Source organism: Benincasa hispida, chromosome 9 (genome assembly GCF_027475165.1).
Source record: "Benincasa hispida cultivar pf3 chromosome 9, pf3_genome.v1.1, whole genome shotgun sequence".
NCBI lineage: Eukaryota > Viridiplantae > Streptophyta > Magnoliopsida > Cucurbitales > Cucurbitaceae > Benincasa > Benincasa hispida.
In genome coordinates this window covers 38750097-38822185 of record NC_143486.1, presented here as the reverse complement: position 1 = coordinate 38822185, position 72089 = coordinate 38750097, and the positions used below count along the sequence as shown (strand labels likewise).

The window sequence follows — 72089 nt, the reverse complement described above, 5'->3', positions numbered from 1 at the left end:
AAAGTTTAGGTAGAGATTAAAATAATTAATAATTATTTGTGAAAAAAAAAAAAAAAAAAAAAAAAAAAAAAAAAAGCCAAAGCATCAAGGAAGGAATAGCGTACTTGATGTTATGTAGTATCCTAAATTCTTGCTTATTATTTCCCTCTATAACCAAACAAAAGCAAGCAATATAATCATGAAACCAAACAACTTCTATCTAAATCATTTGATAATAATTGTATTTTCTTTTTCTTTTTCTTTTTCTTTTTCTTTTTTTTTTTTTTTTTAGAATCATATTTGACCAAATTTCATAAGTTCAGAAAAAAAAAAGTTGATAAAAAAGATGCTTCCTTTTGCTCTTGAAATTTTGCTAAAAACTCAAATTAACAAATTCTCTTATCAAGTACTATTCTTTTAAATATATATATATATATATATATATATATATATATATTATCAATCAATTTAATTATTAAAAATAGAAAACAGAAATATTTTTGTAATGAAGACTACAATATAAGATCTTTTAATTGAAACATAGAAACCTTATCAACCATATTCCGTAATTTAAAGAAGAAAAAAAAGGCTAGCTAACGAGTAATATTGTTTTCTTAAGTTTATGTTCTAAACATAAAGTTGAATTTTTGAAGAAAAAAATATAGTCATAAATTTGCACAGGACTAACATATTATGTTGCTCTTCATTGTATGCTCACAAAGTTAAGGGTTAACAATCCTATTCTTAGTGGAAAAAAAGAATTATTTGAATGATCTCATCATGTTCTTTTTAAAACTCAAATATCTACAACATTATATTAATATTATTTAAACTACAATATTAAGAAGTGTTTGGGCATTGAGTTGAGTTATGGAGTCCAGAGTTATTATGTTGAAGTTAGGAAACTTATGTTTTGATTGTGAAGATAGAGATCCTCGATCAAAAGATAGAAAGAATGGAAGATAGAGTTATTCGATAAATGTGCAAACATCAAGAGTGGACACTATTAAAATCGGTGGAATTGAGTTACTTAACATCAACTTATGAAGTCGATTGACCAAACACCACCTCGTAAATATCAAATACTCAATTGTTAGAAAGAAAACATATTTTCTTGACCCTTTAATCCTCTCACTCGTGTTGAACTCAAAAAATATATAAATAAATGAAAATAAAAACTATGACATTAAATTATTGTTAGTAGGTTGTCCATATCTTGTAAAGAGTTTTCTTTACAAGTTCTCTTGGCCTCATGCTCATCCCACTAAAATGCTAAGTTCATATCAAGCCCATCATCTTCATTTCAACTACTCATATGAAGATCGAGTTGCATGCATTACCATAAATTTGATCTTAAATGCACATTTATAAAGAAGGATAGACTAATAATTTAAAAAAAGTGATTTTAAAAACAAATTCTAATTGTCTCAAGTTATGAATTGGCTACAATACTTTTGACGTCGTTAGGTAAACCTAAGTTACATACACACCAAACTTAAGAAAAATATTTGTCAATTCTTAATTATTCAAGTTAACTCAATACGATTATGCTACATAAATGAACTTCTACGTTCATAAACTTATATATATATATAAACCCATATACATATGCCTCTAAATTTATTTATTGGCAATACCAATATAACACAATCATATGTTTATTTCATTCTCTCAAACTTGTCAAATCTAATTAGATCTCCAAAGAGTTCATATATATCACAATTTTTTTAGATTTGTCCTTAAATTTGATCCAAGGTGTAGAGTACAAGGAAAGAACAAAGAAAAAAGAGAGAGAAAAAAAAGTAGAGTGTGCTTAGAAGTATTAACAAAGGGTTAAAGTTTAGGTGGGTGAGTGTCAACATCTTGGACCATTATGAGGGAGGTGCCTAATTACATCAAAGAGTGAAACAAGGCTATTTCTAGTGTCAATATAAGAAAATGCCAATTACATGAAAAGTTAATTAATTTCCTTGGATTTATCATAGTGTTTGAGGTAACTTATCAAGTTAAAGAAATTTACCTAGATTTTACTAATCAATATGAATAATTACTTCAATATAGGTTTGAAAGTGAAATTAGATTTGAATAATAATAATACTATCAAATATCAGCTATAGTTTTTGATGTAATGCACCTTTGAACCATGAAAATAAATTCATAAAATATAAAATATAAAAAGTCTAACTAAAACAACTTTTTATTTCCAAAATGTGTATATCTAAACTGACAAAATGGATGTTAGCGACCAAATTGTATGTGGTTCGAATTCAAGTCATTTTTTTTATTGAAGGAGAGAAATTTCTAACTGCAACATGTACATTTAGGTAATCCTTCATGGACTACTACTTCTTTCTAAATATTCTTTTTCAAAATTTTCTTCATATTTTATTGTCTAAGGTCATTTGTTTTCCTTTCAAATGGCTTTAGGATCTCGTAATCAATTTGAAGTATTATACCAATATGAGTTTAGCTCAATGATAATTGACATAATCTTTCTCCTTAGAGGTCGTAAGTTCAATCTCTCATGCATCCCCACAATTGTAAGAAGAAAAAAAACTTGAAGTATTATGTGCTAATATTCTAAATAGTTTAATTAGATCGTGGACAAACACAATGTTATAATATATCATAGGGTTAAATATAGTCTCTAAATTTCTCACTTCTATGTATTGTGTGTTATGTAATTTTAAAAAATTATTAGAAAATTAAAAATAGGAAAATTATTTCAAATGATAAAACTGTTGAAAATATTTACAAGATATAGCAAAATTTTAGAACTATCCATGATAGACACTGATAGACTTTTATCAGTGTCTATCAATGTCACTGATAAACACTAATAGAAGTCTATCGGTGTCTATCTGCGTCTATCATTAATTATTCTAAAATTTTGCTATATTTTGTAAATATTTTCGTTCATTTTTCTATATTTGAAAACAACCCTTAAAAATAACAAAAAAAAACTATAGTCACAAACAAAAGTTAAAAAATAATCACAAGTTAAAATTTGATTGTTTGTACTCTTCTTCAATCTTTCACCTCTTTTATCCCACACAATCATTAGCTAAGGTGGAACAATTTTTGTCATACAAAAAACAAATAGAAGGTAATTTAGTTATATATGTTAAGGGAAGTTTTGGACTTAGGGAAAAAGTCTTAAAAGGGAAAACAACACTAAATGTAAAATCCCGTATTCCCTTTTTACCCTCAAAGAAGTTGTGGAAATAAGATGCATTCCCTGTATTTTTTTGAATCGAAGTCGTTGTATACTAATATGTTTACAGAGATTCTCTCGGCTAAAGTGTTTGAGGATCACCTAGTGAGACTAAGACTACGGGTTGTATAACCTAAGGAAAGTGGGAGAAAAACCCATGGGTATATGATACCTAAGGATGGGTATGTGATATCTAAGGGTGGGTATGTGATACCTAAAAGCAAACCATAGGTATGTGATACCCTAGTTTATTGTATTTCTTTGTAAACTCAAAAACTCAATGTATTCATATGTATGTTACCACTGGAGTTTTAGTCCAAGTAGGATTTTGTTGGATTTTATGTCCTAAAACTCGTGTTTGTAAATAATAAACTCATTCTGTTAATCGATAAAATTGTTATTGAATATATGAATTGCTTATTCGTTTTAGAAATAAATCCAATAAACTAAAAGATCCATGACTATTACATGAGTACTTGAACTTTATGTGGAGACATAAGAGTGGATCAAGTTCAAGTAAATAGTCAAAATGATCTATAGTCTATGAATAAGATTGGGTGTCTTATTCTGGTAACACTATCAGATGCAGCCCACTCTGTAGTTGTTACAAAGAGTTGTAAAATGCTATAAACGAAGTGATCCTGATTCGTTCATGTGGTGACATGAGGAGCGAGGGTGTCCTATGCAATTAGTTTGCATAAGATCGGATCGAGAAATAAGTCACTCTTACTTTATAACGCTATTTACTGTTTAAGATTGACTATTTCGTAGTGATGACCTAGGTAACTTAACCTTAATTTTGAGCTAACTATGAACTTCTATTTATTCAGGATTATCCTTAAATTTGCATAGGTGGGGGTTGGCTTAACAACGTCGGCTCAATAAGCCTTTCATTTCAGGGGTAAGACCGGGTAGATAGCTGGGGACATAGGGTGCAAGATGGAATTCACTTCTACCCACTTTCAGGGATAGTAGAGAGGTTTTTCCCTTAAGTGCTAATTTCGGGTCTTGAATAAGGGGCCCCACCCTCTCATTGGCCCGAGAGAGACTCGGTTTGATGATGGGATCACAAACCAATTATTCATTAGAGGATCAATGGGACTTAAGTAACAAGAGGTAATCTCGGAGGTAAAACAACCTTTTGACCCAACCGTTATTACGAACAATTTATGAAGGGTTAACTTACTAATTATAGTTATATCGAGTAGACACAATATATTTACAGTGAGGGGAGTGTCACTGCTAGGCTTTAATGGAATGACCCGGTAGTTAACGAATGAGGGTTAATTCGGTGTAAAGAGTTTAGTCAATTAATCTCAAATAGTTGGAGTCCATGATTTGTAGGTCCATTAGGTCCCTCACTAGCTCACAAACGGATTAGCCTTAGAATAACGTGATAAGTTGATTTGAAACGTTCAAGTGGGTGAGTGTCAACATCTTGGACCATTATGACGGAGGTGCCTAATTATATCAAATAGTGAAATAAGGATATTTCTAGTGTCAATATTAGAAAATGCAAATTACATGAAAAGTTAATTAATTTCCTTGGATGTATCATAGTGTTTGAGGTAAATTATCAAGTTAAAGAAATTTACCTAGATTTTACTAATCAATATGAATAATTACTTCAATATAGGTTTGAAAGTGAAATTGGAAATTGGTTTTATGATCTTTAATAGTGACTTATGCATAAGTTGGAGTCCATTGGTGAAGTAATAAAGTGGATTTGGATTTAGACTAATTTCTAGGTATGTCGTATTGGTAAGTTTGGAATGATTGGTTGGTTGGATTTGGGCTTAATTTTTTATTCGTGTTCTATGTTCTAATTTAAGGTTTGTGGGGAGCTAGACAGGAGTTTGTTCGCTTGGACTAATTTTGAGCTTAATTAGAGGTAAGTAATCTTACTACTGGAAACTGCCTACGGGCCAAGCACTAGATGTATGCTCACATGCCAGATTGATATTATGACAGAACGATAGCATGACAGACTAATAGTATAGTATATTCGATGTATGTTTTCGTATGAGGATCTGAAAGATTAAATGCTCATATAGATACTTGAATGCGAGCTTAAGATGATATTTGATTTCATGAGATTGTATTTGATCTGAGGATGTTGAGACGTATATGTATGTTATAGAGCCATGATGTTGAGATGTATATGTGTGTTTCCTTCGGGATTCACTAGAGGTGGTGATTTCCTTCGGGATCCACCAGAGGTTGTGTTTCCTTCGGAATTCACTAGAATTGGTGGTTTCCTTCGAGATCCACCAGAGGTTGTGTTTCCTTCGGAATTCACTAGAACTGGTGGTTTCTTTCGAGATCCACCAGAGGTTGTGTTTCCTTTGGGATTCAATAGAGGTGGTGCTTTCCTTCGGGATTCACTAGAGGTTATGGGTCTTATAGGACTTACTAGAGGTAATGGGTATATTAACTACAGTAGGATCAAAATCAGTTATTCATGTATGAGTCCCACGAGGACTAGAGGAGTTTATATATTCCACTAGAGGTAGGCATCTAAAAGACATAGATGCCTAGCCTAACCCCAGTAGTGGGGTTATTAACTGAGTATTTTATACTCATCTTTTCTGATATTTCAGGTAAGGGTAGAAATGTACCGACGATTGACAAACGGAATCCGTGATCGAGCCATTGGGACCATTTTTATGCTTCCACTCATGATATTTAGATTCTTTTCATGTTTTTTTCATCTTTCAATTTTGATGTTTGAAACTTACTGTTAAGATTTATTTTCAGACCTATTTATTATCCTTTATGATTTATGGTACTCTATCGTTTGTTTTTAATATTTGAATTTAATGGAGGTCTTTTAAACTTACCTTATTTATTGAGCATTTATTTCATTATAAAAGGGTGTCGTTTTAAGTTCCAATGCATGTGTTTAGTAACGGCCTAACTTGAGTCCTAGGGGATCGGGTCGTTACAAATTTTCTCTACAGAAAAAGTTCTGTGAGATTCATTCCTCTCTTTATCTAATCTCTCAAAATTCTTCCCTCTCTACCAAAATAGTCAGAGTTCACAACTCTTGGATTCTTATCCCAAAGAATACCAAAGTTTCCTTCGCAGTGGTGCCCAATTGGAGATTGAGGGTTTTTCACAGTGAAGATTAGATTTTCAAAGGTAAGGGTTCTTGAATCCATTTTTATTCTTCTGCATTTATTTTTTAGCATGATGTAATTTTTGTACTAAATGCATAATTGTACGTTCTTCTTCTGTAAAATTCTATATTCTATGAGAATTGGAAAACTGGGATGATCCGCTTCCGCTCAAGGACCTTTAACCGGGTTCCTTCAAGCAAACATCTTTTGCATAAGATGCCCCCACTCGCATGTCTCCACATGAACAATTCAAGATCATATCGTTTGTAACACTTTACAACTATTATAACAATTACAAAGTGGTCCGCATCCATAGTATCCCCAGATAAGGAATTCAACCTAATCCCTATACTTATAGACCATTTTGGCTATTACTCGAACTTGATCCACTTTTATGTCTCTACATAAAGTTCAAGTATTCATGTTATAGTTGGGGTTTCTTAGTGTAATGGATTTGAAGTTTAAAATGGTGCAATTCACATATTCAATAACAACTTTACTAAATAAACCTCAATAACATCTTTATTGTAAATAGAATATGTTTAATGTTTACAAACCATGAGTTTCAAGACATGCAACCCAACACTTTATGTTATGATTTATATGTGGGACTCTATTCTATGATGGATGATATTGATGTTAGTGATAGTTACCCCCTACCCGTAGATATGTACTTACCAGAGGTTTGTGATTCCTTCGGCACCCACCAGAGGTTTGTGATTCCTATGGGATTTACCAGAGGTTAGTGTCTCCTTCAGAATTCACCAGAGGTTTGTGTTTCCTTCAGGATTTCACCAGAGGTTAGTGTTTCCTTTGGGATTGACCAGAGGTTTGTGTTTCCTTCGAGATTTACCAAAGGTTAGTGATCTCTTTCAGGATTTTACCAGAGGTTAGTGATTTCCTACAAAATTTCACCAGAGGTTTGTGGGTACATCTTATCTACGGTAGGTCGGGTTATACTATTCATTAGATGGCCATCGAGGATTAGTAGAGGTTTTTGCAGGTCTCACTAGAAGGTTGCATTTATTGGACATAAATACATAGTTTGACCCTGATATGGGGTTACTCACTGAGTATTTTATACTCATCTTTCTCATGTTTCCTTTTTCAATTAAAGGTAAGAATACATCGGCGAATGACAATCAAAGTCCATGATCAAGTACTAGGACCAGTACAAAGCATGCTAAAAAGACCCATGTTGTTCTGTGGGGACAACTTTCACTTCTAGAAGCATTCAAGACACGTAAGCACCATAGCTAGGTCGTAGGGGACGCAGGGGAATGTCGGGGTCATCAAGTGTTGAATTCAGGTTCCAAATCCTCATTCGAATTCTGGGTTTGGGGCATTACAGGATACACTCACTCACATGTCTCCACATGAATGATCAGGATCAGATCATTTATAGCACTTTACAACAAACATAACAACTACAAAGTGGGTTATATCTATAGTGTAACCACGATAAGGTACCCAACCTTATCCATCTACTGCAAACTGTTCAGGTTATCACTTAAATATGATCCACCTGTATGTCTTCACATACATGTTTAAGTTACAGCATATAACCTTAAATCTTAGTTTATTGGTTTTTTGGTTAATGCAACTAAATGTCGAATAAAATACCTCTTATTTTATTAAATAAATAAAATGTTTGAATAAATACAATTACAAACTACAAGACCACAAGATTTGGGACATTAACCCCAATAATTTTTCACTTATCTTAAAGCTAGTGGGGTGTACATGATAAAAGTACAAACTAGTATAAACAATACACAAAAACAAGAAACTAGGGCATACAATATACGCCCAATAGTTGTAACATTCAAAAGTTTTGATACTCAATGTTCGATATATATCACGATTTATATCATAAATTCCATTTATATCACAGTATATATCATAAATTAAAAGTAGTCAGAGACAAACAAAAATATCTACCCTGATATATATAATCTCATATGGACTCAATTTTCAATATAAATCATAAAATATATCATATATCATAGTATATCATACTTGGGGATATATATATATATTGAAGGAACTGTAAAGTTTCACGGCGGAAACGAGGATTGCCTAATTTTTCAGAGAACAAGAAATTTACAGAACACACTTATGTAGAATTTCATAAAATTACAGCATGCAAAAGGAGAAGGAAAATAGATTAGGGTTAGGGTTTTAAGAAACTTATCCTTGTAGATACCGAAACCTTCACGAACTCCCCTCTCCAAAAGAATCACAAACAATAAACCACGAATGGTAAAACCAAGGGGCACCATCATACTCTGCAAGTGACCCTCAAATACCTTAGCTGTGAGGGCCTTTGTAAATGGTGTTGGGGTTGATACCCTGAACTCTCGTTGGGTCCTGTAGTTTGTAAACACGGTATTGAACAAACTCTTGTGATGTAATAATATATGATATTTTTCTTCACTATTTTCTATGAAACATGGGATGTTTTATTTGCTTTACCACAAACCAATAAACTAAGATCCCTGGTTGTCGTTGTAACTTAAGCATGTATGTGGAGACATACAGGTGGATCATGCCTTAAGTGACAACCAAAATGGTCTGTAGTATATGGATATAGGAGTGAAACCTTATCCTGGTGACACTACGGATACGACCCACTTTGTAAAAGAGTTACAAGTGTTGTGACTTGCTACAGATGATCTGATCCTGATCATTCATGTGGAGACATGTGAGCGGAGGCGTCCTGTACAAAGGAGTTTGTATAAGACCGGGCCACGAAGTGTTATAGTCTCCTTATATAACGTCGTTCATGACAGAGTCTTCACTTCACTAGAATGATCATAGGTAACATGACCTCAATCCTAAGTGAGTTGGGAACTCTTGCTTTTAAGGCCGGTCCTTTGATTTGCATAGGTGCGAGTGGCCAGATTGCCGACTCAAACCTACCACTTTGGGGATTCATCTGATTGAGGAGTTGGAAACTCAGCTACACAAGATGGAATTCACTCCTTCCCTAAAGCAGGGGTAAATAAATAGATTGCTCCCTTAAGGGATGATTCCGGGGCTTGAACGATGTAGCGCCACACACCTTCTCATAGACCGAGAGGTGTCCACACATAGTAGGACTATGTTGTATTGTTCATTAGAGGGATCAGTGGTACTTAAGGAGTTAGATGTAACTATAGGGGGAAAACGGTAAATTGGCCAAATTGTACTTACGAGCATTTGTGAAGGGTTATCGTACTGTTGATTGGTTATATCCGATGGACACATAAATCTATATGTGGTGAGAAGAATGCAGTTGTCGGTCTTTAATGGAATTCCTGGCAGTTAACGGATGGTGGATCTCGTTGCTAAAGAGTTTAGTCAGTTATTCACGTACCGTTGGTCGTTGTAAACTATCGTAGTTTCCTTCTTCCCTCTACTAAATCCAACAGAGCTCACACCTCCTAGATTCTCACTCCAAGAATACTGAGGTTACTGAGTGGTAGTGTCTTTCTTGCTGCCTGTTCGTGTAGAAGACCATTCGGTGGTGAGCGACAGCGAGATTTAGTGAATAATTGGCTTGGCGTGCACAACGATAGCGAGGGGTGTTGTTCCTTGACGAGAGCGAGGGAAAGGCAGAAGAAGTGTTCTTGAAAGGTGTCTCCTGATCTTTTATATTTCTAGTTAAAAGCATGTCATTATTTATTTATAGATGCATAACTTATTGTATGTTTGTGAATGCGGTATTCCTGTCACAATGAATTTGGAACAATCTTGTTTCCATTCATAGGTTCTCTTTGATAAGAGTTCCTTCAATTGGTATCAGAGCCAGATTCTAATATTCTAAATTCATTATTGTATAGAATAGCATTTACTTTCTCGGTGGGTAAAGCATGTCTGCACTCTATTTAATTGTTAAATAGTTTTGTGGATGTGAATTAATGCAGTTTTTTGGGATGATACCTCTGGTTATTTAATTCTTTTACACTCAAAGTTAATTGTAAGGGCCCCTGTGATTTTAGGCGTATTAACTTGCTATCGAGTCTATAATTTAAAGAGTTTGAGTCACTGTGAGTCGCACGTGATGAGGCTTCAAGGCAAGAAATTGCACTGTACTTCGAGGATGAAGACGACCAAACATTGGTTAGGTCGTGTAAACGATGGGGTAAGCGATCCTTGAGTATGGGATACTCAGCAGCATGTTGACGCGCACGCACTAGACAATCGTGTAGCTCAGCAAACTTCATCGCTTAGTTACTGACTACACGGTCGGGGAGTAAATTGTTGCTTAAGCCCTTATTCTATGATCATCTAGATGATCGTGCTTCACAGCAACACCATCATCTAAACGATCTTCTAGACTTGCATGTTTGTATTTGGTGCACTAAACGATCGAGTGCCTCGTGCTTCATCACATTGTCAATGGTACTCGATCATAGCTAAACTATCGTGGATACCAGGCCAATTTTGTAAACGATCAGGGAGGTTTCACCCGGGCGGTTTAAGACCTGATTCGCCTGTGAACCGGTTTTCTTGATGGAGTTAATGTAATAGATAGAATTTTATTTCTGATTTTTTAGGCTTAATCATCCCAGTCCATTAGTCTTTGATAAATGTACATAGGATGTATGTTTGATTATATGTCATATGGTATGCCATATAGTTGAAATCCCACCTTAGGTTATGAGTTGGTCATGCATCATCTCTATATTGTAAGTGTTACGATTTAGAGTTTGCATGATTTAAATTACATAAGAGCGCATCATATAATATAAGAGTTATATTTATGCATGCATTAAGCATAGGCATGCATCATCTTTATATTATAAGTGTTATAGTATAAGGATGTATGGAAGCATGTTTGCTTAGTTCATTACAAGTATATAAAAGTTATATATAGTAATGAATGGACATTACATGAAGCATGACACATAGGTTAAATTTATAAGAGTTATAAGTACGTAGTTGTGCATGGCAATGTGTATGGGTTTTAGTTGTTTCTTTTATAAGGGTTATAAGGAAATTAGAACTAAAATTTATAAGAAAGATATGCATGCGAACTTAGGCTTGAATCATGGTTTTAAAACTTGGTGGAGATAGACCTAAGATCACGGTTTTAATGAGATTAACAACCTAAGGTTTAATCTTTTAATCAGTTTAATAGGATTAAATTGACTAATAAAAGATTAAAAGTGTACCAATTCTATCTATAAGGAACCTTTTATCTAAGGCGGGTTCTGTCTAGGCTAGGGTATTTAAGCTGACGGAAATGGAACACCCCTATCTGGGAACCTATATGGAAAGGTGAATTAGATAGATTTGATGCATACATGCAAATTTGAGGATAGTCTGTTAAAGAGTTTAATGTGACTACTTGAACTTGTTTAATTTCAAAGATAAGAGTTGTTTTTTAGCAAACTAAACTGACGTAGATAAAATCAGTAGTCGGATGGTCTAAGTTAATGAACCCCTAGGTAGAACATTCAGTGGGAGGTACTTGGGATATATGATACTTCATTTAAACCTCTTCGCATTTCTCCCTTTTATGTTCACACCGTGAGATCTATCCTCGGCTTCGTGGCACCCTGGGAGTGTCCCCCTAAAAGATGGTGTTTGGGTAGGTCAATATCAAGGTGAACGGAGAGAATGTTCATAGTAAGTGGGAGCGGGACGTGCGATAGCATATCCCATAGTCTCTCTCGTTAGGTTGGATAACGTTTCTATGCATCGCCTCGAGGCACCCTGAGAGTATCCCCCTATAGGATGGCAGTTTTGCACGATTCTTTATCTGATCTTCTGTATAGGATAAGGTCGCTTTAGTCTCTTGTCCTAATCTGCTTTTTCCCTACGGGGGCCGCATTAGGGCGGGACTCTAGGGCTGAAAATGAGGAGTCACAGTTACGCATAATTATTAAGGGTTAACAGTTCTGGACCGAACTAATGGTGACTGTTAGGGTCAGTTACAAGAGTTGTTTTTGCCTAATGGTTGAGAGTGTCTCATCCCAGTGAAGAGGCATTTGATCATCCCACCGGTGACGTTTATCCTGCCTCGCTGGGGCATCATTGCAAAATAGAAGTCTTTTCACTTAGGGTACTTTGAAACTATTTTGCTAAAACTAAAATTGGTGTTAAAATGTGGTATTGCATAGACTTATTAAGTTTGTTCATTTTTCAGCAACATAATTATGGCTACTGCCACATTAGCTCTACTTAGTGCCAACAAATTAACTAGTGAAAACTACGCTAGTTAGAAACACACGATCACAACAATTTTAATCATCGATGACCTGAGGTTTATCCTTACGGAGGAGTGTCCTCTTATTCCACCTCAAAATGCCACTCGAAATGTTCAGAGGGCCTATGAGCGTTGAACACGGGCGAACGAGATGCCTGAGCCTATATCTTGGCCAGTCTTAATGACATTTTGGCCAAGAAGCATGAGCCTAAAGTCTCAACATGTGAGATCATGGAGTCCTTACGGGGAATGTTCGGACAACCGTCTGGACAGCTCAAGCATGAGGCTCTGAAATGCATCTTCAACTCCAAAATGGAGGAAGGCATCTCTGTTCGTGAACATATGCTTAATATGATGGTCCACTTCAACGTGGTAGAGATGAATGGATCTCGAATCGATGAGGGCAGCCAAATTAGCATAATCCTGCACTCGTTGTCGGACAACTTCCTGTACTTTGTCAGTAATGCAATTCTGAACAAAGTGGAATATACCCTTACAACTCTCCTTAACGAGTTACAGACATTCCAATCCTTGTTGAAAAGTAAGGAGAAGAAGAGAGGTGAGGCAAATGTTGCTTCATCTTTAAAGACGTTTCGTAAAGATTCGACCTTAGGAATAAAGTCTGCACCTTCTACTTCTAACACTTCCAAGTGGAAGAAGAAGAAGAAGAGTGGTAAGGGGAAGAGGAAGGTACCTGCTAATCCACAGCCTGTTGCCCAGCGGGGAAGGTGACCAGCACCCAGAGACAAAGGAAAGTGTTTCCATTGTAACCAGGATGGGCATTGGATAAGAAATTGTCCTCGTTCGATCAAAGAGAAGAAGAAGGCTAAGGCCAAGACCAAGGCAAAACAAGGTAAATATGACTTACTAGTTTTGGAAACTTGTTTAGTGGAGAATGATGATTCTTCCTGGATTATTGACCCTGAGACCGTTATTCATATTTGTTCTTCTTTTCAAGGGATTAGATCCTGGCGGTAGCTAAAGGCTAGAGAGATGGCACCAGGCATGTCGTCTGAATTGTGGCACCGGGAGAGGTCCAGTTGACTTTATAGAAGAAGTTTATCATTTTGCATGATGTTTATGTAGTTCCTGAGTTAAAAAGGGACTTGATTTCTGTAAAGTCTCTAATACGGTGTAATTATACTCTAAATTTTCAATTGAATAAAGTGTTTATTCATAAAGATGGAGTTGAAATTTGTTCAGCAAATTTAAAAAATAACTTGTATGTGCTAAGGCCGTTAGCAACAGTTCCCTTCATAATATAGAGATATTTAAATCTGTCGTAACTCAAAATAAACGACAAAAGGTTTCTCCTAAAGAAAATGCCCAACTTTGACACCTTCGATTAGGACACATCAATCTCAATAGAATTGAGAGGTCGGTGGAGAATGGACTTTTATACGAGTTAGAGGAAATTTTTTTATCGGTAAGTTCAGCGAGTTCAAGGTTGAAGTTGAAAATGCATTGGATAGACGGATTAAAACACTTCGATTGGATCGGGGTGGAGAGTTTTTGAATTCGGGGTTTCAGAATTATTTGATAGAACATGGGATCGTTTCCCAACTCTCAGCGCCGTGTACACCTTAGCAGCATGGTGTAGCGAAGAGGAAAAATAGAACCTTGTTGGACATGGTCCGATCGATGATGAGTTACACTTCCTTACCGGACTCGTTTTGGGGTTTTGCAGTGGAGACTGCAGTGTATATCCTCAACTGTGTTCTTTCCAAGAGTGTTGCGAGAACACCTTTGAAGTTGTGGAACGGGCGTAAAGCTAGTTTGCATCACTTCCATATATAGGGTTTCCCAGCACATGTGCTTGAGGCTAATCCAAAGAAAGTGGAACCACGGTCGAGGTTGTGCCTCTTTGTAGGCAACCTCAAAAGTACACAAGGGGGTTACTTTTATGATCCTACGGAAAACATAGTGCTTATGTCTACAAACGCTACCTTCCTCGATGAGGATCATATTAGGGAGCACAGTCCACGTAGTAAGATCGTGTTACGTGAGCTTTCCAACGAAACTACTGAAACTTCAACAAGAGTTGTTGAATGGTCTGCTTCATCAACCAGAGTTATTAATGATAGTTCATCTGGTAGGTCAGTTCCACCTCAAGAGTTTAGGGAACCTCGACGTAATAGGAGGGTTGCGAACCCACCTGTTCGCTATCTGGGTTTCACGAAAATTCTGGCTATGGTAGCTGATGGCGACATTGAGGATCCATTGTCTTATCAAAAGGCAATAAAAGATGTTGACCGGGATGAATGGGTCAAAGCCATGGATCTCGAAATGGAGTCGATGTACTTCAACTCAGTATAGGATCTTGTAGATCAACTTGATGGGGTAAAACTAATAGGTTGCAAATGGATCTACAAGAGGAAACAGGATGTCGATGGGAAGGTGCAAACCTTCAAGGCTAGACTTCTGGCAAAGGGTTATACACAGGTGGAGGGAGTTGACTATGAGGAGACTTTCTTGCCTATTGCCATGTTGAAGTTTATTCGCATCGTCCTATCCATTGCCGCATTTTATGACTGTGAGATATGGCAAATGGACGTCAAGACTACCTTTCTGAATGACAATCTTAAGGAGACCATTTATATGGTATAACCCGAGGGATTCATTACCCAAGGTCAAGAGCAAAAAGTTTGCAAACTGAACCGATTCATTTATGAACTGAAACAGATGTCTCGATCTTGGAACATTTTATTTGATATTGCAATTAAATCGTACGACTTTGATCAAAACGTTGATGAGCCTTGTGTCTACAAGAAAATCATCAATAGTTTAGTAGTTTTCCTAGTATTGTATGTAGACGATATCCTACTCATTGGGAATGATGTAGGACTACTGACTGCAGTTAAGAACTGGCTAATGACCCAATTCCAAATGAAAGATTTGGGAGATGCTCAATTTGTTCTTGGTATACAGATCTTTCCGGTTCGGAAGAATAAAGTGCTAGCGCTGTCTCGGGCATCGTACATTGACATGATGTTACTCAAGTACTCGATGCAGAACTCCAAAAGGGGCCTATTGCCTTTCAGGCATGGAGTTACATTGTCTAAGAAAATGTCTCCTAGGACGCCTCAAGAAGTTGAGGAGATGAGACGGGTCCCATATGCATCTGTCGTTGGCAGTTTGATGTATGTAATGCTCTGTACTAGACCAGATATTTACTCCACTGTGAGGATTGTCAGTAGGTATTAGTCTAATCCAGGACAGGGTCATTGGACCGCAGTCAATAATATCCCTAAGTATCTTCGGAGAATGAGGGACTACATGCTTGTGTATAGAACTAAGGATTTTATCTTTACTGAATACACATATTTTAACTTCCAGACTGATAAGGATTCTCAGAAATCCATTTTAGGGTCATTTTTCATTCTTAACGGAGGAACAGTAGTGTCAAAGCACTAAGCAGGGTTACATCGTCGATTCTACGATGGAACCCAAGTATGTAGCGGCTTTTGAAGCTGCTAAGGAGGTCATTGGCTTAGAAAGTTTCTAACTGATCTGGAAGTTGTTCCAAACATGCCTAGGCCCATCACCCTCTATTGTGACAATAGTGATGTGTGGTAAACTCCAGGGAGCCTAGAAGTCACAAGCTTGCAAATATATAGAGTGGAAGTATCATCTCATCCGCGAGATAGTGCATCGAGGGGATGTGATGGTCACGAAGATCACTTCAGAGCATAACGTTGCTGACCCGTTTACAAAGGCTCTTATGGCTACAGTTTTTACGAGTCACCTTTAAAGCATGGGTCTACAGGACCGCCCAAGGCTGAACTAGGGCAAGTGGGAGATTTTTTGTACTGGGCCTTAGTGCTCTAGTTTATTGTTTTGTACTAGTTGTTTTATGCACCCCACTCGCTTTAGGACAAGTGGGAGATTGTTGTGGTTGATGCCCTAAACTCTCGTTGGATTGTGTAGTTTGTAAACACTGTATTGAACAAACACTTGTGATGTAATAATATATGATATTTTTTTCACTATTGTCTATGAAACATGGGATGTTTTATTTGCTTTACCACAAACCAATAAATTAATATCCTTGGTTGTCGTTGTAACTTAAGCATGTATATGGAGACATACAGGTGGATCATGCCTTAAGTGATAACCAAAATGGTCTGTAGTATATGGATATAAGAGGGAAACTTTATCCTTGTGACACTACGGATGCGGCTCGCTTTGTAGAAGAGTTATAAGTGTTGTGACTTACTACAGATGATCTAATCCTGATCATTCATATGGAGACATGCGAGCAGGAGCGTCCTATACAAAGAAGTTTGTATAAGACCAGACCACGAAGTGTTATAGTCTCCTTATCTAACGTCATTCATGACAAAGACTTCATGGATGACCCTAGGTAACATGACCTCAATCCCGAGTGAGTTGGGAACTCCTGCCTTTGAAGGTAGTCCATTGATTTGCATGGGCGTGAGTGGCCAGATTGCGGACTCAAACCTACCATTTTGGGGATTCGTCTGATGGTGAAGTTGGGAACTCAGCTACACAAGATGGAATTCACTCATTCCCCAAAGCAGGGGTAAGTAGATAGATTGCTCCCTTAAGGGCTGATTCCGGGGCTTGAACGATGTAGCGTCACACACCTTCTCATGGACCGAGAGGTGTCCACACATAGTAGGACTATGTTGTATTGTTCATTAGAGGGATCAGTGGTACTTAAGGAGTTAGATGTAACTACGGGGGAAAAAGGGTAAATTGGCCAAGTTGTACTTACGAGCATTTGTGAAGGGTTATCGTACTGTTGATTGGTTATATTTGATAGACACAGAAATATATATAGTGAGAAGAGTGCAATTGCAGTCTTTAGTGGAATTCCTGGCAGTTAACGGATGGTGGATCTTGTGGCTAAAGTGTTTAGTCAACTATTCACATACCGTTAGAGCTTCAAGCCACAGGTCCATAAGGTCCCTTTGGTAGCTCAATGGATTCAAGTTGAGAATCAGTTTTTTGGGTCAGTTTGAAGTGTTCAAATTGACAAGAGGGAGTTTGATTATATATGATATGATTAAACAGGTCAATTATATAGGATATAGTTGACATGATGTATGAGATACATTAATTGGAGGAAAATTATATAAATAAGATTTATATCTAGTGGAGGAGAAAATGACTATAGTTTATATGTTGCATATGATGTTATATTAAAGCTATAGGTTATAAATATAATATGATTATATTTATTTTTAATTAAACAATTATGAGATAATTGTTGGTGGTTTTTCTCCATAACCGTATGAGATAGTGGGAGGTTACATTCAGTTTTCATAACTGAAGGATATAATAAAATTAGTTTTCATTTTGCAAAGAGATCGGATATCGCTTCACGGTTAGTACACTACCCATCGTCTACCTAACGAGTGTAGACACGATAGCTCAAGTTTTCCTAAATGATCGTGTGCACGCGCAGATTTCCTAAACGATCATATAGCTTTTTCTAAACGATCGCGCACGAAGGCGAGATTTCCTAAATGATTGTTTAAACGATCAGCCCCGATTTACTAAACGATCATGCACCTGTTTCTAAACGATCAACTCTAAATCACTCTCACTTGCTTGGTCATTGTAAACGATCGTAGTTTCCTTCTTCCCTCTACCAAATCCAATAGAGTCCACACTTCCTAGATTCTCACTCTGAGAATACCAATGTTACTAAGTGGTGGTATCCTTCTTGTTGCTTGTTCGTGTAGAAGACCATTCGATGGTGAGCGACAGCGATATTTGATGGATGATTGGCGACAGCGAGAGGTGCTGTTCCTTGATGAGAGCGAGAGAAAGGCAAAAAAAGTGTTCTTCAAATATGAGTTTCTCGATCTTTTATATTTCTAGTTAAAAGCATGTCATAATTTGTTTATAGATGCATAACTTGTTGTATGTTTATGAATGCGGTATTTCTATCACAATAAATTTGGAACGCTTCCGCTCATAGGTTCTCTTTGATAAGAGTGCCTTCAAATGGATCGGCAACGTTATACTCCGAAGCTATCTACATGACGATCACGTCCCCTCGATGCACAATCTCTCGGATGAGATGATACTTCCGCTCTATATGCTTCCCACGCTTGTAACTTCTAGGCTCTCAAGAATTAGCCATAACACCACTATTATCACAATAAAGGCTGATGGGCTTTGACATGTCTAAAACCACTTCTAGATCAGTCAGGAATTTCCTGAGCCACACAACTTCCTTAGCAGCTTCACAAGCCGCTACGTACTCAGCTTTTATAGTGGAGTCAACAATGCACCCCTGCTTGGTGCTCCTCTAGATTATTGCCCCTCTGTTAAGAATGAACACTGATCTTGATATGGATTTCTTAGAATTCTTATTAGTCTGAAAATTAGAGTTTGTGTATCCCGTAAGGATCAGATCCTTAGAACCATACACGAACATATAGTCCTTCATTCTCCATAAATACTTAAGGATATTCTTAATGGCGGTTCAGTGATCAAATCTTGGATTAGATTGATATCTACTGACTATCCTCACTGCATAGCAGATGTCAAGTCTAGTACATAACACCACATACATCAGGCTACCAACAATCGACGCATAGGGGATCCGTCTCATTTCCTCAACCTCTTGAGGTGTCTTAGGACACTATTCCTTAGACAATATAACTCTATGTTTGAAAGGAGTAAACCTATATTTGAATTTTGCATCGAAAACTTGACAAGCATCTTGTCAATATACAATGCTTGAAACAGGGTTGGTGTTTTATTCTTTCAATCTTTGAAGATCTAAATGCCCAGAATAAACTACGTCTCTCCCAAATCTTTCATTTGGAATTGGGTCGCTAACCAATTCTTAATTTCAGTTAGTAGACCTACATCATTTCCAATAAGTAGGATATCGTTTACATACAAATTAGAAAAGTTACTGAATTGTTGATAATTCTCTTGTATACATAAGGCTCATTAAAATTTTGATCAAAGCCACAAGATTTGATCGTAGTGTCAAATCTTATATTCCAAGATCGAGAAGCTTGCTTCAATCCATAAATGGACCAATTAAGTTTGTAAACCTTTTGCTCTTGACCTTGGGTTATGAATCACTCAGGCTGCTCCTTATAAATGGTCTCCTCAAGACTACCATCTAGAAAGACAATCTTGATGTCCACTTTCCAAATCTCATAGTCATAATATGAGGCAATAGACAAGAGGATCCAGATAGATTTCAATATGGCAACAGGTGAGAAAGTCTCCTCATAGTCGACTCCCTCAACTTGGGTATAATCCTTTGCCACAAGTCTAGCCTTAAAGGTTTGCACCTTCCCATCAGTACTCCGCTTTGTCTTGTAGATCCACTTGCAACCTATAGGTTTAACCCCATCAGTTTGATCTACAAGATCCCAAACCGAATTGAAGTACATAGACTCAATTTCGAGATCTATAACTTTGATCCACATATCTTTGTCAATATCCTTCATTTCTACTCATCTTTGTCAACATCCTCTATTTCCTTCTTGCAAGACAATGGATCCTCAACATCTCTGTCAGCTACGATAGCTAGGGTTTCTGTTAAACCCATATAACGAACAGGTGGGTCTGCAACATTCTCACTACGTCGAGGCTCCCTCAACACTTGAGGTGGATTTGATCTACTAGATGATCCAACTTCAATAACTCTTGTTAAGGTATTGGATTCTTCAACAACTCTTATTGAAGATTTAGTAACTTCGTTGGAAATCTCACTCAACACAATCTTATTGCGGGGTTTATGCTCCCTTATGTGGTCCTCTTCTAAAAAAAGTAGTGTTTGTCAACACAAACACCTTATTATCCTTAGGATCGTAGAAGTAACCACCTCTCGTTCCTTTAGGATAACCTACAAATAGGCACAATTTTAAACGAGATTCCAATTTCTTAGGATTTACCTCAAGCACATGTGCTGGGTAACCTCAGGTCCTGAAATAGTGTAAATTACCTTTACGACCATTCCATAATTTCAAAGGTATTATAGTAATACTTTTGGACGGAACACAGTTCAAAATGTAAGTTGTAGTTTGTATTGCATAATCCCAAAACAAGTCTGGTAGGGAAACATAACTCATCATAAACCAAATCATGTCCAACAGGATTCAATTTCTCCTTTTTGATACATCATTCTGCTAAGGTATACCAAGTGTCGAGAGCTGGGATAAAATTCCATGTTCTATCAAATCGTTTTGGAATTTTAGATCCGAATACTCTCCACCTCGATCAAATTAAAATGTTTTATTAGTTTTATTTAATGCGTTTTCAACTTCAGCCTTGTACTTCTTGAACTTTTCAAGGGCTTCAGACTTATGTTGCATTAAATAAACATACTCATATCTAGAATAATTAGCAGCAAAAGTGATGAAATATTCAAATTCTCCTCTTACCTTAACATTCATCGAACCATAAAGATCTGAATGTACAAGTTCTAAGGGTTCTTTGGCCCTACGACCTTTTTCCGTAAAAGATCTTTTAGTCATTTTGCCTTCAAGGCATGACTCTCACACAGGTAAAGAATTTTCTTCTAACTCGTTAGAAGTCCATTCTTGATCAGTATCTCAATCCTATTGAGGTTTATGTGTCCTAATCTTAGGTGCCAAATTTAGGCATTTTCCTTCAGAGAAATTTTAAGTCTTTTATTCTAAGTTATCGCAGTTTTTTCAGTGTTTAGGACTACTTTAGTTGCTAACAGAGCATATAAAGATTATTTTCCAGCTTAGCAAAACAAAGTTCTATACCATTCTTATATATAGACGCTTTATTCACAGAAAAATGTACAAAATATTTGTTAGGTTTTATATCCTAAAACTCGTGGTTTGTAAACAATAAAACTTATTTTGAAAATTCAATAAAGTTGTTATTAAATATATGAATTACTTATTTCGTTTAAGAAATAAATCCAATAACTAAAAGATCCATGACTATTACATGAATATTTAAACTTTATGTGGAAACATAAAAGTGGATCAGGTTCGAGTAAATAGTCAAAATGGTCTATAGTATGTGAATAAGGTTGGGTGCCTTATTCTGGTAACATTATTGGATGTGGCCCACTCTGTAGTTGTTACAAGGAGTTGTAAAGTGCTATAGAAGAGGTGATCCTAATTCGTACATGTAATGACATGAGGAGTGGGGGTGTCCTGTGCAATGAGTTTGCGCAAGATTGAACCACGAAATAAGCCACTTTTACTTTATAACGTTGTTTACTATTTCAAAGTGATGACCTAGGTAACTTGGCCTTAATCCTGAGTCAACTATGAACTCCTGTTTATTTGGGATTATCCTTAGATTTTCATAGGTAAGAGTTGACTCAACAACACCGACTCAATAAACCTCCCATTTCAGGGGTAAGACTGGGTAGATAGCTAGAGACATAGGGTGCAAGATGGAATTCGCTCCTACTCTCTTTAAGGGATAGTAGAGAGATTGTTCCCTTAAGTGCTAACTCTGGGTCTTGAACAAGGGGCCCCGCCTTCTCATTGGCCTGAGAAGGACTCGGTTTGATGATCGGATCACAAACCAATTGTTCATTAGAGGATCATATGACTTAAAAAACAAGAGGTAATCTCGGGGGTAAAACAGTCATTTGACCCAGCCGTCATTACGAATAACCTGTGAAGGGTCAACTTACTAATCATGGTTATATCGAATGGACACAATATATCTACATCGAGGGGTGTGCAACTCTAGGCTTTAGTGGAGTGACCTAGTAGTTAACGAATAGGGGTGAATTTGGTGTAAAGAGTTCAGTCAATTAAAAAAATGGACCAAAAACCTCGCTCTTATACTAATTGAAGGAACTGTGAAGTTCTGCAACGGAAGTGGGGATCGACCCAATTTATATTTTCACAAAACAAGAAATTTATAGAACATAATTATGCAAAATTTCATTAAAATATAGCATGCAAAAGGAGAAGAAAAAGAGATTAGAGTTAGGGTTTCAAGAAACTTACCCTTATAGATACCGAAATCTTTACGAACTCCCCTTTCCAAAAGAATCACAAACAATAAACTTCGAACGATAAAACCAAGAGGCACAACCACAAAAATTACCTTTGTATTCCCTTGGGATGAGAATTTCTCAGAAGGTGTGAACTCTAAGATTTTGGAAGAGAGGGAGAGATTTTTTAGAGAGATGAATTAGTGTGGTCTCTTTTTGAAAATTACAGAGAGTTATCTTTTCTGTATCAATCCAAAAGAGAAGAAAAAGAGTTTATATATATATATATATATATATATAACTTCCCTGCAAAACCACCAAACAATCACGTATCAAGTTGAGAGAATAGTGGGTAGGGAGTTATAACTCCCACCCAATAATTAATTCAAAAATTAAATAATATAACAAATTATTTAATATATATATATACACACACACACCTTATCATATATTATATATGTTATATCAAATATAACACATGACCTATAGTTTTATATTGTATCAAATAAAATATAATCTATTGTTGGGTTTTATGTTCTAAAACTCGTGGTTTGTAAAAAATAAACTTATTCTGTTATCAATAAAGATATTATTGAGGCCTGTTCAATAAAGTTGTTATTGAATGTATGAATTGATCATTTCATTTTAGAAATAACCTAAATCCAATAAACTAAAGATCCATGACTATTAAATGAATACTTGAACTTTATGTGGAGACATAAGAGTGGATCAAGTTCGGTTAATAGCCAAAACGGTCTATAGTATATGAATAAGATTGTGTACCTTATTCTAGTAACTATCGGATGCGGCCCACTCTGTAGTTATTACAATTTGTTGTAAAGTGCTACAAACAAAGTGATCCTGATTCGTTCATGTATTGACATGAAGAGTGGGGGCGTCCTATACAATGAGTTTGCATAAGATTGGACCAAGAAGTAAGTTACTCTTACTTTATAACGTTGTTTACTGTTTAAGACTGATTATTTCAAAGCGATGACCTAAGTAACTTGACCTTAATCCTGAGCTAAATATTAACTCCTATTTATTTGGGATTATTCTTAGATTTGCATGGGTGAGGATTGGCTCAATAGCGCCATCTCAATAAGCCTCCCATTTCAGGGGTAAGATCGGATAGATAGCCGAGGACATAGGATGCAAGACAGAATTCACTCCTACCCACTTTTAGGGATAATAGAGAGGTTATTCCCTTAAGTGTTAACTCTGGGTCTTGAATAAGGGGCCCCACCCTTTCATTGGCCCAAAGAGACTCGGTTTAGTGATTGGATCACAAACCAATTATTCATTAGAGGATCAGTGGGACTTAAGGAGCAAGATGTATTATCAGGGGTAAAACAACTTTTGACCCGACCGTTATTACGAACAACCTGTGAAGGGTTGACTTACTAATCATGGTTATATTGAGTGGACATAATATATCTACAGTAAGGGAAGTGCAACTACTGGGCTTTAATGGAGTGACCCGGTAGTTAACGAAAGGTGGTTAATTAAATTAAAGAGTTTAGCCGGTTAATCTTGGATCATTTGAGCCCATGATCTGTAGGTCCATGAGGTCCCCTTACTAGCTCATATCAGACTAAACCTTATAATAGTGTGACAAAGTGTTCAAATTCGGTTTTTGGAGCAAAACGTTAAATATATACGATATATTTAACCTAATGTTTAATTGTGAATTAAACATAAAGAGAAAAAATAGGAGATATTTAAATAAGATTTAAATATCAAGATTATGAATAGAGATTCATATTAATTGGGATTAGTGTTGGATTTAATATTAAATTAAATTAATTAAAATTTTTAATTAATTATTTAATATTAATTTAATTTTAAAATTAATTATTAGAATTAATTTTGAAATTAAATAAAATTGGTCAAAATTGCATCAAAAGTCAAAATTGTTGACTAGGTAAAAATGTAATGAAAGTCAAAATGTTGACTTTTGACTTTGAAAGTCAAAAAGTCAAATTGTTGACTTTGGACTTTGAGAGTCAAACTTTGACCTTTGACCAAGTTAGTGGAAAGATTCAACAATTGTGAGTGGAAAATTCCAACATTTGCATTGCTAAGTGTTATCTTTATTTGAAGACACTTATCAACTAATCCCAATTTGAGTTAGTGGATTTTTTAGTATCAAATTCTCATCAAACTCAAAGTTGCATATTTTTGCATGAAATGAGCTTTAAAAATAAGAGATTTATGAATTTTTCAATTCTTGGCCAAGTGGAATTTTATGAGATTATTTGACAACCTTAACCATTTTTTCTTTCAAATTCTTAGCCTTTTCCTCTTCAAATTAGTCACTCACCGGATCCCACCATTCCATTCTAAGGTCGGAGAATAGTCGATAAGACTCACGTGGTGGTCTACGAACCGTTCGCGTAAGATGGGAGCTGATTTGAAGAAGATTCGAGTCTATAAAGGTTGTATATCTTTTTTCTCTTTATACTTGTTTTAATTGCATGCTTATTTTTTAAAATAACCTAATTAGAGTACTTTAGATCCATTTTTCCTTCCTTTGCGCATGTGTTCGTTCCATCACCATAGTTTTAATTCTCTCATTATTGCATGGTATTTAATATAAATCCCATTTATACTAAATTTAATTATATGAATCCAATTCACATAATTAAAATTTGAATTATATATTCAAATATTTATTTCCTCTCAATTAAACTTTATAATATAATGTATCAAATACATTATATTAACTATATCATATATAATTAAGTTAAATTAATTATATCACATATAATTAATTCCTTCAATTAATTTGAACAATTCAAATTAATCCAAAGTTGATTCTCATAAATTCCTATTTAGCTACAAAAGGGACCTTATGAACCTGTGAATTGAAGCTTCAATGGTTCTTGAATAATTAATTAAACTCGTTTAATTAATTTAGTCCATATATTTCGATATTTATACTTTTAACTTCATTTTTTTTATCAAATACTCATTTATCGTCTTTTGTGCTAACTTTTGTTGATAAATTAAATACTATTAAAAGAATTATAATAATTAAGCTTCGCTATGTTTTTTTTATTTAAGCTTCATTATGTTTTCTTTTATCACTTTTAAAATTAAATTTAAAATTTCACTTCATAATTTATTTTTAATTAATTAATAGAAATTGACATCAATGATTAAAAATGAGTATTTAATAAAAAAGTGAGATAAAAAATATAAGAGATTGAAGTCGATGGACTAGATTGAAACAAAACTCAAATCTCAAGCGTAAAATTGTAATCGTTTGAAATTTAGGGACTAAATTGAAACAAAACTTAAGAATTAACTGTGTAACATTTTAAAACTTAAGGACTAAATAGAAACTACACGCAAAAGCGATAGATAAAAAAAATATTTAAAAAAAAAACAATTTATCACGTGACAAACTATAGGAAGAAGATACCTAAAGCCTCCACCTTGGAGTTGGCAACGAAACTGGGGTGGGGCGGGAGGACTCCCTGTCCCCTTCTCCGCAGGGTGTATTTCTCCCATCCCTGCTCCTGTCCTCACCAATTGAAGGCAGGAACGAGGACAAGGATTCTCTGTTGGGGAAATGGGTCCCTGCGGAGACCCATTCTCGACTTTATATATATATATATATATATATAATATTAATAAAATTTAATCGAGGATGGGGACGAGATAAGAATACCCTCCCCATCCCCTATCGGGGATCCGATTAGGATCTTTGATTTGACTTCATCCTCGGGATCGGGGTGGGGACCTGCGAAGACCCGACCCCCCGGGAATTTTTGTCAATCCTACCCACTTCAATTTTTCAAAAAAAAAAAAAAAGAAAGAAAGAAGAAGGAAAAGTGGGGTAAGTGGATGAAATCGTAAATTAGAAGCAAAAGGAATGGTAAATAATAAAGAAATATTAAATTTCGATTTTCATTTAGCAGTTCCATTTCGACTTCAGTCTCTTACCTACAAAACTCCCCCACTCCACAGTCACTTTCCTCCTCCATCAAATCTTCACACTCTCTCCATTTTCTCTCTCCATTTTCTCTCTCCTTCGTTGAATTCACTTCCACTGTTCTTCAGTTTTTCTTCTTCTTCTTCCTTCTTCCCCATTTCTCTCGCCTGCTGAATCCCACCCAGTTCCTGAAATTTGTCTGCGCTTCTTCAATTTTGCGGCGATTCGATCCCCTTTTCGTTTTCTCTTCCGTCCTCTTCGCCGGAACTCTTGCTTCTTTGTCTCCCTTTCACTTTCCCACTTTCCACTCTCTTCTTCATGCCACTCTTCCTTTATCCTCTGAATCCCCAACCAATTCTCCTCTTTCTTCTCCAGATCTGACCCTTGGTCCGCCGGATCCGTGCCCACCAACCCCGGATATGGAGGAAGCATTGGAGCTGGCTCGTGCCAAGGACACCAAGGAGCGCATGGCCGGTGTTGAACGCCTCTATGAACTTCTTGAAGCTTCTAGAAAGAGCTTGAATTCCGCCGAGACTACGGCCTTGGTTGATTGCTGCCTCGATCTTCTCAAGGATAACAACTTTAGGGTTTCTCAGGGTGCTCTCCAGGCTTTGGCTTCTGCTGCTGTGCTCTCCGGTGAGCATCTTAAACTGCATTTCAATGCTCTTGTCCCTGCCGTTGTTGAGCGATTGGGTGATGCCAAGCAGCCTGTGAGAGAAGCTGCTAGGAGGCTCTTGCTCACTCTCATGGAGGTACTGGATCAGCCTTTTACTACTGCGGATTGAATGCTTGCAATTGTAGCTGTTTATGTGGGAAATGAATCCGAATCTTTGATTGGAGACGGCTGAGTTTGATTGAAATATAATCACCTGGATTCGATTTAGTTTCTTTCTTCCGACTTCCGCTGAGCTTTTTCCTCCCCTATTTACAACTACTCAGATATTTTAGTGCATATGTGTATTAAAATGATGTTTAATCGGGTTGTGATAGTGATTTACTAGGTGCGATTTTAATATTGTCTTTGTTTATTGGGTATCGAGTTCTTGTATTTTCTCGGCCTTAAACTTATCTAGTAGACCCAGATGTGTCGATGCTTAAAACCAACAAATTACATATTGTGCTGGCTACAAATTCATTAACCAATATCGCTGCGATTAATTCTGATTTGCGGCTATGCCATATGAACTTTATGATAAGTTCGAATAACCTGTGTCAATCTCTTCCTTTCCTTATTGTTCAGAAGTAGGTTGCGAATATGGTCAATGACCATAGCATAGTTAGTTTGACGTACCTTCCTGATGGCAACCCAAAAATTTCAGGTGGCCGTCATCTTAGTGAACGTTTTATTTTTCCTTTTTTTGTGTGTGAGTGGGGGGTGGAGGCTGGAAGTGTCCCCTCCAACATTCTGAATTATATAAAGGAGCCAATGCCACTTGCTTGCCTATCTCTTGTATTGATACCTCAAGTCTAATCTTTGTGCTTTTATATATCAGGGGCAGGGCGAGCTTTAAGTTGTTCATTCATGGAGTGAAAATTTGAAAGTTCTTATTTTCTTCAATATATTATACATTATTTATTTTAAAATTTTTCGTGTTTACTTGTCTGCATTAAGAAAGGGCATGGAGAATTCTCGTCTCATCCATATGGTCCTACTGAAAGGAAAATAATGGACACCGTCAAACCTAATACCTGTCTCTACGTGCAGATTTCTTCGCCAACAATCATCGTTGAAAGAGCTGGCTCTTATGCATGGTCACATAAGAGTTGGAGAATACGAGAGGAATTCGCAAGAACTGTTACATCAGCCATTGGTTTATTTGCATCAACTGAGCTTACACTTCAGCGGGCCGTTCTACCTTCGGTATAAAATTGAATTTCCAAAAAAAAAAAAAAAAAAAATTAGACATCTTTGCACCCGGATTCACTTATTTCCAACTTAGTAAGTAAATTCTAAAAATTTTTCTCTACAGATTTTGCAGATGTTGAATGATCCAAATCCTGGAGTTAGGGAAGCAGCTATAGTCTGTATTGAGGTTAGCAATATTGATCCTATTGCAACAATGGGTATTCTGTTATATATGCTAATAGCTTCATGACATTTCCTTGTTATTATATTTATATGTGTTTTTTTAATTTTCCATGCAAGATGACTAGAACCCATTTATGAAATATTCTGGTTCAAGCTTATGTCAATGTCATGGATCATGTCAGTTGCAATATGCTATTGTTGAATTCAGTGATTTGACTTCAAATTTATTTTCTTCAGGAGATGTATACACAGGCTGGGCCACAGTTGCGTGATGAGCTTCAGCGCCATCACCTCCCTACCTATATGGTAAGATTTTATTTATTTGTATTTGTTGAGTATTATTATCTCTTCTTCCCCCACTTGTCTCTTTTTGTTATAAGGATTCTTTTAGTCCTTTTTTTCCTAATTTCTTCATATGATCTGGAAGTGCTGGAAGCTGAAAGTTCGACTCTATTTCAGTTAAAGTAGCAAAGTAATTTATGGAAATGGACGTTACTATAATATATACTTTTTTTTCTTACATCATCTATCTACAGGTGAAAGATATTAATGCCCGTTTAGAAAAAATTACACCTCAAGTTCGGTCCTCAGAAGGACTTACAGGGAGTTTTTCCGTTGGGGACATGAAGCCTGTAAATATTAACTCTAAGAAAAATAGTCCCAAGGCTAAAAGTTCCAACAGAGAGGTCTCTCTTTTTGGAGGTCAGTTTTTCAGTTCATATTTGATTTTTTTTTTGAAACAGAAACGTAACCTTTCATTGATATAATGAAAAGTGACAAATGCTCAAAATACAAGAATGAGCAATGATACGATGGAAACATAGAATCTAGAGATCAATAGATGCACCAAAATATCAACTAGGTTGACACATCCTTAGCATCCTCATCACATCCCAATACCAAAGAGATCCACTTGATATACTTAGTGAATGCATAATTACATAGAAAAAACGAGAGCATTCCAATTAAGACAAATATCTTGAATTATCTAATGAAAACAACTGATGGGAACCTATGCCTTCTATTTGATTACTCTAGCTTGGTTTCTTGCCTAATTAGAAGCATTTTATAACTTTTCTCTTCTCCTTTTGTTGGCCATACCCACTAGGTAGTACTGTATAGTCTGTTTGTGTCTCTGGTTATTGTTTCAAATGGTTTGCATTTATTATATAGTTTCCTTAGTATGCTCATTTGCTCCTGTGTGCTGTATTTTTACTGTTATTATTATTGTTAGGAGAAACAGTTATTTAATAATTGATGAATAAAATATAATCAAGGGGTAAGAGGCCACCAATGGCGAAGGGTTTTATTACACAAATAACTTTCACTAGGTCGAAAGAATAGAGAGATTATAAGGAACATGGATGAAATCAGGCCCTTCTAACATGATGTAAGACCCCTAGTCATGCTTATATTAGGATTATTAGTATGGTCATTAGTATGGGGCATATTAGTAAATAGCTAGCAGGTTTGTTAGGGCTTTGGTTATAAATAGAGGGAGTGGATTGAGAGCAAGGTGTGAAGATTTTAGTAGAATATCCAGTGTGGGAAATTTAGGAGAGAGTAGCCCTCCTGAAAGGCTATTGTATATTATAACTTCCTTTGATATTGCAATGTATATTTCTATCTTTTAAATGTTCTTGCAGTCTTTATTGTTCTCGAGAGTTCTTTGTTAGGTGGTAACCTAGTACCAGAATCTTGAATTATGGTATTTGTTAATTATCTTTTCTTAGGAGGTTACTGCCATCATGTGCAGGAGAAAGTGATGTAACTGAAAAGCAGATAGATCCTGTCAAAGTGTATTCGGAGAAGGAACTAATAAGGGAAATTGAGAAGATAGCGTCTATCCTTGTTCCAGATAAAGATTGGTCTATTCGCATAGCAGCCATGCAGAGAGTAGAGGGCCTTGTTTCTGGAGGTTTTTCTACTAGTCCTTCCTCACACTATATAATCACATATTGATGAATATAATAGCTTGAATGAATTGAATTTTTTAACTTAACTATGATTTTGCAAGTTAAAAATCTTCTTTCCCGATAAAGTTGCAGTGTTTCTTCATTTATGAAAATTTTCAAGTATACTACATGTTGATTAACACAGTAGCTACATTTGAGTTTAATTTGATAGGTTGGAAAAATTGTGATAAAAAGGTTTATAAATCTTCTTTTGAAGGATGTTTTCAGTATTAATTGCTTGATTCACACTTATCTTTGATGTTGAATAACCAATTTCATTGAGAAAAAAAATGAAAGAATACACAGGCATCCAAAAACCCAGTCCACAAAAAGGGGAGCATCCTCTAAAGAAAGGGAGTCCAACTATGCAAAATAACACTTATAGAATAGTTACAAAAAGATATCAAAGCTAACGCTTTTTCTTTGATGTTATAGAATAGTTCCTTTGAAGATATGCAAAATAACACTTTTGAAGTTGAACAGCTATGCAAAATATCATAGATAATGCCTATCTTTGATGTTGGGGCTATATCCTAGAGTTTCATCAATGAAATAATCAACATCTTCAATTGGGAATACAATGTTCATGTTTTGGCGAGCTCTAAGCAATCCTTTGATAACTTCATTGATACTGTCAAGAAATCTCTCTAACATCAGATTGAAGACTAAAATATCATAAAATAAGATCAATAATTGACTCTTCTACCATACTTGGGGATTATATTAATAGAATTAACTATTAAGACAATATGGCAATGGAATATGGGATTTCTAGTTTTTCTGCAATTTCAAAATCTCTCTGAAATTTCATCAATATCAATATTTTCTTTATGTTTGTCTATATTTGAGTAAAATTTTATAATCAAGTATTCAAGATATGCACCATGACTTATATTTCATCCTTGGAATGGGATAGTCATATCGAGTGATTGTTTATTGGTCGATAGTTTTTATAAAAGGTTTATTGGTCAATAGAAATTCTAAAATTCAATATAAATGGTGAAAAAAATAAAGAAAATATTGATATTGGTAAACACACAGTGACAAGTTTTCTCCTTTTCTGAAAGGAAAGGAAGATTTAGTTCGAGATGGTTTTCTTGTATTAGTTTAATTTTGAGAAAGAGCCCTAGTTAGAATTAGTAACGATAATTTTATATCAGTATAATTATTGCAAAAACTTTTCAGCACTTTTGGAAAATAAATGAAATATTCGTAGTGATATTTCTCCCTAGTCTAATTGGGGGCTTGAAGTTTACCTAGTGATTAGTGGAGACCTTGAGGTTCAATGTATTAATAGTATTGTCACAGTCATTCTACTGTTACTGCTACTTGAGCTTATTTGTGGGCTGAACTATCACTGCATTGATGTTGTGGAATGATTTTTATTTTATGTTTTCAATTTTTTTTTGATAGGTGCTGCTGACTATCCATGTTTTAAGGGATTGTTGAAACAACTGGTTGGACCTCTCAGTACTCAATTATCTGACAGAAGGTCTAGCATAGTGAAACAGGTGTGATTGCAGCTACTCTTTTTGTTTTGAACTATTGATCTTTACCACACTTTTATCTTTTATTGCTTTTGTTTGACTAAGAACCAGATTTCAATTTGTGTGTGAATGCCTCTGCCCTCTAGATATTTCTTGTGTAAGATTTGTGTTATCATCCAGTGTCATTTAATCTTACACTGACATTTCGTGTTTACAAATTTATAATACTTTCTCTTTCTTTTATGCTTTGATAGTCATTGGGAAACCATTTATTTTACGTTACAAATATATCTTGTTTAGTGTGTTGAATAGGAAACATTACTTGGTCTCTTCCCTCTTTTTGTACTATTTCATATATAATGAAATACTTTGTTTCCTTTTAAAAAGGGTGGCTTTTCCTTATCTCAATAGTCAATTCTACTTTGTATTTCAGGCTTGCCATTTGTTATGCTTTTTGTCCAAGGAACTTTTGGGAGATTTTGAAGCCTGCGCTGAAATGTTTATACCTGTAAGTGAAAGATCTTATAAAAATGCTGTTATCATGCTGGGAATCCTAATTTGTTTTTGTTGTCTGGTTTGTTTCTGTTCAGGTCCTTTTCAAGCTGGTTGTAATTACTGTACTTGTAATTGCGGAGTCTGCTGATAATTGCATAAAAACGGTATTTTTTTTATTGCTTTTTAAATTATTTCTCTTATACCCTTTATACCCTTTCTGTATTCTAGAATTAGTTGTTTTGGCTCCTTTCTCCGGGTTGTGGTTTTTGTAAGGGCCTTTCTATTCTTTCATTTTTCTCAACGAACTGGTTTTTTACCAGAACAAAAAAAAAAAAAAAAAGAATTATTCTCTCCCCAAAAGACAAAATTTCACTTGATTAGCAATGCCCCTTACAATGGACTTGGAGGGTTCGTAATGAAATCATTGAGGTGCTATTACTTCATGTGGACTTGTGTGCACGTAATATTGGGAGAGAAGGAAAACATAAAATAAAACTGTTTGTTGATGAGCTGTACACGATAGTGTACTTTTCCAAGTAACGCAATTTCACTGAAAAAAGAAGGTTGGGTTCCTAAAGATAGCATCCGATATGGTTCTTGTATATCATCACTGGTGAGATTTGAAGGTGGGCTATGTTGGTTGGTTGTTAGATTGACTTGTTCCCCACTTCGTATCTTGGTCTCTCTTGGGCATAATCTGAATAGTTGTCCCGTTTCGGACCCTATGGTTGGCAAGACTCAAATAAGGTTAGCCTCCTGGAAGAGTTTCTTCTTAAAAGGTGGTTGGTTAATGTTCAAGTTCATTCAATCAATGTTAATCCTTCTCCCTTTAGAGATTCTTGTTTGCCCTGATGTGTAGGATGAAAATTGCCAAGTAGGTGAATTTTTTTGTCTGTCAGGTTCTCCATGGTAGGGCGAATACCTTGGACATGTGTAGAGTAAGATGCCTAATTTGATGGGGCCGTGTTGCTGTATTTTGTGTAAAGGGGATGTTGAGGACTTTGGTCGTATCCTTTAGAGTTGTGATTATGCCTTTGCTTTGTGGACTTTGTTGTTGTTGTTTTTTATTGTTCGTTTTTTTCTTTCTTTTTATGGAGTTTGGCTTTGTTTTGGCTAGACCACGTGATTGCAACAATATGATCTAGGAGTTCCTTATCCATTCTCTTTTTACGGAGAAAGGAAAGTTTCTTGGCAAGTGGGTTGTGTCTGATTTTATTTGGAGAGAAAGGAACAATATAATTTTTAGAGGGAAGTAGGTTTTAACTTTTTTGATGTTTGGTTTCTTGCTAGATTCCATGTTTCTGTGTGGGCTTTGGTTAGAAGTGTTCTTTTTTTAGCAATTATTCTCTTAGCTCTAGTTTGCTTGATTGGAGAGCTTTCTTGTAGTTTGTCACAATTCTTTCATGTAGGCTTTCTTTTTCGTATGCCCTTGGTTTCTTTCATTTTTCTCAATGACAACTTAGTTATTGACGTGGTTGTTAAACTCGTACGATACATGAGTTGTATCGTATGACTCAAGTCGAAACGAAGGGAAAACGATTCAGCTCGTGAGTTTGAATTGGAAATGAGTAGTATCGGACGATTCAAGAGTGTGAATCGGTCATGAATTGGATCGATTCAAGAGTGTGAATCGGTCATGAATTGGATCGATTCAATAATCAGTAAAAACTGAGGGGAAAAAAATAGAGCCTACAAGAACTTCTTTTAGGGTTTAATGTTACTGGCGCCTGAGGGAAAGACTCTGTGGAGTAGTTGGCGACTAGCATTGATGAAAATCGCACCCATTTCTTAGCCATGATGAGAAGAAAAATGAAAAGGAAAGGGATAGGGTTTAAGAAGATGAGAAGATGTCTCTTCGTGTTGAAGAAGATAGAGAATAAAGAGGAAGAAAATGAAAGTCCTCACCTTGATATGTGCACAATATATTTCTATTTTTTTAAATGCACAACTAATGTTTAATATAATTAAATTCAAAATAGCAAATATCATTAAATGCAATAATCTCCCTTTCCCTTTCTCCCATACACGTTTCCCTTCAGGCTTCACCCATGTAACTTTTCAATTTTTTTCGATCCTGACCATTTTTAATTGTTTTTAGTGACTTTTTTTTTTAAAATTCTTTTTTCAAGTGTTTTTCTCTCTCCCTTCATGAACATGTAGTATTTTAGATTTCAATCACCCTTCGAAGTTACTTAATATGTTGTTATTTGTTTTACTATTATTATTTATATTTAAATTTTAATGTTATTTGTCAAATTGAAGCTTACGATACACGATACGTTTCGATACACGATACACTAAGATGTCATTTTGATACGTAGTCCGTTTCATGATTTAACAACCTTGGTGTTGACCGACACGTATCCAACACTAACACTTCGTTAGTTTAGAAGTGTCGGTGCTTTATAGATCCCAAGTGTTAATTCTTCCATGCAAAACCTACCACACAAACAACTTAACCTTCTTGGATATCTTAGTATTCCACGGAGGAAGGGAAGAAAAGGCTCGAAGGGGAACTGACCAAACACCAAAAAAATGAACAGTAGGAAGACTTTGGATAGACAACTATAGCAAAAGCGAACATCTCTCCTATTGGAGTAACAATGAAACTCACCCAACAAAGATAACAGAGCCAAACATCTGTCATTTCCCAATTGGTCGACTGATGAAAGAATCCCAAAAAAGGACAAGGTAAGTTCTCATAATGAAAAAGAACTGAAGCCACTAAATGATACATCAATGAGGACAACTGATATAACCAAAGATACAAGGAGTAGAGGAGTCTATCCCCCGACCACTTATCCTCCCAAAAGTGTGTATCCCTCCCTCCTATCTCCCACCATGCCATGAACAAACGAGGAAAAGAAAGGAAGTTTATCCACCATATCTTTCCATGAGTTTTTAGAAGTGCCTTAAACCCCACCAATGGTCCATTCAAAAGGGTGAGGATTATACTTGCTAACCATAACCTTGTGCCATAGATATCAAAATCATGATGGAATTTCCAACGCCATTGAGCCAAAAGGGCCATGTTCCTCGCGACCTCGCCCTTAGGGTACCCATGACTTTGTTAAATTTGATTGGAGTTCTCTCGTGGTTCTTTTATGTTTTAACGCTCATGATGATTGGAGAGAAATTTCGAAGTGTCTTGAATTCTTGTTTAAGCTACTTTTGTGTTAACCCATTTATGTACAATAAATCTTTATTGAAAATGGATGATGGGAGAATCTTAGGAGGTTTCAGCGCAAAGGATAAATGAATAAATATTAAACATTGTCATCTAAAATTTGAAGAATGGTCTAGTGAGAAACATAGTATTCCTGAAGTTAGAAAGGGATACAGTGGTTAGAAAGGGTTTTGCATGATTGGAATAGTTTTTGAACATTCGAATGTTGTGCTTTTATTCCTACAACAATTGAAATTCAAGACAAAACTAGGACAATACTTTTCTCCCATTTGACGATATTTTTTTGATTGATTCCCCCACAACCTTGAATTCTTCTAAACGGGTTTTAACCCTGAATGATTATTCAAATTCCTTGGGTTTGAATCACGTAGAGTTGGTAATTGAAGATGAAAATATCTCTCTTTTCGCAACATCCCTTTTTACCATCAGATAATGAGGATATCTATATTCTCCCAAATGCTCTAAACCAGGCTGTTAAGAGAGGATTATATAATTCAGGGAACGAAGATTCAATTTTGTTGAAGGGAGAAAGTTGTTCTTGGTTTTTTTGTTGTTTTTTAATGAAAACAACTTTCATTTAGAAAAAATGAAAGAATATAGGCCATACAAAAAAAAAAAAAAAATCCCAACCCATGACAAAATGGAGCTCCCTCTACAAAATGGGACTCCAACTATGCAAAATGACACCTATAGAATAGTTATAAAAAGTCTCAAAATTGTAGCCTACAAAGAAACATGAAAACGAATAAGGGACACACTAAGATCCCTATCCACGCCTCTAAAACCATACTATTCTGCTCGCCCCACAAAATCCAAAAAAAAATAACACACCCCTGCAAGCCATAAAAAGCGACTCTTCTCCCACGAATCGGATTAAGAAGGAACTTCTTAAACATAGCACTAACATCTCTATGACGAGCAACCACAATACCAAATTTTTGGTAGAAAGAATCCAAGACTGAACTTATGTATTTCTATTACTATAAAATTCATAAATGAAGTAGTTAATGGTGGGGTATCATTATCCTTTTTGCAAACTCACAATGCTAAAGAATATGGTCCAGGTCTTCCTCCGCTTTCCGACAAAGAATACAACAACAAGGATCAACAAGCAAGGGAAACTTCCTCTTGAGTCGATCCATCGTGTTAACATGACCATATAAAACTTGCCAAGTAAAGAACCTCACTTTCCTAAGGATCTTAATCCTCCAAAGCATTTTGTGTTAATCCACTTTATCTAGCCATTTTTTGTTTTCCTCCTTAGATTCAGCCCTAAGCTTAACTAGAGTTAGTCAGTCTCTTAGGAATTCTATTCCCGTGCATGTATCTTCTCCTTCGCAGGGTGTCACCTCTAATGTTGATTTTGAGGTAAGCTTGAAATGAAGTCTTTATTGTAGCCATGGATCTCAATTTGTTCTTTTTTTTTTTTTTTTTTTGAAACAACTGCTTTCATTGAGAGAAAAAAAAGAATACAAGGGCATCCAGAAAAAACAAACTCACAAAAACCCCACTAAAGAAAGGGTTTCCAACTGGGTAAATTAGAACCTAGAGAACATTGACAAAAACCCTTCAAAACCAAAGCCCAAAGAGAAACATGAAACCTCTCCAAAGATACCTCGCCATGGTCCCTTTCCACACCCCTAACCACTACTATTCCAACACATGGATCTCAGTTTGTTTCTCCATTCCGACTAAATTTGTTTGTCATATTAAAGCCTGTTGACTTGAGTTTCGAGAAATCTGTCCATTGATTAATTAAGTCATATCAGTTTCTAAATTCGCCAACCTTTGTTTTGTTATTTGTTATGATACCACCTATCAAGAAGACTTAAAGAACAAACTAACCACAAAGATAGTAATATGGTGCGATGCAAGGGAAGTTACATTTTACCAATAGCCTTTTGAGAAGACTCCCAAATTCCCATATAGATCCCCTGTTCTTGTATATTTACTTCAAGGAAAGATAACCATTGTCCAACTAATACAATAAGAAAAGAAAGCAGGCAACAACGTAGAAAATATAGAACGAATGCCCTCGGCACATTTGAGAGAGCTGAGAAATTCTCCAGAAAAAAGCATATGCTCTCACAAGGGTGTATAATTGGGGGCATCAAAATCCTAATGTGTGCTGTCACATTACCTCGCCCTTTAAGACACCTTGTCCTGAAGCTGTGGGTATAGCAACCCATACAAGCATAAAACAAGATGCCCACTCCCAAAAGCAAGATCATAAGAATGTTACAAGGAAAGCAAACCCAATCTAATGTAAAACCAAACCACAAAGCCCACTAAAACTGGCCCACCAAGCTGCCCAAACCAGTATGGTACAACAGCCCATTCTCTGCCTTTGTGACAAATGGGCCTCACTGATGCATTACAATTCAGCCCATTAAGCCCACTTTCTTCTTTCTTCAAAGTTCTTCATATCGCTGAATTCCACTAAGCCCAATTCTTTTTTCTTATGAAGTACACAAAAGCCAGCTCCAAATTCCCATGAACTACTCTTGACATTGATAGATCTATATGGAACGTCAAAAGCTCCAGAAAGTACTTTATGAAATTGGCTTTCAAAAAGATTTCTTGCAAACCTACCAAGATCAACTCGGCTTTAACCAGCCTAATTTGGAGGCACAAAAGTTTTAGAAAGTGAAAGTTCTTCAGCCCACAGCTTGGACGCTAGATTGCAAAGGAAGTTCAAAGATTAGTCTCTTTTGCCATCTAGATGTAGACTTTGCCTTATAGGAGAATGAATCTTATTGATCACATTTTCCTTCATTGTGGTAGATTTTGCCCACTGTGTGGATTTCCATTGCATCTTTGCTGGGCAATCCTAAAAGAGTGGATGACGGGCTTAAGGAAGGCTTAAATGCCTGGAACTTGAAAGGAAAAAGCTAAGGTGGTCGGCAATAGCTCTTTTGTGGCAAGGGTTTAATGATAAGTCAGTCCTTACACTTTGATTGCTTTTGTAACCATGTACAAAATATGGTTTCTTGTTGGATCACTTTACACAAAAAATTTCTTTTGTAATTACAATTTGTCGATGATTATTAGTGTTTGGCAAGCTCTTTTGAGATAGTTGCTTGGGAGGCGGCAATCTCCACCCCCAGCCCTCGGGCCGTATTTTCCTCTTTTTCTTTAATGTGCCACCTTTTTTTGTTTCTTAAAAAATAAAAAATAATTAATTTTCTAAAAATAATAATAATAATAGTAGTAGTTTAAAATTTAAAATAAAAAAAAAATGAAGAAGAAAAAAAGAAAAAAGTTACACATGCCTAACACCACTTCCTAGCTGCTAACCTTACAAGATGAGTACCTTTCTCCTCATCAACCCCTCCAAGAGAAAATCCCTCATCAATTTCTTTACTGATCTTGGTAACCGTACAGTGGATTTTAAAATGACAAGAAATAAGTCAAGATCCAACTCAAGACTGACTAGATTATGGTAAGTCTACTCCTGTACGAGAAAAAACTTTCCCCAAGATACGAGCCTCTTTTTCAAATCTTCTTTTTTTATCAATAAGACTCGACACACCTTTGACACGTGTCTGACATGCCAACTGGTGTGCATTATTTTATTATTATATTTTTTTTGCTTTCCGACACGACAAGACACTCCATATGCAAAAAAAAAAAAAAAAAGAAACAAGACCCAGTATTGGCAGCCCATTTAAAGGCTATTTTAAGCCAATTAAAATTAACTATTCAGCCCAACTTTTTCAAAATTCTGGAGATTTTTTTACACACGATCTCCATACTAACACTCTTCACCCTCAAGACTTAACCCATAGCCTTTTTTCAAAAAAAATAAGAAACTCACTATACTACTTGATTCTTGTTTCTAGCTTTGTTGACAACGTTAACTTCAATTTCAAGACTCATGACTGCCGACAACTTTTTTTTTTTCTTGAAAAGGACCGCTGATAACTTATGTGACTTCTCTTACTGCTGTTTTTCTTTTATCATTTCTGTTTTTTTCCCTTTCGATTTTATTTTTTCTTTTTTCCATTTCTGTGTTTTCTTACTTTTTGTTAAATATATATGCACATATTATGTCAAATTATGCGCATATATATTTATTTTTTTATATAAAAAAAATAACGTGTCCCCAATGCGTTGTATACTAACCTTTTGTAAATTGATGTGTCACCATGTCGGTGTCATGTAATATTCGTGTCGCGTGCTGTGCTTCTTAGCTTGGGATTGAATCTCGATAGGGATCCGTGTTGAATGGGTTGCTCTCTTGTATTCTTTGCAAGAGGGTGAAAGGGGACCTTGATCATGTACTATGATGATGTGATTATGCCCATTGTTGACGAATGCTTCAATGTCTAACCTAAGAACCATGTTGAACAAGACCCAAAGTACTCCACCCCAACAAACCCTAAAACCAATTTGATCTCAGCCCCTAAGGTAGGCTAGATAATTGATTACTTAGATGATCTAATAAAACAAGGATCGGACAAAGAATTGAAACTCCCATCAACCTTTAATCTTCAAAGCACTCCAAGCAAGCCAAATTAATCCGTACTTGAATGCTCCAAATATTCGTGCATTCACACAAAAAAGAAAGCTTAAAAAACTTCCAAGGTTTTAAACCGAAGATTTTACCTTTCCAAATCTCCTTTTTTTCAAACGTGAAAAATACAACACTATTTATATTAAATGAAAAGACACTTTTAAAGGACACAACCTTTCACCGATATTGTCTAAATTCATCTAAAATCCCTTAAACTACTGTTATAAATGTAAATACATAAAATAAAATTAGTACTTAATTCATAAAGAATGTGGGTGAATCTGAAGTTTCAGATTCATTGCATCTTTTGGGAGGCTTTGAAGCTTGAAAAGTTGCAACTCTTCACCGTAGCTTGGAAGTAAACATCTCTAATGCTTTAGCTCTTGTAAGCCACTTATTTGTGCTTTTGGATGTTTCTTTGAGGTGTTTGGTTTTTGCTTTGTCAACTTCTAGGGTTGTAGAGACTTTTGAGGATCTCCATCTTCATTCGCCTTTCCATGGGCAAGGGCTGGTTTTCTAGCAATTTCTTATTCTTGTTAGATTCTATATTTCTATCTAGCCCGTTGACAAGGCCTTTTTGTAATTATCCTTATTGTCCTACTTAATTGGAGAGACCCGTTGTGTAGTTCAACTCCCTTTTGTGGGCTTTATTTTTTGTATGCCCATGTGTTCTTTCATATCTTCTCAATGAAAATGTTTTGGTTCCTAAAATGAAAAAAAATCTTTAATACCAGCAATCTTTTTCAAAGAGAGACATTATGAAACTAATTCTAAGTTGAAGGACTTCCGAATCTCTGCTGCTCTTTTTCACTTATACTACATTGTGGGTAGGGTATGTCATTTGGTTGTCAGGGATTGTATTGCATTTCTCATTTCTGCTTTGATTTATGATGTGTTCGAAACTAGTATGATGTCATTATCAGGAAAAGAACAATTAGTACGATCTTATGTTCTATAGGTTGTATAATTGAGGAAAAATTAGTAAATTATCACGGACCATTTGAATGGGTATGTTCCTGTCTTTATGGAACCCTATTAAGGCTAAAGTATTTTTTATTTATTTTCTTTTTCCTCTAGATGCTACGTAACTGTAAGGTTTCACGTGTGCTTCCTCGCATAGCTGATAGTGCAAAACGTGATCGAAGTGCTGTACTACGTGCACGGTGAGGATTTCTTTACTTTCCAGAAACTCATACAGCAGCTTTATTCTCCTGATTACTATTTTGACTTTCTTGTACCATAGGTGTTGTGAATATGCACTTCTCATTCTTGAGCATTGGGCTGATGCACCTGAGATACAGCGATCTTCTGATTTGTATGAGGATCTTATCAGGTGTTGTGTTGCTGATGCAATGAGTGAGGTACTTGTTAAAAAAAATTTGAGTTTCATTACTTTGTATGGAGAGTTCCTTTTTGCCTTGTAAATTTTTTTCAGTTGAAATAATGGTCAATTTTTGTTTAGTGTTTCCTTTTTTCTAAAAAAAAGAGATTAGATAATAGCCTCTGGTTGTCTGAATATCTTAATTACATAAATTGGTATAGCCACTCCTTATCCTTAGAGACCCTTTGTTATTTTCCTTTAATTTAAAATATTGTAACTTTAGAAATTTTAACTGCCATTACATGATTACATATATGAAGTCATGTGTAGGTACTACATTCCCTTTCATCTCTCTTATCACTACCTCACTTACGGTATATTTACTTGATAGGTTCGAGCAACTGCACGAGTATTATACAGGATGTTCGCGAAAACTTGGCCAGAGCGTTCAAAACGATTATTTTCCTCATTTGACCTTGTGATTCAAAGGGTATAACTTTCATTTGAAAGAGGTTTCAATATCAATTCCATTATTGAATGTACTATTGTCTAAATTCCAAGCTTTCTTCCAGTTAATTAATGAAGAGGATGGGGGTATACATAGGCGACACGCTTCTCCATCTGTTCGTGATAGAGGTACAATGATGTCACTCAACTCTCAAACATCTACTGGTTCAAGCTTACCTGGATATGGAACTTCTGCTATTGTTGCAATGGATAGAAGTTCAAGTTTATCATCTGGGACATCGCTCTCTTCTGGACTTCTGTCTCAGTCAAAGACTTTTGTTGATGGTTCTGAACGTAGTTTGGAGAGCGTGTTGCATTCAAGCAAACAGAAGGTCAATGCAATTGAAAGCATGCTCAGAGGCTTGGATTTATCTGAGAAACATAATGGAAATCTTCGATCATCTAGTTTGGATCTAGGTACCCAATGACATTTACTGTTAATCTTTTCTTAATCACCTTTTAGCTGTTGGGTTTATTCCTGCTGTTATCTGTTTTGGACCAACTAGCTAAATTTGATGTGTGTGAGCGGCTAAATTTTCCTCTTACTTCCCCTAGTGCAGGAGTTGACCCTCCATCATCTCGTGATCCACCCTTTCCTCAAGCTTTACCCGCATCTAATCATTTCAGTAACTCTTCTACAGCTGATCTAACTGCGTCAAATATGAATAAAGGAAGGAGCCGCCAAGGTGGATTGGGTTTATCTGATATCATCACTCAAATTCAAGCTTCCAAAGGTTCTGGTAAATTGTCACATCGCAGCAATGTGGTTAATGAACCTTTGTCTATTTTTTCATCTTACTCAGCGAAGCGGGTTGTTGACCGACACCAGGAAAGGGGTTTTGTTGAAGAGAATAATGATATTAGAGAGGCTAAGCGGTATATTACCCCACAAATTGAGAAGAATTACTTGGATGCATCTTATAGGGATGGGAATTACAAGGATTCTCATAATAGTTATATTCCCAATTTCCAGAGACCACTGTTGAGAAAGAATGCAGCTGGGCGAATGTCTGCAACTAGGCGTAGGAGTTTTGATGATAGCCAACTACCACTTGGGGAAATGTCAAGTTACGTTGACAGTCCAGCTTCTCTCAGTGATGCTCTTAGCGAGGGTCTTAATCCATCTTCTGACTGGTGCACTAGGGTTGGCACCTTCAATTATCTTCAGTCTCTGCTGCAGCAGGGTCCAAAAGGAATACAAGAAGTGCTTCAAAATTTTGAGAAGGTAATGAAGTTGTTTTTCCAGCACTTGGACGACCCACACCATAAAGTTGCACAGGCAGCACTTTCAACACTGGCCGATATAATTCCAACCTGCCGAAAGCCATTTGAGAGCTATATGGAGAGGATCTTACCCCATGTTTTCTCTCGGTTGATTGATCCAAAGGAGTTAGTTAGGCAACCCTGCTCGACAACTTTGGAAATCGTTAGTAAAACTTATAGTACTGATTCTCTCTTACCTGCTTTACTCCGTTCTTTGGATGAACAGCGGTCCCCAAAGGCAAAGCTGGCTGTTATCGAGTTTGCTATCAATTCTTTTAATAAGCATGTAGTGAGTTCCGAGGGCTACAGTAATAATGGCATCCTAAAGTTATGGCTTGCGAAATTGACACCATTGGTTTATGATAAAAACACCAAGTTGAAGGAAGCAGCCATTACATGTATTATATCTGTTTATTCACACTTTGAACCAGCGGCTGTCTTGAATTATATTCTTAGCCTATCAGTTGAAGAACAAAATTCCTTGAGGCGAGCCCTTAAACAATATACACCTCGCATTGAGGTGGACTTGATGAACTTCTTACAGAACAAGAAAGAACGTCAACGACCCAAATCCTTGTATGACCCATCTGATGTAGTTGGAACATCTTCGGAGGAAGGGTATGTTAGCATGTCCAAAAAGAGTCAATTCTTTGGTAGATATTCAGCTGGTTCTCTTGATGATGAGAGTGGTAGGAAGTGGAATATGAACCAGGAATCAACCCTAGTAACAAGGAGCATTGGTCAAGTTACATCTGATGAACTTCACGAGAATTTGTACCACAATTTTGATTCTGGTTCCAGCAATGATTTTATTAATATGAAAACCAAAGATGTGCATTATTTGGAAAATTCCACACAACAGAACCTGGGCTCACAGACAAGTCTGGTGGATAATGTTGATAATAGTGTTAATATTGATGATTTGTCTTCCCTGCATTTGGTTAATGGCGAGATTGACGACGATCACTTAGGAATTGCTGAAAACATTGCATACAACGAAGAGGCTTCACTAGAACTCGATTCTCATCAACACAAAACTAAAACTGTCAACTCCATGTTGGACATAGGCCCTAGCATTCCTCAAATTCTTCACCTGGTGAGTACTTTGCAAATGGATTGTTTTTTTTTTTTTTTCAATTAATGTTTGTATCTATCACTTATTTTATTCCATCTTAGCTTTAAGAATTTTATATCCTTCCATTAGATGGTATACGAGATGATCGGGATGAGGGGTAAATGATATATGTTGTCCTCTTTCTGCAGATCAGTACTAGCAATAGTGAAAGTCCTTCTGCAAGCAAATGCAGTGCACTTCAGCAGTTAATTGAAACTTCCATAAATAGTGATCCATCCATTTGGACCAAGGTATGATCCAACTATAGTTCTATTGATAGTTCATATTTTCACTTAAGAAGTGAGGTGCAAAGACCTAAGTGTGCACTCTGTGAAGTGCTTACTGACCATATCCTTTTTCATGCTCTGTATTGGTGTAAGCATGCTTTTCCTTTCATCTAGTATAACTTAAGATCTCTTTTATCCAATTGAGAATAGCTTAAGCTCTCTTTTATCCAATTAGGGAAGTTTTTTGTAACTTGATTTGGATGGGTTTCATAATTCATACTATCGGTGAAATTTGTTTAAAAAAAAAAAAAAAGAAAAAGAAAAAACACCTTGGTGTGCACTTTTCTTAAAGAGCGAAAGTGACAGCTTTTTCATCAACTCTTCTAAAAAATTCTTAATTTTTAAACCTTTATTATATATAACAAAGCTTTCCACATTTTTCTATTTTTGGTTGTAGTCTTTTCTTCTTTAGTTTCCTTTTGTTCTTTTAAAATGAAATTATTCTCAATGGAAAATGCTCTCTTTGAAAACAGAAAAATCATGATAGTCCAAAGTCGGGATCTACATTTGTTGGCATCTTGTGTCAAAGCTTGATGTCTTACTCGATGTTCTGGGAAAAGTAAAGAACAAACAAAAAATAAATGATAAGAGAACTAGGTTTGAATCTTCCTCATGAAGAATCTGAGTCAGATTTGGAAATGGAAATCAATTTCGCAATTGGATTTGGTGTGTGAAAAAGAGGCAAGAGATTCAGATCAACGTTGACAAATTATCAAGATAAAGACCCAAAATAAAACAAGCCAAAAGTAGGAAATAAGTTTCAAAGGGAACAAAATGTGATAAAGGTGAAATGAAAGCATCCCAACTTCGGCAGATGTCTTGAATTGAAGAACCACCAAAAAGCTTTGAAAGAAAACACCAATAAGAAGCTTTGAGATGAGCCGAATCAAATCTTTCATGATAAGAAAGATAGGAACTTTGAAAAATTTGAGTTCTCTCCAACTATAATTTAGATAGAATAGCTTTAACTCCATTAATCCAAAGAAAATTTGCAACATTGGAGCCAATAAAGTACCGGTAAGGATTTGGAAGACATTATCTTTCAAATTATTTGTGCAAACAAAGATTAATCCATAGGAGATGGAGACTCCAAATAACCAGTCAATGACTTCACTAAAAACATACCCGAGGGTCCACGGGACCATTTTCGAGAATCTTCATTTGAGATAATTTTTAAAGTGGAGATAATCGATTACAGATTCTGAAAACCAACTATCTCTTCATCCTTTAGAAAACGTCCAAGGAAAAACTCCATGATGATGTTGAAGAATCCCAAAATGATGAAATCGATCCCTCTTGATTTAAGAAGTGCAAATAACCTAGAGAAAATAGAGAAAATACTGGGAGAATTATTGATCTGAAGGATCGAGCCAGAAGTAAATCCTTTGACCATTCCCCAAAATAAAAAAGGCCAATGCTTTCAGTTTCTGCCATGTCTTAGAGATATTCACCTGTCGACTTCTAAGACTCAAGTTATTTCTGCCATGTTATTTCTATGCTTCAAAGCTCCAATTCCGAGTCCGCCTTTATTTTGAGCTTCAGATGCTAAATTCCTCTTAACCAAGTGGTTTATGCTGCTTCCGTCCTTTCCTTCCCAGAAAGAAGCCCACAATAGGCATTCCAATTCCAAACTAACCATGAAGGCATAACAAACAATGACATTATATTAAAGGTATGCATGAAAGAAGCGAATTACAGAGTCATACAGCCTCCTCATGAGAGATTTGACTATAAATAGTTTTGTGTGTCAGGTTTGTGTATGCCAAGACCCACATGTCAGCTCGGACCTGTATAGATTTCTTAACAAGGGGTCAACCAACCCCCTTCAATGTTGCACAATCCCAAGGAATTTTCTAAGCAGTTTTTTGATAGTCTTTAATTTGACTCTGGCTTAATTGCATGAAGTTGATGTCATGTAGTAAATGGCAAGATTGGCCGTAATGCTTGTATAATGGTGAGCTAATTGCCATTTAATGAGTATGCTAGAGTCCTCTACTTTGAAGTTTGCTCAATGCTGGGATCCCAAAATGATGTAGCCTAAAGGATAAAATGAGAGAATTCTTGAAGAAGTAAACTAACATAGAATCTTTATTAGAATTGAAGATGAGAAGAATACATGAGAGGGGACTTTTATTTATAGAGAATAAAATTCTAAAAGAAAACTGAAAAGGAATTAAAGTTCAAATAAGAAACAAAAAAGGATTAAGCATGGAATTACCCAAGATTATCCATTATTTCCCTAATTTTCCTTGAATCACAAAAAGAGCGTGAGCAAGGAACTGTCATTAAGAAATCCTTTTCTTACTTTGGGCCAAACTTTTTCTCTCTTTTGCTTGAAGGTGGCCTTTTTGAGACACTGTCCAGTTGGCAGCTTAAAAAGAAACCAAGGATATTGTGGATCACTTCTGGTAGAGCAGTTCCTGGTAGATTTGGAAGAAAAGAAACAGCAGAGTGTTTTTTTTTTTTTTTTTTTTGTTTTGAAAATGTAAAGTTTACATTCTCAACTTGGGTGCTTTACATGATTCTTTTTGTAATACATAGTTGTTCTCATTGATTTAGATTGGAGGCCAGACCCTTTCTTTTTGACCTTCGAGTGGGGTTTAGGGATCCCTCGTGTCCCTAAGGCCACTAGGGCTGTGTTCCTGTCTTGGTGAATATAGTTTTTTCTTTGTTTCCCATCAAAAAGACCAATTTCAACCATCAAATATATAGAAACCCATCTGCCACTCCCTTGCTGATATTTCTTCCCAGAGAAAAGGTTCCATCCTTGAAATGCAATGTCCAAAACTTGGTAGATAGTTTTGCTTGCTTCCAGAAACTGAATGTATAGATTGGAGAGGCTTTTTTGAAAGGTTGTCACATGGCTATAGTCTTCCCAATAATTTCCTTCTTTCTACTACTTTGAAAGAAATATGAGGATTAAATTCCTGGTAACATTGGACCCTTTTGGAAACATCTTTTGTACTCCCTATAAAATTGGGACCCTTTCTGTATATCTTTGAGGGCTTCTTGAACTGCAGCCAAAAGAATCCTCCCGATGAGGACTATCTAATCTTCATGGCACAGCACATCACTTTCCCGAGTACTGATTGCCATGTTCTTGGCTCTGACTGATGCCAAGGCTCTCTTCCGTGTGATGCCATTCTGTTAGCTTCTCTGTTCTGTTTTCCAAGAAGTGCATATGTTTGATTATCAACTTGTGCTTGATTGACATTTAGTTATCTAGTTGATCATGTTATTTACAAGTATGAATTGTTTTGCCATAGGTCCATTTTCTTCTCATAGTTTGTTTTTTCATTTGCAGTACTTCAATCAAATTTTGACAGTGGTATTGGAAGTGTTGGATAATTCTGATTCCTCTGTACGTGAGCTTGCTCTTTCATTGATAACTGAAATGATTAAGAATCAGGTAAGTTAAATATTAATTTTCTGATGCTTTATGGGGTACCACGTTTATGGATGATTTCACTTGTTTAGAGTATTCTCACTTTTATCCTTCATTTTTGTGATTCCAGAGGGATTCTATGGAAGATTCTGTTGAAATCGTGATTGAGAAACTGCTTCATGTTACCAAGGACATTATTCCCAAAGTAATTTTTCTTAGCATTCTGGAACTTCTTTTGCCTGTTTTTACCCGTCTAAAATTGCTCCTTCCTTGCACCGTTTATTCAGGTATCAAATGATGCAGAGCATTGCCTGACTATTGTGTTATCTCAGTATGATCCATTCAGATGCTTAAGTGTATGTATCTTTGTATTCTATTTTTTCCTTCTTTGGATTATGGATAGTTCTTCATTTTCAATACTCTTGACTATTTCGTTGATAATATAACGTATAAGAGAAAAAAAATAGCCTTGGAGATGTGGTTTTTTCTTTTTAAATGACTATTCTTTTTAATTCTTTCACTAAGCTCTAAAGGTTTAGTATATAACATGAGCCATGTACTTCATTTTGCAGGTCATTGCTCCTTTGTTAGTTACCGAGGATGAGAAAACTCTTGTTACCTGCATCAACTGCTTGACAAAGGTTATTCCTTTAGTTAACCCTCCAAAATAAGATAGGAGTTTAGAAGGCTTAAATGCTTTAACTTGACCTCTATTTCCTCGAAGTTTTCACCCAAGAAACTATTGTCTCTAGTACTTTAGGGCATGCACGTAAAAAATGAAGCCAGAACAGTAGTTACTATTTTTATTTGTTCATTTTAGATTCTTACCTACTGCTACTTGGGTTGTTCAGCTTGTAGGTCGGCTCTCGCAAGAAGAGTTGATGTCACAATTGCCCACTTTTTTGCCTGCTCTCTTTGAAGCATTTGGACATCAGAGTGCTGATGTAAGGAAGGTAATGGGCAACTGTTTTTCATTCTTTTATTCACTGGCAGCGATGATACTCCTCTGGTCCTGTTTATACAATAAAATAACAAAAGGCATCGATATCATATTTCACCTAGCCTATTTGCTCACAATTTGTATAAGTTCGAGGGTTCAATTTTTACAATGAAAGTTTGAGGGTATAATTGTAACTATTACCATATAAAACAACAGAAGACATTCATATCTCACATAGCCTTTTCGCTGACAATTTGCTGCAGACTGTTGTATTCTGTCTCGTTGACATCTACATAATGCTTGGGAAACAATTTTTGCCACATTTGGAAGGACTCAACAGCACTCAACTACGTTTGGTTACAATTTACGCCAATCGAATTTCGCAAGCTAGGACGGGAACCACCATTGACGCCAATCATGATTAGGGAGTTTGGTTGCGTGTAATGTAATTTCTGATGTGAAGAAGTGTTCGTATATTCCATTCCTTGGTGTAATTCTGTATATTGTGTGCATACATTATGGAGGCTTTCTGTCCATTGGCCTATATTTTTTTTTTACCCATTATATATTCTTTTCTGTCATTTCATTTTTCTAGATGCCAGTTTGGTTTGGAGTCCAGAGTGTTTGATACCCATTATGAAATTCAAATTACTGTGCCCAATTTTGTATTTTACTGTTCCAGAGTATTATTTATATGTTATTGGATGGGGGAGGGGCTTGAATTTTATTTTATTCCTTTCTCTTAATATCATTTATGTGAATATTAATGTCAGTTCGTTTATTTATGATTTGAACTTTGAGAGGTTCTTTGCTGAGAACCACACTTGGTTTACCTTGTTTTGAAGATAGTTTTATTTCTCAATGATATACCACGATCAGAAAGCAACTTATGCTATAGCCAGTATTATATTTCGTTCATATCCTTGCAATCAGAACAAGTATTTAGATATTTAAACAAATAATCGTGCATGGAAGACTGACGTGTATTTTAACTTATAATTACACTGTATCTCATCAAAGTAGAGCATGACTATCGGTTATCATTTACAAACAATAATGTATATCTTATAACTGATGGATCTCAATCGGACTTTTGTCAATGATAAGTCTCGAAATTAACATTTAAGAGAATTACACACATTTACTTACTCGATATGAGCAGTGACTTCCACCTTGTGAGATTGTTTACAACTTATTTGGTCAAACTTATTGAATTGACTACAAGGATCATTCTCCCTCGTGAAAATCAAAGGACAAATCTTCACATAAAAGAGCTCATAACTCACCAAAGATAAATATTGAGTCACATATGATTATCAAGTGAAATATTAATCTTCTCCTTTAACAAAATTATAAAGAGATTAAATCTCTCGTAGTCAAATCTTATACAAACTAAATATACTATACCCTCGCTCACATAGCTCTACTTGAATGATTTGAATAAAATAATTTATTACACTTATAGAATGAGTCATAATGTGTTATTAGGATAAAAGGCAGAAAACCTTATCCATATACTATCAATGTTGTTTGATCATGCAACAAAATAGGAAAACAGGAATTGATGATGAAAACGGATAATGGTATGCTTCGTCGTTTAGTTGCAAAGAAATTTAATGCTATGTGCAAAGTTAAGTCTTTAAGAATCAATTATGTTTGCTTAGTGTGTGACTATTTAAATGCTTGCCTATGATCACTCATTGAGTCAAGTAGCTATAACCAACTGCCAAAATGGGTAGTAGTTGTGGATCTCACTAAGCAAAATAAGAAGTATTTCTAGAGATAGAAACAACCTTATGCTCAACGCAACATCATTCATGCATCATAGAGATATGATAAATGTGGCTGGCCGCCGAGAGGTGCGTGATGAATGAATGTTGTGAGCGTGGATTATCCTTGAAGCTAAGCTTAGGAACTAGGCGTAGACTTCACCCAAACCTTGCTTCTCCATACATTTTTTTTACACACGTTAAAGCTGCTATCTATCTAAGTTTTCTCAGAATTAAACTTGAAGTGTTCATTGCTTGTTTAGATAATTCCACTGCATAGTTTCTTTAATAGCATGATTTTTGACTCTACTACAATTATTTTAGTCCTTATCGCATACATGTTACTTTCCAAACATTCGTAGTTACAAATCCTTGAGTTCGACCTCGGCTCACACCGAGAAACTTGTAGTTTGTTTATACTTGGCAAACTATAAGAAAACTTGTGATCAGTGCATAATTAACTAGAATTCGATGTATAGTAAGTTCAATGCATAGTCATTCTAGCATATTTCATGTTAATTGCATCGAAAGCAACAAGTTTTTGGCACCATTACTCAGGATTTGTCAATTATTAAGTGTCTGATCTTGTGTTTTTGTAGGCACCCTCTTGATTTTAGGTGTATTTCTGGCTTGAGTGACAAAGCGGATAATAGTATATTGAGTATGGGTACTGAGCCTAAATTCAATATTGACCCTGAAATTGAACGAACCTTTTGTTGTTGAGCAAGACAGAACATAAACAGAAGAAGAAAGAATGTGGCTAACAATCAGAACAACAACTAGCCTGGGGGAAATGGAGTACATGGGCACGAATAACAGAACCCTATCATGCTGGTCATTGACTGCAACATTCTAATGCGGAATTATGCAGCCCTGAACCTGTATGATTTCTTGTCTGGTATCATGTGGCCAACCATTGACGGGAATGTGAGATTTAAGATAAAACCAGTCATGCTACAAATGATCCAAACCGAAGGCTAGTTTGGAGGGGTGCTTGAAGAAGATCCTCATGCCCATCTGACTAGTTTTTCTGGAATTGTGCAACACTTTTTCTATCCTCGGGCTGACGCCATAGGGGATCCAACTTTCACTCTGTCCTTACACTCTTTGAGATGAGGCCAAACAATGAGCCTATTCCTTAGAACCTAATGAGATCGTGTCCTAGGACCAGTTGGTCGAGAAATTTATGATGAAATTCTTTCCACCAGTCATCAACGCAAGGAGACGACGGGACATCGTTACTTTTGAACAAGGAGATTCAGAGACTTTGAGTGTTTTCTGGCCAGGTTTAAGCGTCTTGTTTGTAACTTTCCACAAACTGGCATCCCTAATTGAGTACTAATGGAGCCCTTTTATAACGGGTTAAATAGAGCCTCAGAAGCAGTGGCCGATGCATCAGCAACAAGCGAACTTAGATCGAATGTACAAAGAGGCGAAGGGAATTTTAGATCAGATAGCTAGGAATACTTAAGAATGGGTGGATGATGGATATGAGAACATAAACTATGATAAACAAAAAATGGAAGGTGCGCTAGTCAAGAAAGATGCGTAAGCTCATTAGCAACACAGATGACGAAAATCACCTCCCTCTTAAAAAAAATGGCCATTAACCAGAGTGCGCTGAGCACAAATGCTGCTCCTCTTAATACGATGAATCAGGTTGTGACTGTAAGTTGCATATAATACAGGGGACCTCACTCCCTTGAAGCATGCCTACAAGATCCTCAAGCTGTATTTCCAATTTAGAACAACCGCTTTAGCAAAACATATAATCAGGGTTGAAGGAATCATCCCAACTTCTCTTGGGAAGGCAATGAGTAGTAGCATGAGCAACAAAGCGCATCTTAGCAGCAAGCACATAGAGGAAATCCTCTTAGATTCAATCAACACAATCAAGGCCATCAGCATGCCCAAAATCGTCCCCACCACAACCATGGTCGAGCTCCAATGCATCTTCATCATTAGAATCACTTTTAAAAGAATATATCCAGAAGAATGATGTGTTAATCCAATCCCAAGCATCCTCAATCCAAAATCTCGAGTTCAGGTGGGGCAGATTGCAAATGAAAAAATAGACAACTTGACACCCTACCAAGTAGCACAGAACCTCCTCCCGTAATGACAAAGAGTAGTGTCAAGCTGTGACATTGCGTAGTGGAAGGACTGATAGGATGTAGAAACATGCAACGGAAGCAATCAGAATCAATAAGCACTCTAATTACATTTAATTTGAGTTCTAAAATGCATGCAAAACATAATTTCCAGAAGAGTGTTTCAAGAACATCGTACCTTTGTTGAATTCCTCCAATTCCAAGCTGTTCCTCATGAACTTTCAGCTTCAAATCTTCAGCGAACTACCAAGAGATCTACTATACTATTTTCAGCCTTGAATTTGAGTGGTGGAACTCACAATTGAAGTGAATTGTGCAGGGAAATGGAGTAGGTTTTAGAGAAGATGAATAATTCTCCAGAAATCTCAATTTTCAGCAGCTCTCCTCTTTTCAATTTGAAAAATCAATTTTTTTTTTTTATCTCAATTCTTCATGCAAGCATCGAAGAGAAGAGTCAATGCCACATCCAATTGAACAAAGGAAGTGGGCTAAGTGTGTATCTTGGAATCTATCCACCTCATACTTCAAAAAATATGAGATTATTCCACTATGGCTTCCAATTTCCAATTTCCATTTTTTCATTTCCAATTTTAATTAATTCAAAATTAAAAATCAAAGACTCAATTTTTGAAAATGAATAAAATGAAAATTAATTTGATTTTAATTAATTAATAAATAATAATTTAATATCAAATATTAAATTGATCACACACCTAATTTTGAACATGAATCATATTCAAGTAATTAATATTTAAATCAATTTTTAAATATTATAAACTCTCCAATTTCATTTAATTTCGATAAGTTAAACGTTAATTATATCGAATATAATTATACAAACCCTAATTTGAAATTGAACAATTCAAATTCAAACCCTAATTTACAATTTGAATACTTCAAATTCACTCAATTTACTAATTCAAGGTGTTCATGTTTTACGAGCTAGTAAAGGGACCTTATGGACATACATTGAGCTCCAACGATTTGATATTAATTGGCTAAAACTTTTTAGACCGAATTAATCAATATTCGTTAACTACCGAGTCACACCACTATAGCTCGATAGTTACACTCTCCTCACTGGTGATATATTTGTGTTCACTTGATTTAACAATAATTAATAAGTCGACCCTTCACAGGTTGTTTGTAATAACTGCTGGGTCAAATGCTGTTTTACCCCCAAAAACATCTTGCTCTTTAAGTTTCATTGATCCTCTAATGAACAATTAGTTTGTGATCCAATCATTAAATCGGATCCCTCTCTGGCCAATGAGAGGGTAGAGCCTCTTGTTCAAGACCTGGATTCAACACTTAAGCGAAACTTCCTCCTATCCCTAAATCAAGTAGACGTGAATTCCATCTTGTACCCTATGTCCCCAGCTATCTACTCGGTCTTACCTCTGAAATGGAAGGCTCATTGAGTCTGGCTCTTGAGCCAACCCTCACATATGTAAATCTATGGATATTCCTAAATAAACAGGAGTTCATAGTTAACTCAGGATTAAGATCGAGTTACCTAGGTCATCTAAGCGAAATAATCAGTCTTAAACAATAAACAATGTTATAAAGTAAGAGTGACTTATTTATTGGTCTGATTTATGAAAATTCATTGCATAGGATGCCCCCACTCCTCATGTCAATACATGAACAAATTAGGATCACTTCGTTTGTAGCACCTTTCAACAAATTGTAACAACTACAGAGTGGGCCATATCTGATAGTATTACTAGAATAAGACACTAACCTTATTCGTATACTATAGACTATTTTGGCTATTTACTCGAACTTGATCCATCTTTATGTCTCCACATAAAGTTCAAATATTCATATAATAGCCATGGATCTTAGTTTATTGGATTTAGTATTTATAAGTACAATTTATAAATTCAATAACAACTTTATTGAATAAATGTTGGATAACATCTTTATTGATAATATAAAATGTTTAACTCTACAAATTGCGAGTTTTAGGACATACAACTCAATAAGGATGACAACCAATTTGATAGCAGATCCACGAAACTCCAAACAAGTAAAATCACTAGCTCTAGATAGACCATAAACTGAAATCCCTAAACCACAATCCACTCCAATGATATCAAATCAATAAAAAATTTTCCTAGCAAAACTTTTAAACCCTCTGATAAATCTTCACCAAATTCAAACCCTAATGGCAGAGAAACCTCATCATCACCACGACCAGACTTCTCATTGCAAGACTCTGATACGATGAAAGATAAAAACAAAGCAAGCAAACTCTTGCATGTGCCACCTCTATTTCCAAACAGATTGAAAAAGAATGATGATAGGCAATAATTCAAAAGGTTTCTAGATGTACTGAAATAGCTTCACATAAATATCCCTCTAGTAGAAGTCCTTAAACAAATGCCAAACTACATAAAGTTTCTAAAGGATATCTTAGCTAAAAAGCGAAGGTTGGGGGAATTCGAGACCATTGCGCTAACTCATGAGTGCAACATATTATTAAAAAACAATATCTCGGCCAAAGTGAAAGATCTAGAAAGGTTTACCCTACCTTTCTCTATTGGTGGAAAGGAGGTCAGCCATGCGTTATGTGATCTGAGCACAAGCATCAATTTTATGCCATTATCTATTTTAAAAAAGTTGGGCATTGGTGAGACTTGACCTACCACTGTCGCCCTACAACTAGCTGACAGATCCATAACATATCCATAACATATCCTGAAGGGAAGATAGAATATGTACTTGTGCAGTTTGACAAGTTCATTTTCCCAACTGACTTCATCATTCTGGACTATGAGGCTGATATTGAGATCCCTATCATCCTTGGGTGCCCATTCCTGTCAATCGGGCATGCGCTAATTGATGTACAGAAAGGCAAGCTGACCATGAGAGTTGATGATCAAGAGGTTAAGTTCAATGTGTTCAAAATATTGTAGTATCTGGACGAATTGGAAACCAGTCAGCGCATTGATGATTTGGGCGCAAGTTTGTGGGATGTGTTTGAAGGAGTTGAGAGAAAAAGAAGAAATTGAATTGGAAATGGAAGAAGTCCACGCTGTGACCAAGTTTGACCCGATCTTTGATTCAATAAACTTTGAAGAAAGAGAAGTAGCGAAATAAAACCGTCATTAGAAGAGCTCTCTCTTTTGGAGCTAAAGACCTTACTTGCGCACCTTAAGTACGCATGTCTGTCGACAATGACACCTTATCTGTCATTATCTCCACCACATTAAGCAGAGACGATGAGGTGGCTCTATTGCAGGCATTGAGAAAGTATACTAAAGCCATTGGATGGACTTTAGCAGAAATTTGGGGGATCAGCCCCTCTTATTGTATGGATAAAATCAGGCTGGAAGGAAGGGAAAGGGGGCTTTTTTGAAAGGCAACATAGGCTCAATCCAGCTATGCACGAAGTGGTCAATAAAGAGAATAAAGTGGCTCGACATAGGGGTCATTTATCCAATATTTGATAGCAGCTGGGTGAGCCCAGTGCAGTACGTGCCAAATAAGGACGGTATGACAATCATTGCTAATAGTAAAACCGAACAGATGCCTACAAGAGCTATCATCGGGTGGTGAATATGCATGGACTACTGTAAGCTTAATTAGGCGACCAAGAAAGATCATTTTTCTTTGCCCTTTATTGATCAAGTGTTGGATAGGTTAGCAAAAAATGAGCTCTTATGCTTTTTGGATGGGTACTTCGAGTACAATCAGATAGCAATAATGCCTGAGGATTAGGAGAAGATAATGTTCACTTGCCCCTTTGGTACCTTCGCCTTTTGATACATGCCCTTCGGGCTTTGTAAAATGCTAGGGACTTTCTAACTATGCATGATGACCATATTCTCAGATTTTTTGAAATAGTTAGTGGAGGTTTTTATGGACAACTTCTCCATTTTTGGTAATTCATACAACGTCTGCCTAGAATCCTGTGTGTCCTAGAAAGCTTCTCAAGGTCTTAACATTCATGGGCACTGGTAACTTGGCGATCCCATCAATCTTCGCCTGATCTACTTCAAGTCTTGCCTTGGAAACTTTATGTCCCAACACAAAGCCTTAAGTGACCATGAAATGACACTTTTTCTAGTTAAGGACAAGGTTGGTTTCCTTGCATCGTTTTAGCACTTTTTCCAAATTTAGGAGATTCATTAGAGGTTTTTCCCAGATTTCCTGAACCTTTAGTGCACTCCTTGCAGTAGATTGACATTACAATTTTGATGATGCTTGCACCCAGTCATTTTAAACACTTAGGGATGCTCTTATTTCCGCGCCCATTTTGGTGGCACCGAATTATTCGCAACCTTTTAAGTTCATGTTCGACGCAAGAAACTATGCGGTGGGAGTTGTATTAGGTTAGCGCAAAGAAAGAATCCTTCATTCTATCTTTTACGCCAGTAAAATTTTTAATGATGCCCAAGAAAACTGCACGACCATAGAGAAAAAGATGCTAGCTGTGATATTTGCGATAGACAAATTCAGACCGTATCTAGTGGGATCTAAGATCAAAATACCACCAACTTAGCTCCTGATTATCCCGAGCAAGTTTAAAAAGTAGAAATATGCATTCAATCAAGCAAAATGGGAATTTGTTTATTGTGACTTTTCAAATCAACTTATTCAAATTGTTCACATGCTTAATTGTCTTTATACAAAAATTTGATTATCATCTCTTTTATCAATAATCAAGGAAGTAATGATACAAACATCTATTTAGAAATTTAAAATTTTGCTAACGAAGAGTTGAAACTTATTTTTGAAGATAAAAGGTCTTTTTTCTTGCAACGTCATAAAAGAAAAGACTACAAAGTTTTAGCTTTATTTTAAGGCCGAAACTAGTGGAAAGGTGACATCTAACTCTCAATTTCTCTTTGCGCTACATTAGTCCAGTTATCGATCTAAGATATACCTAAATTGCATTGGAGAGAGGCAATTCTAAGGCAAGGATGCCTTTTATAAATTCACACACAAAAATCTTAATTGGCATTTCTTTTACATAGAGGGATAGCTTTCACACTCACATTGCCAGGAACCTATCACTTTTTTCTCGCGAGCCCTAACAAGACACAATGGAGGTAGCTCTTTTCACCTTTATCCATGTACACACACACGTTAGTGAAAGTCATATTATTTTGCAAGCTTGCTTAATTAACATTTTTTTTAGTGCTAGCAGCTTTCTTCCCTTTTTTTTTATAAGGCCCTATTTTATCCTCTTTGTCTAGACTTGCTACTCTAACAAGATGATTGTTCTAGACCAAAAGTTGTCCTATTGGGGTGACAAAGAAAATTAAGTAGACATGACATTTCTAAAAGTTTTAAGATTCTAAATAAATCTAAATGCTAAGTATTCAATTTTTTATGAAATTAAAAGGAAAAGAATTTTTCTTTTGAAAAATGGTTTTAAAAAAATTGTTTGATAATGTTAAGAGGTCTAAAATTTTGCTTGTGTCTTTACTTAAAAGAGTGCATCATCAAAATTTCATTGATAAGAATGGAATGATTGTGTAAAAATAAAATAATGCATGAAACAAAATGAATGTGATTCTTTTATTGTGTGTTTTCATGCATTTATTCATTTGAAGCAAAATGAATAAAGAATCAAAGAATAATCTTTGGAGCATTAAAAATTCAATGGTTATGTTCTCAGAGAATCAAAAGCTATCAAAATGTATCGGAGCCTCAAATATATCAAGATATGTCAAATCATAGTTACAAAATCTAATTAGTTAATTAACTAGCTAACTCGAGCTCAGATGCTCAAGGGTTCTAGACATGCATTATTGTATACCATAGAGCAAAAAAAATTAGTAAGACTCATTTTTCCAAACTAAAGATTTAATCAAAGAATGTAAAAAAACATGCAATGTTTCCCACCCCCAATTTAAAGATTTAACATTGTCCTCAATGTTTAAAATATGCAGATATGTTCAAGGACAAAAAAGTAACGGATGTAGAGAGAAACTTCCCTGGTTTTTGGAATTGATCATTATTTGCTTGAGAGAGAATTTCGTGTTTTTGTTTTGTTTTTCCTTTTTCTTGAGTTTACCTGAAAAGAAAAAGAAAAAGAAAAATTTTCTTTATTAACAAAATATGCTAAAAAATGCAAAAATAAGAAAAAGAGAAGAAAAAATTGAAAAAGAAGAAAAAAATGAAAATGAAAAGAAAGAAAAAATTTGTCTTGTTTTGAAAATTTATAGCATCGTTTACTCGATGCTGGTGAAGAGGGAGATCAAATGTATGAGGGATTAGTCAAACGCAAATCCAATTGAACTTGGTTTACGTGCCCTTCGTTGTATACTGCTTGGAGCTAAGTAGGTGTCGTTAATTCTACCTAACCCGAAACAAACAATATTTGTAATGGTCGAATAACAACCTAAACTAACTCGTAGTTAAAGTGGAAGTGAGAGGTTGATCCACAAGAAAATGTTATTTAATCATTTCCTTAACCAAACTTAACTATGAAAGCTATAAAACGGGGCTTTTTGATTAAGACAAGAAACATACTAAAAATCAAAAGATAAAGGACAATTGTAAACAAATTTAGAACAATCTTGCTTCTAATCCAAGTTTGATGTTCAATGTAATTATTATCATTGAATTCTACAAATTTAATTCACAATCGGATTAAGCTTGCAACGACCCATTTAACTAGATTAAACTAGTCTCTACAAGGGTGGACAACTAGCATAACCCTAGTCAAGAAAGCATCCTAATCAACAATTAAGGTAGGATAGCCCTAACCCTAATCAATCTATATGCTTCTACCTCTATTCGGTTTGATAGCAACCATATAGAAGAGAAAACACGCACACTCAATTAACCAATTTTTCCTCAAATCTAGCAATTAGTACATCCTAGGAAAACCATTGAACACACAATTACTATTGCCTCTTGGAGATCTTGGCTAGACATTCTATCAAACACATTAAAAGAAACGTATCCAATCATGAGTGAATATGACAAAACCAAGCATCTAGGCTAAACATGTTCAAGATATAGATCATTCAACATGCTTTAAGAACTAAAACGGATTCAAGAATGCTCAATTCAGATTGTTAATGATAGAGACAAATAGAAAACTCAAAAGAATTTGCAAGAACTCTTGAAATAAAAACAAGATTGAATTACTTCACAAATCCATAGAAAAATTCATGAAGAACGACAAGTTATTGATTACAATTCAAAAAGAAATCAAAATCTAAACTAAGTAGAAAATAAAATTACCATAGAGACTAATTGATATAGAGAGAAATTCCAGCCTCCATTGAAATCGTGCTTCCCCTTTCAGCAAAAATGAAAGAAAAACTATTTATACTTGCGGGGTAGTGTCGTGATGCTGAGGTTAGCATTGCAATGTTAAATCGAAAAAAAAACCAAGAAGCATTATGCTTGAGACATGACATTGACGCTTGATGCTGCGTTGCTCAAGGCACGCATGGGATGAATCACGTTAAAATCCGGAGCGTTGCAATGCTATGGGGAGCATTACAACCCTACCCTGTTTTGCAGCAGAAGTGAATGTTCTGTTTCAAGCATTGCTCAACGCTTCTTATAGGGTCGTGATGCTGAAACTCGACAACCTTACTCGATACTCGATGCTTGGTGGTACTCGATGCTACTTGATGGTTTTTTGGTATTTACTCAATGGCATTTACTCGATAGCATTTACTTGATGGTACTCAATGGTACTCGTTGGTACTCGATTACTCGATGAAATTTTGGTAATTTTCTGATTCTCTTCAATTTTTTGATTTTCTTGGTCATTTTTTTTTTTTTTTTTTAATCTTTTTGGCCTAATTTTCTCGGAATGACTCTTAAAAGCCTCGGGACCGTTTTACCTACAAAACTAGCAGTAAAAGCAAATATTTAACACGATTGTGGGGGAATTAACATAGAAAATATATATCCTTTAAAAACCTAACAAAACACCCCAACTTAACTCTTGGTTGTCCCAAGCAAGCCTAAACTATAAATATTCATACATTCAAGCAGAAACATGAATATCAATTTTGCATTCATTCAAAGAAGTCATTAAAAAATGTTAATATGTTCATGTTGTTTACTAAAAAATTTGATTCATATCTCTCTTTTCAACAATCAAGCAAATGAATGATACAAATGGGCATTTAAACCTTAAAAATTTTTCTAACAAAGAATTGAAGCCTATTTTTGAAAAGAAAACATTTTTTTTTCTTGTAAAGACATAAAAGAAAAGACTACTCAGTTTTAGTTTATTTAAAGGCTAAAACTAGTAGAAAAGCTATATCCAACTCTCAATTCCTCTTCATCCTATACTGGTTCGGTTATCGGTCTATGATATACCTAACTTACATTGGAGAGAGGTTATTCTAAGACAAGAGTGCCTTTTTTTTAGACTCACACACACAAAATGTAATTGACTTTTCTTTTACTTAGAGGGATAACTTTCACACTCGCACCGTTGGGAATCTATCACTCTTTTCTTGCGGGCCCTAATAGAAACACGATGAAGGTAGCTCTTTTTACCTCTACCCATGCGCACACACACACGTTAGTGAAGGTTATATTAAATTTGCAAATTTGCTTTATTTTTTTTGTGCTAGCAATTTTTTTATATACTAGGCCCTTTTTATTTCACTATGTCTAGACTTGCCTTTAAAATGAGATAGTTTACCGTAGACAAAAATTTGTCCTATCGAGGTAACAAAGAAAATTAAGTGGATATGACATTACTAAATTCTGAAGGGGAAGGAAGAAGAATGAAGGTTAACTTCAGCCTCCAATTTAGCCCCCAAAAGTTAGCATATTTTGACCTAAAGATGAAGAGAGGTATTTATAGAAATCATCGTAGTGTTGCAATGCTAGCGTTGTGCAAACCTCGGAGCGTTGCAATGTTGCAGGTAGCATTGTAGCACTGCATATCCTGCCTTCTAGTGTCAGGCTTGCGTTGCAACTATGTGACAGTGGCATTTTTATAATTTATGTTCTTTTGAAGCTTAGATGCTCAAATCACCTCCAAATTTCTTCAAATTAACTCCTTTCAGCTCCAAATCGCCAATTCTACCTTTTGATTGATTGGTACCTACAAAATAGGAAAATAAACACATAAGATCCAATAACGAGCCCAAATTAAGCTAGAAATAATAGCTCTTTTTGGGAGTTATCAAACCTTATAGCCCATTAGGGTAATGAGTTTTTTTGACACAAGCCTCCACCTTCTATCTAACTTCTCTCTAAAATTCTCTACCCTTTTCCTCCTCAAATGTTCTTGGAGACCACTCTTCAAAGTTCTTTGGAATCCTAGAGAATAGGAAAGTAACTTTGTTGGTGGTGTCCTTCTTCATTGGAGATGTTCGACGTCGTTGATAACGATGGAAGAGGAAAGCTAGAAAAATCAATAAATGTGAGTTTTGATTTCCTCTCTTCTTCCTCTTTTCTAGCATACTTATAGTTGTTTGAATGTTTATCCTACAAATTCATGTTTTATTTTACTATTTTTATTTTCGTAAAAACGAATGTCTAAATGCATAGCATTCACACGTTTCCACGGGAATTTGATTCGTTCACTTACAAGGTCGAGAAGCTATTTCATGGAAATCTACAAAGAAGACATGCATAGTAAGGTCCACCATGGTCCTTCCTTTGGGCCATCTAGGTATGGACTTGATGAGGAATTGTAAAATCTTCATAGCTCAGTTTTTGATTGGTTTATCTTTGACAAACTCAATGAAGTTTGTCCTTGTACGGACTAGATGTTGAAATGTTTATAGCTCGATTTTTGAGTGGTTTGTCTCCGATCGACGTGATAAAGCAATTTATGTGATTGTGAAGGTACGTCCACGTTCTCTAGAAAAGTTTAAAGGCCTTTTCCTAGAGATTTCACATTGACTCGAGGTTTATATACATGACCATAAATACCGTGCATTGTATTGCAGAATCAAGGAAATTTAAAGAGTAAAATGTGTTGTGGGGTCTCAACCATAGTTATTGGAAGTTCAAGAAGTAACTCACTCTCTCTAATAAAGTTGTTACCTTACTTCACTGTGCATCAATTCAAATTGTTGGATATTATGATGGTTAAGTTTGTTCTCCTTACCTAAATTTATTCTCCTATCTTTGCTCAGAAACAATTTTTAATTTTTTTTCTTTGTTGTTTTGTTATTTGCTATACCAATCATTCATGGAGGATTGTTGAGAATGACTTTGACCAACGCCTATGGCAAAAGCAAATGTGGGAAAGGAAGGGATTTTGTCCCACCTTGAAAAATTAAGCATTGCCAAGATAACATAAATATAAAGGCATGCAAGGGAACTTCCAAATTGTGGTTGTGGTGGAAATATGATCTTTTCCCACACGCGTGCATCGTCACTGCCGCTGTCATTCGTCGGGTCACCTGAGTGGGTCAACGAGCAGGGGGGGTTCGGGTAACCGCACAAAAAAGAACTAACTTTATATTACCCTTCCATTTAAAAATGTGATTGTTTGTGTTCCTTTGGGATCATCAGAGGTTTGGGTTCCTTCAGGTTCACCAGAGGTTGTATTTCTTTGGGTTCACTAGATTTCATGAGAACATCTCACCTATGGTAGAACGAGTTTAATTGTTCACTTAGATGACCATCTCAGTTCAATTTAGCACTCCAATTTAGGTCCACTAATTTTTGACATTTAGTTGCATGTTATTGTATAGCCTAACTCCAGTAATGGGTTACTTACTGAATATTTTAAATATTCAATCTTTTCTTAAAATGTTTTTCAGGTAAAGGCAAAAGTGTACTAGGCACTTGATGAGCAGATCCATTAAAGGTGCCATATAGGACTAGTGTATCACTTCTTCTTTAGTGTCATGTTTTCAAGATGTGTTTTGAATGTTAAAAGATAACTATTAAGTTTAGTGATTTCAACTTTGAATGTTTTATTTTTCTTTAATATTTTTTTTAGGGATCCCGAACTAAACTTCACTTTGTTTTCTTACAAAATATTTTTAATGATGGTTTATTTATTTAGAAAAGTTCTAGTTTTAGTTAATTGGCCAATTAGTCTTTGTCTTAGAATTGCATGCATGGTAGTAATGACCTTAGTTAGAGATCTCGAAAAATCGGGTCATTACAGAGCGTGAAATTGAAAGGTGTGAGTAGTATAAATGCTTTGAAAGAGTGCTCTTGTAATTAGGATAAGGAGATAGAATTATTTCGTGTGATTGTAACAATTTTCACATACTGGATTTCTTTCTAGCGGGTCATGATTTTTCTCTAGTTTGGAGTTTTTCCACATTAATTCTTGTATTTCCTATTTCATTGCTTTATTTTAATTTCTCTATTATTTTTTCAGCTTATTCCTATGGTATTAGTGGGAGTTTTTTTTTTTTAGCCAGCAAGTGATATCAGAGCTATAAGTTCGTAATGTATTGAACTTCTTGTTATGCTTTATAGTTGCAACATTGTTTGAACTTTCACATCAGAAAAGAAATCTTAAAAGGGGCTACAATATTATGAATAGTGGGGGTTGTTCACTATTTCCTTATTTTATAGAGTGAACCTGATATGTCAAGCTTTATGAGTCCAGTATAGCTTGATGTGGAGAAATTTGATGAAAGAATCAACTTTGACTTATGAAAAGTGCAAGTCAAAGATAGATTGATAAAAAGCGGTGATGGTGGTCCAATGAAATTCATGAGTGATTCCGGCAAAGGTTTTAAGAAGAGAGTCTTCACGCAGAAGATAGACTGCTTGAAGTGTAGACAGTTTGAGCACAGAAAATACAAAGTTGGTTCATCAAAAAGCTCTAGATCGGATACTGACGTTGTCTTTTGCATCAGGGAAGATGGTTACTTTCTCTAAGGAAAAGCAAAATTTATCCCCATGGTATGTTCATTTTACGATGATAAAGGATGTGATGTTGTGGTTCCATGATTTTGCACAAGGGGCATTGACTTGGCAGTTATGCAAGGTTTGTGGTGGAAGTTATATTGATGGTTGAAAAACTTCCAAGTGAGCCAAGTAGGTGGAAGTTGCACTATAAATTTTAGTAAGGTTTATCAGCATGTGACGAAAAAGAAAAATCTAGGAAGGTGGTATTCCAAGTCTACGCGTTATGGTGGAGTGAGTTAATTCTCTGATTGTCAGTAAAGACAATGGATGTAACAAAAGCTGTGGACTCTTCAAATATCTTGCTAAGGTTGAATTTGTTGTTTTTATAAAATATTTGAAGTGTAGTTATCTCACATCGAAAAAATTTAAGGAAGTCATGGGCTCTAAGCACTATAAAAAGAATCTATGTCTTTGATTTCAAGTCGTCTCAATTAGAAACACTTTAAACTTAGGTGTGCTAACTCTAGTTAAATTCCCTTTTCTAATATCTAGTTTGAGAGTGAGACTAAAGGTTGTAAGTAGTGTAATATCTTTGAGAGAGTGATCTTGTAATTGGGATCGAGAGAGAATTATTTTTTGTGATTGTAACAATATTTTACATAGTACATTTTTTTTTCTGGTGGGCTGTTTTTCTCTAGTTTGGAGTTTTTCCACTTTAGTTCTTATGTTTTCAGTTTTATTGCTTTCTTTTAATTTTTCTATTATTTTCTGCTTATTCCTACAGTAGTAGTGCAAGGTTTTTTTCTCTCAACATTATGTGTTATGTTTAGTTCATGATTTAATAGATTTTATGAGCATGCTATTTCATGAGCTATTATGATATGATTTTATGATATGGTACCCATTTATTGTATATTGCATGCTAGCTTAGTTTAGTGACAATTGCCCTCCTATCTGTAGCTATATACACCTTATGATTGTATTCCTACAAGTTTACTACCTATGTATTTACTTTTGCACACAAAAACCATTCCAACTTATTTTTAATTGGTTGCACTCATATAACGAGTTGGTTAATTACTTACCTATTTTGTTAAGCACAATAAAGTCTTTTGCCCTGTGGATTCGACCTTAGAATACTCTTAGGTATTACTTGCCAAGACCTAGTTTATACCTGAGCTAGTATGTTGGGTGACAAATATTTCAGGGTGTCTACTTTTATTGATCATATCACAATATACTCACTTCACCTACCATCTATTTTCATTGCATCTTGCCCACATTTATATCACATCATTTTTCCAATCAATTAGGTTCCACCAGTTCATAATATTCAATACTCGTTGTATATGATTGCATAGCCTGACCCCAATAGTGTGGTTACTTACTGAGTACTTTATATACTCGTCTTTTCATCAAATATTTCTTTCAGATAAAGGCAAGAATATATTGGGCATATGATGAGGAGATCCGCCACTGTGTCATAGGACTAGATTCAATGCTTCCACTCAATTATATATTTTTCAAGTCATTAGGCCTCATTTGAAAACCATTTGGTTTATGGTTTTTGTTTTTGACAATTAAGCCTATTTTATCCACATTTCTTATAATGATTTGCATCTTTTTTGAGTACAATGGTTGAATTCTTAACCAAATTTCAAAAACAAAAACAACTTTTTGAAAGCTACTTTTTTTAGTTCTCAAAATTTGGCTTTGTTTTTTTTAAGCCATTGGTGAAAAGTAAAAGGAAGAAATTTGGAGGTGGAAGTAGTGTCCATAGATTTAATTTTCAAAAAACAAAAACAAAAAAGAAAATGGTTACCAAATGGGGTCTTAATGCTTTGGAATAGAATTTTATGTTAGATAGAAAACTTCAGGTTTTGAATATTATTTTTCATGAATATTTTTATGGGACCCTGAATAAAAGTTTCAATTTTTTCCTTTATAAATTGTTTTCATAATTTCATATTTTTTGAGTGAAATTTTATTTTTATGTCAAAATGGTCAAAATTTTTTGGTTTGAAATTTTCATAATGGAGTAATAACCCAATTAGAAATCTCAAAAAGTCAGTTCGTTATAATTGGTATATCAGAGCCCAATGTTATGGGTTATGTAGATTGAACTTTCATCGTAAGTCCAGAGTATCCCTACTGGCCCATTAACAGATCCTTTGTCATTGTTAGCATGTATTTCAAGTCAATGTTTATAGTATTTTATGCATGAGATCCTGCTTGAATTAGTACCTTACAACCATGATAGCTCTCAATTTGGTCGACCCGAAAATGTGTGTCGTTGCCACACTTCCAAGGACCAAATAAATTTATAACTCCAATCCAACAACCTACACTAACACGTAGTATAGATGGCAAGAAAGGGATCGTTTGCATAGAATCTAATGATTGTTTAACGTAATTTTGAATTCGAGTGGTAACTGAAGGGTGTTTTCGTAAAGAAATTATTGCAAAGAAGAAATTTTAAAACAAGAATGTAAATGAGAGATTGAAAAGTGAAATATCGATTTTTAAAATGATCTAGCCTAGTTTAGGTGTCCTCTTAATCTTTCTTGCTATTCATAGACATTTAACATAATCAAGATTCTCGCTAGTTATTTACTTAATTTATGCACCCTAAAAGCATAGGAATGCATAAATATAATTTCTTGATTAAACAATTAATCAACCTAAATGATACAATCAACAGGTTTTGATAGCTCTTTATTAATTGTTCATTTTCATTAAGAAAAAACATCTTGACTAAGATTGGATTAGTAAATCGAAAAGCCTAGATTTACTAGCCTAATAATTCTTGAATTTAACTAAGGATGCATAATTGTGAACAAGATTAATCACAATAACCTAAATTCACACGTTTGTACTTTTTAGTTTCATTGCCCTAAGAAATTAGGCACATAGACATGCTATTATTTCTAGCAATTATTGAATTAAAGAAAGTTGATAAAAAATTTTGAAACTCAATGTATAGAAGTTATCTCAACATTCACGAATCAATTTCAGCAAAAATTTATTACAAAAATCAAGAAATTACATGACAAATTATAAAAGATTCAATCTCATACCAAGAAAATTAGGAATTTATCCTAACTAGACTAGAATTACTTACCTTAATCTTGCATTTCTTCAAAATTCATCAAGGAATTGCAAGAATCCAAGAAAGGTAAGAAAAGAATGAAGAAAAATTCTAGAAAACTAAAAACTTTGAGAGAAAATCGAGTGAAGACTAGTTCTCCTACGCAAATGGCTGAATTTTTCCTTTTATACTTAGGTCGTAGCGTTGCAATGTTCTTGCCGCATCCAGACCTCGAGCGTAGAGGTAGGGTAGCAACGGTGGCATTACATTGGTCAGATGGTGAGGTATGCGTGCGTTCGTGTTGCATTTCCATCAAACTTTGTAGCGTAACAACGCTGAAGATAGCGTTGTAACGATGTCCTGCATCCACAGCTACTGCCTTCGAGTGTAGTGCACCAACATGAAGCAAGGGTAATAATGCTACGTGCATTGCTTGATGCCTTTGTTTTTGTAGGAGTGTATCAGCAACAACGGAAGCAACAAGGATTATTTAAGCACTCTAATTCATTATTTTGATAAAATATGAAGCACGCTTTTGAGTTTCATGACATACGTTTGTAGAACTTCTTCAATGCTCGATCTCCAGCTGCAATCTTCTCCAAATCCCATTGCAGACCACCTTAAGATCTTCCCCACTATTCTCTTGGTACTTTAGATTGAGTTGTGGGACTCAAAACAAGCTTGAATCAAGGGATTGTGGAGAATTGCTCAAAGCATCAATCTTGCTGAAGAACACTTTCTTGAGCATGATTTTTTAACTAAAATTCTCTTGATTGCATCCCTCAAATTCACTCCAATCTATTCAATATATTGTAGACCACTGTCACACCCCACCCTCAGACCACATTCTCAGCCTGGGAGAGGGATGCGACTGCAGCAGTTATCAACCCTTGAGCTGACACTTACTGCCTGATTCTTGCGGAATAACTCTGATACCATACTATAACTTATACATAGCGGAATGATTAAGTCAAGGAGATAACTATAACGGATTAAGTAGGCCCATCTTTTATCACGACAGTGATATAATGTTTATACAACTTAAGGACTTAACAACAAAGTTTACAACGACAACCGTAAAAACCCTCCGGAAGTGTAATTGGGGCACGTGGCAGACCTTGACCTTAGCAGCACCCTGGAACTCCTCATCTTTCGCTACCTGGGGGGGGGGGGGGGTTAAGAAAACATTTTGAAGAGTGTGAGCTACTAAGCCCAGTGAGTGGTTCTTTTAAAGATGAAAATCGTTTTGAAAATCATCATTTTTGGAAAATCAATCACATAATAATAATCATAGTGTACTCATGCATGATCATGGATTTATTCATGCAATGATTAACCTTTATTCCAAAATGCTATATGTGGCATGCATATCATATCATGAATCAATGCAATCACCTATGGAAACCTTCCTATGACCCCAATTCCCGCCCATGTGCACATCGACCATTTTATTTATCCCGATAGTCATGCTTAGGTACTTGACCATATTTCCCGCCGGTCGTCACCGACTATTTTTTCCCGCCGACCGAAGCCGACCAATTTTTCAGCCGATCGAAGCCGACCATTATTTCCGCCAAGCACCTTTTGTTAAGCATGCTAACCACTTCCCGGGCATAATCGCAGTTTCCATAGTCACACACAAACAATATCATGACAATCATCTTATCACCAAAGCATGTATTTTGTATCTCCAGATGCATATATTCTAATATCAGAGTATAAAGCTAAATGAATACTCACAATATGCATTTACTATCAAAGCGACCTAACACTCACGATATATCGAACCTATAACGCTATAACATTCACACTATGTGTTAATTATCAAAGCTATAACACTCACAACATATGTTAACTATCAAAACTATAACACTCACCTTAGTTGCTTAGGAGCCTTTCTAATAGTTCCCTTTTCTACCTCGGGCTCCCTTTTTACCCCTAGAATCCAGATCCAACTTATAGCTTAGATTACTCATAGTTTTAAACCTTATTTTAAGATACTTCCTTCTATAAAACTATTCTAAAATGTCTCAAAAAGCTTACCATAAAATCTTAGCTCATAACTCTTCATGGTTTAGCCGAAATCATCCAAACATCAAGACTGGCCCAGCTTACCCGATAGCTCGACCCCTCTGTCTTTTCCTCATTCTCCAATCCAATTCCTTAGAGCTTCTTCTCCGGCAGCCTCACCATGAAAACTATACTCTCTTATCTTTAAGATGGCTTTAGAATTACATCAAACGCTCGAGTAGATTGGGAGATCTCCTCGTCTCAAGTTGATGCATTTTCCTTCACCCTCATTGTTCAATGCACTCTACTCTCCCCCTCTTTTTACAAATTTTATGATTTTTGATTTGAAAATGAAATCCCAACGGCTCTATTTATAGGTGTCCCAACCTCCTATGGTGTTGACATCACCTATTTGGCTGCATGACCAAATGTTTAATTCTCCCTTTATCAACGTAAGCTGACTTCACCTTAGTTCAATGTGTTCTTCCCAAACGCATTCAACAAAATTTCTTAGGGTTTAAGAATTCCTCTTAATCGGACACCTAAATTTTAATTGACGTTTGTCCTTATGTCTTCAAGCTTTGTTTGTATTCAATTTAGGGTTTTCAATGCATAATCCACCCCAACGCGTCCAAATACAACACATAAATGCCCGACCATTCGATGCACAGGCGGTTTCCTTCGATCGCGTGGGTGTGACGTTCGAATGAGGCGTTCAGGCTGCTCTCGATCTCTCCCACTTTCTCGTTGGTCTCGCTCTTTTCACTCTCGCTCTCTCCCACTTTCTCGCTCACAATCTCGCTCTCTCTGCTCTCGCTCTCTAACTATCTCGCTCAAACTCCCGCTTTATCCACTCTCACTAAGGATCTCGCTCTCTCCAGCCTTCTCGCTAGCTTGGATCTCGACAGTGTCGCTCTCCCTCATTCTCTCGCTTAGCCAGTCTCACTCTCTCCCATTCTCTTGCTCAACCAGTCTCGCTCTTTCCCATTCTCTCGCTCAACCAGTCTCGCTCTCTCCTATTCTCTCGCTCAAATCTCGCTCTCTCCATTCTCTCCAACTTCCTCCAATCTCGTTAGCTACTATGAATATGGTTTATCTCCGTGCAACTTCCACACGAATTTTCCCAAATAATGTTCTATATTTTCCTCAGTTCTTCAATCCTTTCTTCACTATTCAGGATTTAAGTCTTCAAGGTTTTCTCTTCTTTTTATCCTTTTAGGGTCCTCTCTACTCGTACTCTAGAATCAAGTATGGTTATCGTAATTATAATACCTAACCATTATAGCATTCACTCTTACTAATTGTTGATCCACAGAACGTGACAATTATTACAGTTATTATGATAATTGTAAAATTATTAGATTATTTACATAACATAGGATTTAACTTTCTCCTAATTAACCCTTTAATCACTTACTTAAATAGGAAAATGGAGATCTGGCTTTCACAACCATCATGTAAAGAAGAGAGCTGCATGAGTTGCAGCTCATGCTTGAAGTTAATGAAGAAGAGGAAATGGATATTGTGTGAGCATGAAAAAGATGGATAATGGAATATTTCTATATTCCATTTTTGCATGGTATTTTCAAATTTTCCAATTTTATCTCAAAATCAAAATTTGATTTTAAAACTGGAAAATTTAATTTTATAAAATTAATTTCATAAATTAAGTTTAAATAAAACTAATTAATTTAATATCAAATATTAAATTAATTTTTACACATATCCATTTTTATATATTTAAATTATATTTAAACATTCTCTTATTCCGTTTAATTCTCAAATTAAACACGTAACTGTATCTCATATAATTACTAATCCCTTAATTCTAATTTGAACATTTCAAATTAACTTATCACGCTACTCTAGAGCTAGTCCAATTACGAGCTAGTAGGGGGATCTCATGGACCTATAGATCATGGGCTCCAACGATCCGAGATTAATTGGCTAAACTCATTAGACCAAATTAACCCTCATTCGTTAATTAATGGGTCACTCCACTAAAGTCTATAGTTGCACTTCCCTCACTGTAGATATATTATGTTCACATGATTTAACCATAATCGGTAAGTCGACCCTTCATAGGTTGTTCGTAATAACGGCTGGGTCAAATATCGGTTTTACCCACAAGATTATGTCTTATTCCTCAAGTTCCTACTGATTCTCCAATGAACAACTGGTTTGTAATCCAATCACTAAACCAAACTCTCTCAGCCCAGTGAGAGGGTGGGGCCCCTTGTTCAAGACTTAGATTCAGTACTTGAGGGAACAACCTTTCTTCTATCCCTAAATCAGGTAGGCGTGAACTCCATCTTGCACCTTATGTCTCCAGTTATCTATTAGGTCTTACCCCTGAAATAGGAGGCTTATTGAGCCGGTGCTGATGTGGTAACCTTCACCTAAGGATAATCCCAAATAAACAGGAGTTCATAGTTAGCTCAGGATTAAGATTGAGTTATCTAGGTCAT

At 35.7% G+C, this 72089-nt stretch overlaps 1 protein-coding gene across 2 annotated transcripts; it reads left to right on the top strand.

Annotated features, from left to right (window-relative positions):
* Positions 1-26385: 26385 nt before the first annotated feature.
* On the top strand, positions 26386-49603 carry CLASP (CLIP-associated protein). Of its 2 annotated transcripts, none has more exons than XM_039043268.2 (21): positions 26386-27137; positions 28091-28246; positions 28356-28418; positions 28652-28720; positions 28951-29116; positions 30171-30332; positions 31783-31880; positions 32290-32364; positions 32447-32515; positions 41132-41217; positions 41298-41415; positions 41767-41865; positions 41948-42299; positions 42524-44241; positions 44409-44510; positions 47851-47955; positions 48062-48136; positions 48219-48287; positions 48504-48572; positions 48783-48884; positions 49135-49603. In XM_039043268.2, exons 1-21 carry the CDS (start codon positions 26805-26807, stop codon positions 49294-49296), a joined length of 4248 nt encoding a protein of 1415 aa, XP_038899196.1. In that variant the 5' UTR covers positions 26386-26804; the 3' UTR covers positions 49297-49603. The 2 variants fall into 2 exon arrangements, with proteins under 2 accessions (XP_038899196.1, XP_038899195.1); XM_039043267.2 differs by having other exon boundaries at positions 42443-44241.
* The last annotated feature ends 22486 nt before the right edge of the window (positions 49604-72089 follow it).

What these genes read in the sequence shown, in the direction of transcription:
- CLASP (XM_039043267.2), top strand. Translation starts at nt 26,805, where the DNA reads ATGGAGGAAGCATTGGAGCTGGCTCGTGCCAAGGACACCAAGGAGCGC. An exon ending in AGTGCTGTACTACGTGCACG is followed by an intron (nt 41,218 to 41,297) that starts GTGAGGATTTCT and finishes CTTGTACCATAG; the next exon opens with GTGTTGTGAATATGCACTTC. An exon ending in CCAAGGACATTATTCCCAAA is followed by an intron (nt 48,137 to 48,218) that starts GTAATTTTTCTT and finishes CCGTTTATTCAG; the next exon opens with GTATCAAATGATGCAGAGCA.